Source organism: Dipteris shenzhenensis, chromosome 14 (genome assembly GCF_047967505.1).
Source record: "Dipteris shenzhenensis isolate YYH24624 ecotype China chromosome 14, Dip_SZ_1.0, whole genome shotgun sequence".
NCBI classification, from domain to species: Eukaryota; Viridiplantae; Streptophyta; class Polypodiopsida; order Gleicheniales; family Dipteridaceae; genus Dipteris; species Dipteris shenzhenensis.
Genome location: NC_141609.1, coordinates 24,743,099 through 24,815,187, shown reverse-complemented (window position 1 = coordinate 24,815,187; position 72,089 = coordinate 24,743,099). Strand labels below are relative to the sequence as shown.

Here is a 72,089-nt window from a genome sequence, read left to right as displayed (position 1 = left end):
GATAGTAGAAGTAGTGTAGGTAAACATGCATGGAGAGGAAATAAATGATGAGAGATTAAAATTTTGAAATGAATGGGTTGATAGTTTAAGCATTAAACCAATTAGGAAAAAGTAGGTATGCTAACTATAATAATATAATCTATGCATACATAATGTCTTCCATGGCTTGATTGAAATTTGACAAGAATTATAGTGTGTGTGTGTGTGTGTGTGTGTGTGTGTGTGTGTGTGTGTGTGTGTGTGTGTGTGTGTGTGTGTGTGTTTGTTTGTTATTCAAGATGATTTTGACGTTTATAGATAAGAATATCATGAATCAAGATCTTGCACCATTCAGTTGACTAATGAATAATCATGATTGCAAGGGTGATATCCACTTTTTCAATTATGTGATGTGGAGGATGATCATTGTGAATCAAGCAATTGTACCCATAAAATGATTAATGATTGTTCAATAGGAGGAAATTTTTCCATGAGACTAAGGAGGATGAGATATGTCTTTTATATCTACAGGATGATTTTACAACATATAATTATGATACATAATGAGTGCAATTGCTTTGTGGTGAATCTAGATGCTAATAGACTGGAATCTCAAACTGAACGTCTTTGAATCAAGACATTGCAACAATCATGAATGATCGATATAATGATTATATAAGTGTATGAAAATTTAATTATATAAGCGAATGATTATATAAGTGTATGAAAAATTAATTATGTAAGTGACTATCAGTAGAATGATTATATAAGTGTATGAAAAAATGATGCATATTAATTGCAAGTGTCTCATAGACTAAAATGTTAAAGTTCATCATGCATCAAAACGTTTTGACACTTGTTGCAATTGTTGACTGTGATCTTAAATGATTTGAGATTTTGGGTTGTCCTATCCATATCCATGTTGCACTTTGTCCTCTATTTTGTATGCCAATTTGCTAAAGAATATTTCTTTGTTGTATAGATGTGTTGGTGGAACTATAGGTCCAATGACATTATTGACTTGTGCAAGTTGGTTGGGCACAATGTCTAGTCCACCAACTAGTTCCCATGTGAGATGTGGCTTTCCAATGCATTTGATCCTTAATGTCATTCTATGGTAGGCTATAGACCTCCCTATGGTAGCAATTTTGAATTATTTTTCTTCAAATCTTCTCATTTTCATTTTAGTATGTTATACCTATTTCGGTTTACCACCTTCCAATCAAGAGTGGGTTGGGATTCTACCTCCAAAATAGAATATCTATGCCTTGTGGCAAGGTTGGTGTAGATATTTCCTCTTGCTAGGCCTTTGAGCCAATCATGATAGACAATAGATGGAGAATGTGCCTCTTTCCATTATGGGTTCTTGATGCATATTTTCTTAATAACATAGATATATGTCTAGTAGAATATTCCTAGATGGAGAATGTATCTCTTGCCATTATGGGTGCTTGATGTATATTTTTTAGCAACATTTTTAGCTGAATCCTACACTCTAGCTGACCTTCTCAAGGGAATTTAGCTTGCTATCTGACTTGCATATCAGCCACATTTGGCTCATTATTTCCACAAATAGATGATCCATCATTAGCCCTTGATTGTGTACCTATGGGAGTACCTGGCGGCACCCTTTCCTGCACATTTGGTCTATGGACAGCTTGCTGTCTATCAACATATGCGAGTGGATTCACATTCTGAAAAGTGATTCTCCTCATTTCCACATCCCTCATGGATGTCTTATACATCTTCTTCTCATTGAAGACCACATCATGGCTTATTATGAACTTCTTTTCTTCTGGATCCCAGAGACGATAGCCCATCTCTCCACTTTCACCATAGCCAAGAAGATGCATTTCCTAGAGTTAGGATCTAGCTTCTTCCAAATCTCTTTTGGCATATGTGCATATGCTTCATCAATCAAATATACACAAATGAGAGTAAGAGGGCTTCTTGCCACTCCATGCCTCTTTAGTACTACCCTCATCCAAACTCTTACTAGGTGATCACTACAATCTTCATTGCCTCAGCCCAAAAACCACTAGAAAGACTTGCATTTGAAAGCCTACATTGCAACCTTTCTTGAATGGTGCAGTTCATCTATTTTGCAACTGGATTTTGCTCTGGAGTATGAGGGGACATGAGCTCTCTATTGATCCCGTGTGTATCATAGAAATGTTGAAAGTCATGAGAGAGATACTCTCCACCATTTTCAGTCCGTAGGCATTTAAGCATTCTACCAGACTGATTTTCAACCAAAGCAAGGCATTTTTGAAATACCTGGAAACATCACTCTTCTAAGCTATAGCATAAGCCCACAGCATAAGCCCACACTTTCGTAGTTGCATCATCAATGAATGTCACATAGTATTCAGCCCCACCTAATGACCATGTAGGCATGGGACCACATACGTCTGAACACACTAAATCAAGCTTTCAAGATCTTTCTTTCCCCTTCTTTTATGGTCTGATTTAGTCTGCTTTCCATACAGACAGTGCTCACAAAATTCAAAAAAAAAAAACTCAAATGCAATACATAACCTAAATGGCATAAGAGTTTCATTCCATTCTGGCTCATGTGACCCAACCGACAATGCCACAAAGAAGTACTTGGTTGCTCGGTTATGGCAACAACATGATCAAATACCCCTGACACATGTAAGGGAAATAATGTCCCACACTTGGCACCTCTTGCCAAAACCATAGAGCCCTTCTGAATTATCCAACTCCAACCTACATCATCTACCTAACCCGCATTATCTAGCTGACCCGCATCATCTAGGTGACCCACTAAAATGAGACTCTTGGTTAGCTTAGGCACATGTCTCACATTTTTTAAAACAAATGTAGACCCATTTTCAAAAGAAAACTTTATGTCACCTGCTCCCACTATGTCATATGCATAGTTATTTCCAAGATGCACACAACCTATTTTTCCACTGTTATAAGTGGAGAGCCATTCCCTATGGGGTGTAACATGGAATGAAGCACCAGAATCCAAAATCCATTCCTGCGAATATGCATCATCTGAATTGGTAAGCAATGTTGCAGGTAGAATAGACACTATTATCACTATTATCAGTGATGCCATTTTCACTATTATCAGTGATGATGACTGCATTGATCTCCTCGATCTTTAGTTTTCCTTTGTCCTCCCTTGGACTCTCTTCCTTCTTATTTGCACCCCAATTTGCATTCTTTTTCTTATCCTTTTACTCTTCTTTCAGCTTGTAGCAATCCTTTTTCATGTGGCCCTTCTTGTCACAATGGTAACACTCAATGTTTCATGCCCTAGATTTGCTACGAGACTTCCCTTTTTTTTGGGACTTCCATCAAAACTGTGATCTGCCCCTTTTGCACATTTAAGACTGCATCTTGCTTGTTGCCATCCATAGACTTCTATCTAATCTCCTTGACCAACAAGCTACCCACAACATCATCAAACTTTAGTACTCCACATGTAGAGTTACTGATAGATGTACAAAAGGTAGCCCATGAGGATGGCAATGAACACAAGAGGTTTATTGCCTTAGTATCCGCATCAAAATTCAGCTTCTGAGCCTGAAGCTAGCTAAAAATAATATTGAATTCACTTAAGTGAGAAGAAATTGAGACCCCTTTCTTCATTTGCAACTCAAATAACCTCTTCATGAGGTAACGTTGTTTAGAGGCAGTTTCCTTCTCATAAGTAGCATATAATTTCTTCTACAAATCTTCTATAGTCTGCTCATACTACTATGAAATAAACTTACTCTACAAGAAGTAGACTTTGCTAATGCATCTCCAATCATCCTCAAACATAGCTGCAAACTTAGTTGCAACCCCTTTCAAGGGTTTAATCTGCTTCTTTTGAATAAGCACATCCCTTATCTGTTCCTTCCATAGAGAAAATTTTGTCCCATCAAACTTTTTAATGCTAAATTTTTTTTTTCCAAACATGGAAGAGGATGCAATGATGCAAATAAAGCAAAATCCCAAATGCTAGTGCCTACATGAGAAACAATCACACCAAATACTAGGTGCACCCAAATCTATATGCCAAAATGGAAGGTCGTATCACCAAAAAACTCGAAGATCAAAGCATAAAAATGCATCTGACTCACGTGCATATACTATGCATCCATATGTGCAAATTTGGCCCAAAATATCTCCCAATTGGGATATTGATTTTCATGTTCATACTAATGGCTCCAAGTATGCAATTGGGAGTGTGCTTTGCCAACCTAGTGAACATAAGAAAGACTACCCATACAACTCAATGATGTGGAGATCAACTTTACCACCATAGAAAGATAAGCCCTCACAATGGTGTATAGTGTTAAGAAATTTCGACACTATCTATTGGCAAATTATTTTTCTTTTACACCGATCAGCAAGCATTGCTTTATCTTGTGAACTAACCATGCACAACAGGAAGAATAACCAGATGGCTCCTCTTGCTTCAAGAATTCAACTTCAAAATAGTGGTTCGCAAAGGTGCACAACACTACATTGCCGATCACATGTCTCGTGTCAAGTCGAGAGAAGAAGCCACTGGAGTAGAAGATGACTTGCTAGATGCCACACTATTTTAGATAGAGGTTGTTCCAGATTGGTGTGCAAATATCATTGGATACTTAATGGTAGAAAGACCACCCCCTGAAATGAAAGCAGTGGATGCTAGAAAACTAATTTTAAAAGCTGCACCCAATCAACTCATTGCAGCACAACTATACAAGATGGGCAAGGACCAAGTTTTAAGAAGATGTGTAATGCCTCATGAGATCATGCCAATCCTTAGTGAAGTCCATGAAGGCATTGTAGGAGGACACTTCCAAGGGGAAGCCACAGTAAGACAAGTTTCTAGGTCAAGGACCTTATCGAGTAAGAAAAATGAATCTCATCAGAGCTGTGCTACTAGAAACATTGGATGGAATCCAATTCAACACAACCATAAATGGGAGATGATTGAAGCGATATTACATCAACACGCAAGCCACCCCTGACAATAAAGAAGTTTTGGGAACACCAAGTCTTCAATAGTTAGCACTAGATTGTTACACACGCACTCACTAGCATGTGCATAATTTTGCACTAGATTGTTACACGCACTCACTGGCATATGCATGTTTTTGTACATTTAGGAAGACCTAATCAATTTCCACTCAAGGATGATTGAGTCTTAGTTGCCCTATGAAATCCCACAAATAAGCATATAGTTAGTCCCTACCTAGTCAACAAATCGCGTGCACTTACACAATATTACATAGGCACATAATAGATTGCATCAATAATAGTATCACACTCTTTCATTCCATACTCTCAAAGCATGCAATGAATTCACAAGCAGGACAAGAAGCTATGCCAAAACTCAAGATGAATCGGCAAAAGAGTTTGCAGCCCTCAGCAATGAGACCCCCGCCAAACATCACAGCCATCTCCTAAATGCACAAATATTACACTTGCATACAAACTGATCTACAAGTTCAATGATCCGAGTGCAATCACATCCAACATGAATGCAAGATAGCAAGAAATGCTAGCCTCACCAACAACAAGACCCCCTCTAAACCTCTTCCCAAGAAGATTTGATGATAGAGTCCGCGACCTTAGCAACAAGATCCCCCCAAATTTCACAACCATCTACATCTCCTCAAGTGGAGATAAGCTTTCTCACTATAGACAAAAAATTGTATGGTGCAAAATCATTACAATAGGAGCAACTGGCATGCCACAAGCTCAACATCCACTGGGTTACATGCATGGCATCGCAACTCCGAAATCAAAATAAGCCATAACCCAAGGACGGGTAATAAAATGGATCTGGGAGTATGTTCTCTCTATGCCAACATGGACTTAGGTAGCATAGAATGTGTGTGTAGAGTAGCGACAAAGTTCCACTTGTACTTGCATAAGGCTAGGAATAATCTCTCTTAAGAACCTAACTTGCATGTTCTACATGCAAGTTCTATATACAATTTGACAAAATATCTTAAGAACCTAACTTGCATGTTCTACATGCAAGTTCTACATATAATTTGACAAAATATGAAGAGGGGAAAGGAGAAGAGTGGAGAGCACACCACAAATGACTAATTGTACACTAGATTTAGTTGAAAATGTAGAATATATACGAACCCATTTAGGGTTAGGCTATCTAACCCTTTCCTTTATAGCACTCTATTGGGTTAGTGCTATGCACATATGATCACATGATGTTGAGCGTGAACTCTCAACACCTTCCCTCAAGATCAACATCATGAAGTAGGCCTTCCCTCAAGATGATGATTCTCGAGAATCGAAGAAGAACTAAGCATTACATTCCATCACACCCCTTTAATGGGAATGCCCTTTCTCTGCATCAAACCAAGAGCTAGCCGGTGTTTCTCAAAAAGCTCTTTACCGAGTGGTAAATTGGTAAAGATGTCTACAACATGCTCTTTGCTATCACAATGCTACGGTGTGATGTCACCAAGTAACACTCTTTCTCTGATGAAGTGCTCTCTGACATCAATGTGCTTTGTCCAGGAGTGATATACTGGATTCTTGGCCAATTCTTGAGCCGATTGATTATCACAATATATTATTGTTGGATTTGACTCGTCAAAGTAATTTGTTTCTGACAATAGTCTTCTGAGCCATGTAGCCTCACATGCGCCTATAGTGAGTGCCCTATATTCTGCTTTAGTTGAAGACAAAGAAATAATTGGTTTTCTTTTGACAACCATGATATAGCACCTTGACCAAGGAAAAATGCATATCCCTGTGTCGATTTCCTGGTCTCATGATCTCTGGCATAGTCACTGTCATAGTATCCATGCAACCATGGATGACTTCCTCTATATTTTATCCGAAACTATCTTATACCTCTGATGTATCTCAAGATTCTTTTGGCTGCATTCCAATGAGACTGTTTTGGATTTGCCATGAACTGTGCAAGTGAACTTACTGCATAATAAATATCTGTCCAAGTGATAGTTAGATATATAAGAGATCTGATGAGCTACCTATAGTACCTGTCATTGACTGTAGGCTTTTCTGAATCTTTAGTAAGTTTCAAACTCTGTTCCATGGGAGTGGCTGCAATCTTGCAATCTGCCATATGAAAGTTCTTCAAAAGACTGTCAACATACTTCAGCTGACTCATAAATGTGCTATTTGAATCTCTCCAGAACTCAATTCCAAGACAATAATGCATAAGTCCAAGATCTTTCATGTCGAACTCTGTAGAATAAGTCTTGTTTTAGTTTTTTGATGAAGCTATCCTTACTTTCGGTCACAATTAGATCATCTACGTACAAAAGTGCAATAGTAATGTCTTCCCCTTGAACTTTGTAGTAGAGAGTATGACATAAGGGGAATTTTGGACTCAAAAAGGGCCTCATAAGGAGTGGATTAGCAAAATAGATGAAGAACTAATAAGGCCTACAAAGAGTCCCATCACCCCATATGGGGACAAAAAAGTATATCTCCCTAGGTCCTTGGTGGTCTCCAAAAGTGCACCTCCCTCTCCCAGTTGGAGGGCCCCCTCACTCTCAAAAAGTTAACTCTCTTTACAACCTTTAGGTGGTCCACATTCCCAAAAAGTATCTCGCGGGTACACCCTAGCCCAAAAATTTGAAATTTTTCAAAAGTGCCCAAAATGGCCCAAATCTCTTCAAAACTTTCTCCCAAACCATGCCTATGCACCCAAATCACTTTTCAACATCTAAATCCTACTCCTTCTCACCATAATCATCTTCTAATCCCACATTCATACTCCTATTGTAAGCACTTTGCAACACCCAAATCCAATTTTTTCTCATCATTTTGTCCCAAACTTGCTTCCATTGATCCTATTGTACCTTTCCATTGTTCCAAACTTGTTTCCATTGATGCTATTCTATTCTTTGAACTGATCCAAGGCCTTATTTCTAAATCACTCTCATGGCTCCATTGGAAGTTCTCACCAACAAGCCACGAAAAAGCACCTTGCATATCAGAGTATGCCATAACTCGTCAATGTTATGGCCACAAGGTTGCCGGCAAAGATACACTAGATTAATTATGACAACAAGGAACAAAGCATGTCGACTTATGGAGTGTTGGTGGACTCTATCTAGTGGATCCTTTAATAGGTGCTCCACCTTTGTTTGAAAATGTGATGAGTTTGATTCAATACATAGGTGATGGTCTTCAAGGCTTAGTAGGATATTGTAAATGCATCGGCCATTCCAATGCTAAAGCACACTTTGCGAAGGTTCACTTGTTGAGAATCGAAGGAGAGACAAAGATACTTAGAGATACCATGCATAACCTCCAAGAACAACTAACCCAAGAACAAAAAAAACTTGCTGACTCAGAAATTACAAAAGAGAGGTCACAAGAGACAATCACAAGATTAATAGATGAGAAGAACAAACTATTGAAAAAGGCTTGGTGTATCCAACAAAAGATTGCTACATTGACTAGGAGATTAGAAAGGATAAAAAGAACCCCTCTAGGTTATAAGCATAGGAATCAATCCCATGCAACCAATGGAGAGCTTGGCATATGGTGGTGGAGCAAAGAAGCATAGGGTGAAAGCTACAAGGTATGTATATTTGGACTATTTTGTAATTATGAAGCATTACTTTACAAATGAGTCATTGATTTTTCTAATGTTATCATGATTTCCGCATAAATTTTATGGAGGTTATTGGAGAAATTCCTCTAACAAACTTTGTGCCGTAAAGAGTGTAGTTAAGAAGAAAGAATTCATTTCTATTCTTAGGGACCCTCGTCGGCGTGCATTGCGACATTCAATTTTACAAGAGGTTGCAACTGATTTAGAGAATCTTGTAGATCCATCGGAAGTTTTTCATGCATGTGACGTTGCTGGCATTAGTTGGCAAGGGCACTTAGCTGTGTATAATGTCTTTGTAAATGCACTTTGAGGTTAAGGCATTAAAAATCCTCTATTGCGGAGACCTGTCTATGTTAGAAATGCAAGGAAGGAAACAAATTCTGCTATTCAAGATTTGTTGGGTGGATTTATACACATCTCAAAAAGGATGACATGGGAAGGCACAAACAAGACAAATGTCCAACATAGCAAAAAGAAAGGAGGACCAACTACCAAAGGGGCAAAGCAAGGACCAAGAACCTTTGAGTACACAGAGCATAGCACTTTTCTTTTGGATGTACGTAGGGTCCAAGCTATAATGGTGGAGTTTACAACATGAAAGCATGGGGTAGGTTAAATTTATATTATTTAGAGAGCTGGAATTTTTATTGAAATCTTTTCTAATCATGTAAATCTTTTAATCTTTCAGATTGTGAAGGAAAGTTAGTATTCATTTTATCAAGTTGGATGAGTGTGAGGTTGTAAAAGGCCACAAGTTGGAGAGGGTTAGTATTTCTTTGATGAATGAAGCCCTCGGACATGCCAAAGATAAGGGAATTACGAAAGATTTTACTGTGCAATCGAAAAAGCACATTTAGTGGCTTGCCACGTTTGAACTTCCTAAAGAGACACACTCATTCTTGAAATGGGTATTTGATAGATCTCCAATTCCAAGTGTCATAGATGTGCAAACAAAAGGAGAGTTGCTTCAAGTTGAAGGGTTCGGATCATTTAAAGGTGAATGGCACGTGGCAGGAGATCTTAAGACATTGAAGTGTATGTTTGAAACAGAATTGAGTGCAAATGTGGCATATCCGTGTCTTTATTGTATGCACTCACACAACCTCGAGGCAGTAACATAGGAATACATAGAGGAAAAAAGCAAATAAAAAGAGGAAAAGACTTTGGGAATGCTAAAGATGTAATGAATGACATCACAAATGATGAGGCTAACAAACAGATGTATTGGAGCAATGGAGTAATGCAATCAGGATGTTGCACCCAACAGAGATCAAAAAAATAAAAATTGGGATCCAAATTTAAACATTCCAGAACAAAGAGTACATTTATGTGTGTTACATGCGGAGATGCGGTTCATTGATAAATTGCTTTACTTGCACATTGTATATGCATGGAACATGAAACCGGAGGAGAGAGCGGCATCATGTATAGCAAGGGTCGAAGCTTTACTCTTGAGCATGGGTCTACATGGGGGGAATGTAAAGCTAATCAAAGATGCACAATTCTCAGGAAAATCATGAAATCTTCCAAATAAAGTGTCCATGGGAGGCTCCAAGGCACAAAGGTTTTTGTCCAATCATGGAAAACATTAATTAAATCTGCATTAGAATTATTGGAAAAAGTTATGTGATTGCACCACTAATTTGGAAGCTGATCCTCATGTCAAAACCTTGAGAATATGTGTTTGGAAAGAATTGGACAATCTAGTAAAGATCTTGAGGAAGCCTTCCATAGACGATGATGATGTGCAACTATATAAAGTCATCGTGAAAGAGTTCATTAAAGCCATGGTAGATGGATGGGGTGAATCACACATTACTCATACATGGTGTGTTTGGTCTTTGCTATTTTCAAAATTATAATTGCAATCAATTTATTCTTGTTTACCTCATGTGTTTTTTCTATGTATGCAGCACATTCTGTATGCTCATGGTCCCTAATTTCTTCGCCAATATGGTTCCTTGAATGCTTAGAGTGCCGAAGGGATGGAAAAGTCTCATTATAGAGCTCGAGGTGCTTTTTTCAAGAGTACGCGACATGGAGGGGGGATTAATGGAAGTAATGCTCTTCATGAGATGTTTGAGTGGTTCTATCATGGTTCTATCGAGTGGTCCTCCTATGCAAGGAATAAAGCTTTGCAAACGGAGTTAGCCCAAGCAGTTCGTCGAACTCAAATGAGTAAAAGAAGGAATCCATGGATATCTTCGCAAGCTTCCCAAGAACATAAAAGTTGGATAGCAACCAGATGTCGTGTTGGAAAGTGTTGGATCGCTAAACCAAGAGTACTTTGATGTTAATTAAAATTGCATTTCAATATTTATTGTGGACATTTGATTGATTAGCTCTCTTTTTTTTTAACAAGTGTTAATTTTTGTACTTGTGGACCCAACAAGGGCGGGTGATGAGAAAAGGTTGGGGGAGTGACCTCACAGGAGTTGAATGGGAATTTCAAAAACCCCTTAAATAAGTTTTTTTCCCCAAAACAAACACCCCTCCTCTTTACATAATTTTTTCCTAAGTTGAATGAAAAAACCCAATGTTTTAATAAGTAGTTTTTTTTATAAATATCCCTTCTTTCACTAAAATTTTGTGAGGTTAACCCCCAAGGGGATGATGACAAATAGGGGGGGGGAGGAGGGGGAAGAGGGGGGGTAAAGGGGGAAGAGGGGGGGGGAGGGCTAACTAATAATGATGCATAAAATAAATATACCCCTATATATATGCAAATACCTTCATTTTCTCAGTAACACCAATACTCTCTCATACTAGTACATTCCTTCCTACCGTCACATTTCCCATAGCCCCACCATCACCGAGATGGCAAGATCAAAATAGACTAGAAGACCGGTTGATTCCAGAACAAAGCTCCCAATCCCTCCCAATGTATACAATGCAATGATCGAAGAGAGAAGAAAGAGGAGGCAAGAGGAGGAGGAGGAGGAGGAGGAGGAGGAGAGGACAGAAACCAATGATCAAACAGATGATGATGAAGAAGATCATGGGGAGCAATCCAATCCTCAGAGTCAAGCCCGAGGCACCTCAAGAGCCAGAAAATAGACCAGAAGAACAGGAGCACAAAAGACGCAGATTGGAAGAAAGGGCCAGAGGACAAGAAGATGCCAGGAAAATGCAGATTCAATTGGCTCAACAACAAAGGGCATAAATGGAGAGCCAACAACGATGACCTTGCATGGCACAATGCTACTCAGGACTTTCCACATTCTAGACAGGGTGGAAAATCTTTGCCAGAATTGCATTGCACAGCAAAAGGAAAAGGCAAAGCTCATAGTAGGTGAGGTGGAGGTAGAGGTGGAGGTGGAGGTGGAGGTGGAGGTGGAGGTGGAGTCCCTAGAAGACACCGTAGAAATCATAGAAGGAAGGCTCTTCAAGAGATAGTATAGCATGAACCTTCCAATCCCAAGAGCTCCATTCACTCGATTAGTGAAAGAGATTATGCAGTCCTACATGGACGACTATCGTATTCAATCAATCGCACTGGCTGCCATACAAGAAGCAACAGAAGTGGTGATCGTAACCCTTCTTGAGGACACAAACTTGTGTACAATCCATGCCAATAGGGTTACAATCATGGCAAAAGACATGCAACTAGCAAGGAGCATCAAATAAGACCCACAACTTAGGCCATAGATCAAATTTTTTGTTGTATTCACTATGGACACCAATTTTGGTTATCAAAAGCAATTTTGTGCAAAGATGGTTGTAAATATTTTTTGTAATAGAATCCTTTGGAAACTATTTTTCTTATAGATTTTCAACTTTGAGCTTTCATTTTCAAGTGGAATCTTGCAGTGTATTATTTACTATCTTATGTATGTACATAATGTAATTGATTGTTGATGGCAAATAATCATGGTAGAATGTAATTAGTTCACTAGTATGTAATTAGTCAATAATCATGGTAGAATGTAATTAGACACTAGTATAACATGATGGATGCATCCCCCCAAAAAACAAAAACAAAAAAAAGCCCCGGAGGGGCCCTGGTGTGCGCAGGTGCGACTTTGGGCCAGACACCTGCACGCACCAAGGCCCCTCGGGGGCTTTTTTTTGTTTTTTTTAAATGTATTTATTTCTTCTCTGTGTGATGGGTGTGTGTGAGTGATGGGGGATGCATCCCAAAAAAACAAACAAAAAAAAGCCCACGAGAGGCCCTGGTGCATGCAGGCACAACTTTGGGCCAGAGGGGACCTTGTCTGGGCCAAAGTCGCACCTGCACGCATCAGGGCCCCTTGAGGGCTTTTTTTTAAATGTATTTTCTTATTTTTGTGTGTGATGGGTGTGTGTGTGTGTGATGGGGGTAAGATATGCCCCAAAAGAAAGACATAGCAAAAAAAAAAGCCTTTGAGAGGCCCTGGTGCGCACAGGTGTGACTTTGGGCTAGACGGGTAAGTGATGGGGGATGCGTCCCCCAATTTAAAAAAAACAAATAAAAGCCTCCGAGAGGCCCTGATGCGACTTTGGGCCAGACGAGGTCGACCCCGTCTGGCCCAAAGTCACACTAGGGCCTCTCGGGGGATTTTCTTTGTTTTTATTTTTTTGGGGGATGCATCCCCCATCACTTACACACACACCCATCACACACACAAGAAACAAATACAAAAAAAAACCAAAAAAAAGTGCCTATTTCATGGCCACCTTCTGATCAAAGACGCAAAATTTTTTCCCAAATCAATTTGCTTCTTCATGCTTGAAATGTGTCCCAAATTATATACCCATATCTTGATCATTAGCATTCAAAGTTGGGACCCACTTTGAATCATGGTTTCATATGTCATGTTATTCACATCATTTTAATCCATTGTAGTGCATTTGTTAGACTTACCATTTTGTATCAAACTTCATTGAAGTCATCATCAATGCCTTCAAAATATCAAGGCACACTTCTCAAGAGATTTTGGCCATTCCTGGCATACTTTACAACATTTTACACCATAAGGGCCTACATCTTCAATTGTGTGTAGCACCCCTTAGCCACAATTTCCATAAAAGTCAAAACCCAATCTCCTATGCTAGGATTGAACCAGTCATATGCTTGTTCCCTATCCAAATTTGATAATACACAAACACCAACCAAGTATATGTGTGGATTATTGCCATCTCCATGTGGAACCATTGGCATAAGTGAGAGCTTGCCATCTCAATCATGGAGCATATATCCTCTTATTTTACAATAATCCTTCCAACTAACCATGCACATAACTAAATTAGCCACCATATTATTGTTCTATTTTCCTCCTAGGTTTGGGATGCAAAACATTCCTAGTCCCAAGATGAATCTAAATATGGAAGGGTTTGAGATTGTGCATCCAATTTAACCTTTTATTGCTATCTTGATTAGAGTTCGTCGGCAATCTTGATCTTATCTATTAATACACCTAGTAACTTGAAGAGTTCTTGAAACCTTTGATAAGGGAGTGCACTTTTCTTCAAAACCAACCGTATATTTAAATTAAGGATACACTAAAATCCAAGAAATGAAACTCAATTATAATGCAAAACACCACCCATCTGAAAAACAAGAGAAATATATATTAAATTTTGATGTCTATATAATATTCCTTATATATTACATCCAATAGATGCACTTTTTACAAAATATTTACTTGCTTAGCTTTAGCTACTATTGCTGCTCTCCTCTGAGTTAAAAAACAGTGGGTTCACTAAAAGATTCTGCAAGCTGCCCAGCATCATAAACACCTGCCGAAGCACCCATAGTAGTGTAAGAAAACAATACAACATCTGTGCTCAACAAATAATAGGATCTCGTATGCAAGAGAGAAAAGCAGATACTATGGAGAATCAAAAATTTGATTACTGTAAAACTGATACAATAGATGGCGCTGCCTCCCAACTATGTGCTCCTGTGAGAGAAGCTTCGATGGCGTGCTAGAAATAGTAGAGGACGGAGGCTGGATGCTAAGGAATCAGGGTTGCTATAGCCAGTGATGATAATGGGCTTCACAGGCTTGCTCTTATATAGCCACCACTCATAGTCGATTAGACCCAATTGGGTGACCGACCTAGTCCGCCCAAAACAGCTCACCGGGGGTTGGTCTTGAAATAGGCCACCGACCACACGATAGAACCGTGGCGCAAAATAGAGCAACTATCCTATGGTCTCTGTTCGGCCCAAAGCCATCCGAGATCATTTGGGGCTCCAAACGGGCCCCACAAACCGAGAGTGGCTGCCCCGAGAAAATGCTCCGTCTACCCTCAGTGCGGTCAGTCATGGGATACCTTCCCGCACTTCCATGTAGCCTAGTTGGCAGTGTGCCAACTCTCTGAAGCCATCTAGCCATCAGGCCACACATGGCCCCCATCTAGTATCCAAACCAGGACCTACCGGATAACCAAGCTCCTCAAATGCCTTCTCCTCATATGGAGGGCTTACAAGTAGAGTTAGCTGGTTCTCACATAGTTACACGAGAGTGGAGCATTGATAACTAACACCCCCCCTCAATGTCCACCTGCAAGTGAACTTACTTTTTTAGCCCAATGCCAAGTCGATGAAGATGCCTCTCTAGCAAGTCTCTACAAGAGCCTTCGTGAAGATGTCCGTAGCATTCTTTGTAGTCGGACAATACACCAAGTTGACCTCTCCATCCATGATGAGCTCGCGTACAAAGTGATATTGAATCTCAATGTGTTTTGTGCGAGTGTGGAACACAGGGTTCTTTGCAATCACCACGCAACTCTGATTGTCACATGATAACTGTGTAGGCTTGTTCTGCACTACACCCATGTCCCCTAAAGTCCTCCTCAACCACACTACCTTGCAAGAAGCAAAGCATGCTGATTTGTACTCAGCCTCGGTAGAAGAAAGAGCAACTATTGGTTGCTTCTTGCTGACCCATGACACAGCTCCAGATCGAAGTGAGAAACAGTAACCTATCACTGATCTCCTACTGTCCACGTCTCCTGCGTAATCCGAGTCATAGAATCCGGTCAAAATGTTGCCCTTGGTATAGGTGATGCCATAATCAAGTGTGCCTTTGATGTATTTCAGCACCCACATCCCTGCCCTCCAATGGCTTTCCCGAGGCTTATTGGAAACCTGCTTAGTACACTAGTCACAAAGCTGATGTCCAGTCGCGTGTTGCACAAGTAAATCAAACTGCCCACAAACCTTCTATACTTTGCTTCATCCACTAGTGGTGATGAATCCTTGTTTGAGAGCTTCACGTCAACCTCCATAGGGGTGCCAACTGTCTTGCACTCACCCATACCAAATGACTTCAGTATCTCTCCAGCATACTTCAGCTATGAAATGAAGATCAGTTTTGGCTCTTGCCAAATTTCAATCCCCAAACAAAAATGCATCAATCCGAGTTCTATCATTTCAAACTCTCTTCCTACCAAATGCTTTGTCTACGAGAACTTTTCTTCATGGTTCCCTATTATGACAAGGTCGTCCACATAAAGGACCACGATCATACACCTGCCTCCTTCTCTAAAGATATACAAATTTACATTAGATGGGCTCCTCCTGAACCCGTTTTGCAAAAAGTAGGCATCAATCCACTAGTACCATGCTCGTGGGGTTGTTTTAGCTTGTAAAGTGCCTTCTTTAGTTTACAGACTTTACCTTCATCTGAAACACAGGCCAACTTCCCTGGGCTGCTTAAGCCAAAACACTGTGAATTGTGGTTAGTTACGAGCTGTGGGACCAAAAGTATCCTGATAATCAAAACCATGTACTGTGCGAATCCTTTTGCCACAAGCCGAGCCTTGTACTTATCCAACGTGCCGTTGGACTTGTACTTGGTCTTGTACACCCACTTGGTGCCGATTACCTTGCATTTTGGTGGTCAATCCACAAGGTCCCAAGTGTTGTTCTTCATTATGGAGCCATACTCTAACTGCATAGCCTCCATCCACCTATCATCACCATGTGCCTCTTCAAGACACTTGGGTTCATCAGCACGGATCGCCTCTATCATCAAAGTGTAGTTGACCAAGTGTTCCTGCGCCCTTCTTTGCTCCTCTAATCTCTTGGACCGGCAGTGTTTGGATGGTTCCTCCTCAATGGATGGAGGTTCTCTGCCATCCAAAAGCTGCTTTACCCACTTCAAGAATGGTCGTTCCCATTGTGGTTCTGCAGGCTCTTCTTCCTCTTCTTTATCTTGAATCCTCCCAAGCACTGTTGGGGGAGTTCGGTCTGCTATTGGTGGTTATACTGGATGGATATCCTGGTCCTGGTTGTCTGGGAAGGAAGTATCCTCCTCCAATTGATGCAGCTATTTAAAAAAGGCCTGTAGTGGAGTCATCCCGTTCACAGCCTTCGTGTAGCTATGATTCAGAATGTAAATTGCTGTGTTACATGATTCAACCCAGAAAGTCTTTGGCAAATCTTTCCCTTTCATCATACTCCTGCCCATTTTGCAGATGACGTGCATCTGCGTTCTGCTACTCCGATTTGCTGTGATGTATGTGGGGGTTTTTGCCTCTTGATCCCATTACTTTTGCAGTAACTTTCGAATTCACTTGATGTGAACTCTCCACCTCTGTCTGATCTCAACTTCTTCACCTTCCTCCCCATTTCTTTCTCGACCATTACATGTCATTCTTTGAACTTACTAAAAGCCTCATCTTTAGTCTTTAGGAAGTATATCCATATCCTTCTACTGTAGTCATCGATCAACATCATGAAGTAGTAGGAACCACCCAAAGCTTCCATCTCCATCTTTCTGTAGAGGTCCATGTGAACAAGCTCTAGAGGAGCCTTTGCCCTGCTGGCCTCTCTAGGAAAGGGTTGCCGATGCTGCTTGCCCATCATGTAAGCTTCACATACATCGGGCATATCTATAATTTCTGGTAGGTCTGCAATCATTCCACTTTTATGCATCTCCTTTAAAGAACTAAGGTTTAGATGACCAAACCTCTCATGCCATAGCTTAGTGTTCTTCACATCGGCTTGAGCACTGAAAGCTAAGAGTTCGTAGATGTTGTTGTGCCGTGTACCTTTACCAACGACCTTCCCTTGAAGATCCAAAATCTGTGCACCATTCTTATCGAATTGAACTTTGAGGTCCCGATCCGTGATCGCAAAAATGGACAACAAGTTTCTCTTGATATCTAGCACATAAAGAACATCGGACAACTGTTTTACAACTCCATCTGACTTGAGAGAAATCGTACCTTTTCCTTTTGCTGGACATTTTGCATCATTGCTGACTGCTACCAGGATGTCATTCCCTACCAGATGTAGAGAGGTATACCAATCCATACAACTGGTCATGTGGCGCGATGCACCACTGTCAATAATCCAAGGTTCTTTCACAAGTGCATGAATTGGCTCTGTGCAAATCTCCTCAATCGCTATGAATAGCTCTACTGATACTGCCTGCTCACTGTTGCTGGACTCTTTCTTTACTCCGTTCTTCTCATCTGCAATCTTCTTTCGGCACTCATTCTGCTTGTGCCCTGCCTTGTTGCAATAGAAGCACTTGATCTTCTTCTTTCTCTTTTTATAATCAAAAGAAGATGGGTTACCAGAGTCCTTACCCTTACCTTTCTTTGATCCAGCCGAGAAAGCCAAATCTTCTCTAGTCCTCATCTTTTGACGCATCTCCTCCTCCATAAGCATTGCGATGAAATCCTCAAAGTTGAGGGCCATATTTTTGTTCTACGTATTCAGTGTTGTAACAAGACCATCGTACTTTGGTGGGAGAATCCGTATGCACCTTCATGCTAGATTCTCGCTGGTGATGGTGATGCCAATCGCAGTCATCTGATCGTGCAGATTCTTTACCCTGGTGATGAACTTCTCTGCCGCTTCAGACTCAGACAGTTTCTCGTTTGCAAGTTGAGTCTCCAGATTCTGAATCCACATTTGATTCGTGGTCTCGTATTGATTTTTCAAGACCACATGCCTCCTCCACTGTGGTGACATGTTGAATTAACTCCATGACAGAGTCACTTACACTACAAACAATAGAACACAGCACATCTGCATTTCTTCTTGTCCATGCGAGAATCTCATCCATAGTTGGTACTATCTGTTGTCCTGCATTGGCTAGATTCAGTCTCGCAACCGGCTTCACGTCCACCCTAGTAGCAATATCCCAAAGCTCGTATGCGCTTAGGATGGTCTTCATCTTCCAGTGTGGACAGTTAGTGCCATCCAACTTTCTGATTTCGTCGAATGGTGGGATTCGCAGTCTTGTGGGCTGGGCCATCTCTCACAATCTGCTCGCAAACAGAAACAACTACCAAATCTTCTTGCTAGAGTTCAGAGCCGGCCATCTCTCACGATCTGCTCCCAAACAAAAACACACTACCAAATCTTCTTGCTAGAGTTCAGGCTCCGATACCATGTAAGAAAACAATACAACGTCTGTGCTCAACAAATAATAGGATCTCGTATGCAAGAGAGAAAATCAGATAGTATGGAGAATCAAAAATTTGATTACTATAAAACTGATACAATAGATGGCACTGCCTCCTAGCTGTGCGCTCCTGTGAGAGGAGCTTTGATGGTGTGCTGGAAACAGTAGAGGACGGAGGCTAGATGCTAAGGAATCAAGGTTGCTATAGCTAGTGATGATAATGGGCTTCACGGGCTTGCTCTTATATAGCCACCACTCGTAGTTGCTTAGACCCAATTGGGTAACTGACCCAGTCCGCCCAAAATGGTCAACTAGGGGTCGGTCCCACAAAATAGGCCACCGACCACATGATAGAACCGTGGTGCAAAATAGAGCAACTGACCTACAGTTCCCATTCGGCCTAGAGCCATCCGGGATCATCTGGGGCTCTAAATGGGCCCTGCAACCCGAGAGTAGGCTGCCCCAGGAAATGCTCCATCTACCCTCAGTGCGGTCAGTCATGGGATACCTTCCCACACTTGCATGTAGCCTAGTTGGTAGTGTGCCAACTCTATCTAAAGCCATCTAGCCATCAGGCCACACATGGGCCCCATCTAGTGTCCAAACCAGGACCTACCGGATAACCGAGCTACTCAAATGCCTTCTCCTCATATGGGAGGCTTACAAGTAGAGTTAGCTAGTTCCCACGTAGTTACACGAGAGTGGAGCATTGATATCTAACAAGTAGCAACTGCCATGATTCTTCCTTCTAGTTTCTCTCTAAAAGTAGATAATGCCAAGTCCCACCTCACCAAAATACACTTGCACGCAGAAGGGGTAAAGGCACAAGAGACACTAGCTTTGAAAGTGCCCTGCACTTTATCATCTCCTCCTTCCCATAAGGGGAGAACAAAGTATGGAAGCACACTAGGCTATGGCACTCAAACATTCCCATGTAGTGTCCTAGTGTTGAATCCACACCGATGTTGTCACCTCGACCCCCTTTACATGTCACAAACTGATCAACTTCGATGACGTCTTGAAAATTGAGATAACATCAGTAATCTTCTCAATGCCAAACTAAGAACATAAATTCATTCATATTGACAAAATATCATGAACTTACAATAAGGGCAGCATCTTGTTCGTCCATTCCCGACCGAGTTATATCAATGGAGCTTTTGCTCTCATCAATTGCTCGAGGTCGTGCCGATGATGAGGTCTCTGTAGTATTCTCAAGTCTCTAGCGTTTCTGTGCCCTCTCTACCTCCAATCTTTCTTAGACCTCACAGAATTCCATCTCTGTAACTGCTGCATTAGTAGAGTCATGATTTCCTCCCACACAGTTAAGATCGATGCTCCAAAGTGTTTGTAGGTGCCAAATCTGTGCACCTATCCAACCCCTCTTCTAGGTAAGCTACTACTGCTCTCCCAAGCAGAGAATGCCCCCAGTACTTCATCTTCCCTCAAATTTTTAATATATTGAATGTCAATCAATAATAAATATCCTCTATTTTCAATCAAAATATACGGAAGGGTTTGCATCAAAACCTCATCCGTCATACCTTCTTCCTCCTCTTTTTGCTCTCTTTCCTCTTCTTCCTCTTCTATCTGTCCTATGGGGGATGATGTCCCGCCTGTTTTGGGAACCACAACCAACTCTGTCGTCTGCTCTATTTCTGCTGTGTACTTTTCCTTGTCCAAAGTTGCACTAGACCAATCTAGAGCAACGGCGGCTTCCGCAACCACATCAGGATTGTCTTGAATGTCCACATCTTGCCCTGCTACTACTAGAAGAAGAGGTGGCTCTACACTAATGAATGGAGGTGCATCTGTGTCCTCCATTTCCAAAACAATTACACAATAGGCTATTTCTAGGGATACAAAATGAGTTCCTATAGGACCCGCTTGCAGATCCAACTCTTCATCCTTGGAAATCCTTAAACTTTTTGGACTAAGGTATTTGCAAATTCTTTGCAACCTAAACTTGAAAGTGCTATCAGCTCGGCGATAGTCAATTAGAAGATTCACAGGAACCCACTATACTCTATCTATGTCTAGTCAAATTAGGTAAGGCTTGATTTTCTCTATCACATAATCTACCACATCTCTAAAGAGATCTAGATGCTTATGGACTATGTTGATGACATCTATCTAACGATCAAAAATGTCATACAACTCTGCCTCTCTACTCGAATGACAAGTAAAAGCAATGAAGTCATGGTATGCCTCGCGGGGTGGGGCCATTGGAGGTTTGTGGAAGATGGCAAGAGTAGGCTATCTAGGAGGTGAGGACAATAAAGACTATATCATACCTAATGGCCCTTTATATAGTTGACTTCAGTCTCTTTAAATACCTTAAAGGTCTAACTACAATTTAGGTAATATATTGGCCTAAATAATTTGCCATCATATTCCACTCCTGCCTCCCCCCACCTCCCCTCGCCACCCAAAATAATGGATTTTTTTTTTGGGAATTTAGGGGGCCCTATGTTAGTATAAATGACATCACACTTAACAAAAACTATTACATTTAGTCAAAAACTATTCCAACACAGTTTCAAAACTTTTACATTTATTCAAGTGCTATTACAACACACTTCAAAAACTATATCATATTTTCAAAACTATTACAACACACATCAAAAACTACTAATTTTATTAAGTATACTCATTGCTAGTACAAATGACATCACACTTCAAAAACTATTACATTTATTCAATACCAGTATGAATGGACAAGTTACAAGGAGGCTTCCATTTCTCAAGCATTGATGTTCCTTCGAGTTGCCTTCTTACTATCTCCCATTTAGTGTAAAGAAAAAATCGCTATCATCAAAGGTGATAGCGATGTATTCTCGAACGTGCTTCAAGCTCCAACTACCTATGACCTCAAGATATTGGATATCCCCATTGGGCATATGTACCTCTACCTCTGTGGTGTCCACTACATCACAATCCATAGGTATCCATGTGCCATGATTATTTTTCCAACGTCTATAAGCGTATCTCATGTAGCAAATACTCCGCTCTACTTGATATCTTATTACTATACTTTCTTTAGTAAGTATACATCGAAAATGGTCTCCCTTCTGCAAACCCTCCCTAACATCCCACATTGGGTATAGAAGATTATCAAGAAATTCATTTTCTAGGCCTTTGCATGCCCACATGGTCTTTGTCTTGTGAATGAAGAGTGATTTGAAAAAATAAATAAATGTAATGGAGGGCATGAACCAACTAACACCCATAGATGTTGAATTTGAAAGTAAACTTCATTGATGATTGAGTATCCGATCTCATCTTCGTTCTAAATGCATCTATAGAGAATGGATCAGGAAGAGGCCATTGTGGACTATCAAAGTTAGGGAGAGGAATAGGACGTAGGCTTCCATATGCACCTTCTCTTCGAGGAACTTGGTAACATAAATTATAGAAAAAAATACTAGACTTTGTCAAGGAGGCAACACTCCGTCCTGAGAACATTAATTCCCCAATATTTGAATGGAAAGCTTGAAATATTCCCGTGAGACTATCTAGAGGCTGGGTTTCAACTTTGGTAGAGGGAAAGATATCTACATAGAAAGCAAAGAAAGATGTCAATGGGCCAATCAATCTATCTCTCTCACTCTCTACCTATCTCTCTCTCTCACACACACACATGCTTCTCTCTCTCTCTCTCTCTCTCTCTCTCTCTCTCTCTCTCTCTCTCTCCCTCACTCACAACTCTCTCCCCTGTACTATCTCCCTCTAACACCCCTCAACCCCCCCATCTCTCTCTCTCTCCCTCCCCCCCTCCCCCTCTACTATCACCACAAGACACCCTCTCTCAAAATGCATGCTCACATACAATCATTAGAATACACAATTGAACTAAAAATGAAAAAGTTTTAATGTAAAAGAGAGAGATAATTTGAAGGAAAGCAAGTTTGACTGGCAGGATCCAAGTTCATGTCTCAAGCCATGTACACGTGCTGAACCTTCACCTTAAGTTCCTTTTTTGTATTACAAAACCCAACAATGCAACCCTTCCAATGCTTCTCTTTCTTTGCTCCATCCTTTCTAGAAACCTTGAATGGACCTATTGTAGATGGTTGCATTATGACCCATGACATTAACCTAAACTCTTGAGGGATCCAAATATCACTGTTGTCCTTCAAAATGCAACCCACACATGATTGAATTGATAGGTTTGGCCTAGGGGAAGGGGAGTGCTTCACCATTGTAGAAAGAATGGGAGCAAGCAAAGATAAAGAGGTTGGGAGGAGGAAGAGGTTGAGAGGAGGAGGCTGAGAGGAGGTTGAGAGGAGGAAGAGGTTGGGAGGTTGAGAGGTGGGTGAGAGGAGGAAGAGGTTGGGAGGAGGCTGAGAGGAGGTAGAGAGGAGGAAGAGGCTCAAAGAAAGGTGGGGAGTCAATGGGGATAGTTTGGGGAGACTCTTGGGAGGAGTTTGGGGTGCTAGGGACACTTTTGGAAAATTTTGATTTTTTGGAGGGAAAAAAAGTCGTGGATTTGGGGGCCTACCAAGAGAGCCCAGGAGGGTATGGGGACCATCCAAAAGTGAAAGGGGGGAGTAAATGCCTCAAGAGGTGGTGGGGGCAAGAGAGAGGCAAGTGGAAGCCTAGTGGGGACCAAGGAGGACTCTCCACCAATGAGAGGCCAATATGGAATCCTCCATTCTTTTAATGCCCAAGCCTTCCCATTGGTTGGTTTGCTAATCACAAATCTTAAGGGACTAATCCAAGAGGCCCTTTTTGAGTCCAAAATTCCCCTAATGTCTGCATTGGACTTCATGTATCCCAGATCATCAAAATACTTGTTGATTCTGTTGTACCAACTTCTGGGTGCTTGCTTTAAGCCGTAGAGTCTTTTCTTGAGATACCTTTCCTGGTTCAACATAACCTATTGGTTGTTGCATGTAGACTTCCTCATCTAGGTAACCATTGAGAAATGCATTCTTGACATTGAGCTGATACACACTCCATCTGTTGAGTATTGCTAGTGATATCAAGAACAGTATGGAATCCATCTTTGCTCTACTGGGGCATAAGTCTCATCATAATCTTGACCATATTGCTATGCAAATCCATGGCTTGATCGGCTAGTGGGAGATTTGGGGATTCATATAGGTGTACCGACATTGCAACTATTCTGGCTTTGTATCTTTGAATACTACCATCTAGATTGTATTTCACTTTGTATACCCATTTGTTTGCTATGGCCTTCTTTCCTGGTGGAAGGTCACATAATTCCCAAGTATTATTCTTATACAAAGCATCCATTTCTTCATTCATAGCAATTTGCCATTCTAGCTTGTCTACTACGTCTTCGAAGTACACTAGCTCTTTTGTAACCATGATGGTAGTCATAAGAGCATAGTTGATGGTTTCAACCTGAATTGCTTTGCCTTTCTGAGCATATGTCAATCTGGCTGGTGGTCTGCTTTCCCTAGTAGACCATCTAAGTTGCTGTGGCTCTACTTGGGGTATTACTGGCAATTCTTGCTCTTCTTCATCAACCATTTTTTTAGATGACTGTGAAATCGGTGCGTCTATCTCCTATGTGTTTGAGGTTTTCCATTCTGATTTCTCATCAAAGATTACATCTTTGGAGATAATGACCTTGCGGTTGATGGGATCATACAGTTTGTATGCTTTGCTTTCTTCACTATAGCCAACCATGATGCATTTGTGTGACTTTGCATCCAATTTCCTAGGATGATGATCATGTATGTGGGCATATGCTATGCAACCAAATATGCGGAGATGCCCAATGTGTGGCTTATGTCTAGTGAATGCTTCATACCTTGTATCAGTTCGGTAGGAATCCGATTAAGCAAATAGTCTGCAATGGCTATTGCTTCTACCCAATACTGATTCGGAAGATGCTTCTCACTAAGCATTGCTCTAGCATTGTCTGCTAAAGTCCCATTCTTCCTTTCAGCTCTTGCATTCTGTTGAGGCTTATCTGCACAAGTGAATTGTCTTTGAATGCCGACTTCTGCAAAAGTTCATGAATGCTGAAGAGATGTATTCACCTCCTCTGTCTAATCTCGTGACTTTGATCTTTCTGCCTGTCTAGTTTTCTACCATGGCTTTGAATTCTTGAAATCTAGAAAAGACTTCAGATATTTCTTTCAGAAAGTAGACCCAACAATATCTGATGTAATCGTCGATGAAAGTCAAGTAGTAAAGTGAACCATTGATGCTGTAGGTTTGGACATAACCCCATACATCTGTATGTATCAAATCAAGAATACCTCATGCACGAGAGGTACTTTTGCCAAAGTTGGTTCGCTTTTGTTTGCCGAAGTAGCATGCTTCGCAAACTTTTCCAAGAAACTGTAGCTTAGGAATTGCAATTGCCATATTTTGATTCTTGAGATCTAACAAGTACTTGAAATTGACATGACCATATCTCTTATGCCATTTTGTAGATAGTGGCATTTGTTGCGGTTGAGCTGACATGGCAGGCTTCTCTGGTACTGTAGCTAGCATTTTGTACAAGCATCCTTCCTTGACACCTTTTGCTACTAGCTGACATCTTCTGGATTTGTCTCTGATAGTGCATTCATCTCCGTTGAAGATGACTCGATAATCGTGTTCTGTCATTGGACCTACTGACAGGAGGTTCTTGCTAAGCTTCGGAACATAGAGTACATCTTTCACCAATCCTTTTGTACCAGTGAAATTGTTCATAGGGATAACACCTGTCCCTTGAACTAGATCCGGTGTATTATCTATTGTGTAGATGACATTCTTTTGACCTTCTAATGGTTTCATCTCTCTGTGAACCAATCCTTGATGATTTGTCATGTGAGATGATGCACTGCTGTTGATGTACCAAGGATCCTATTCTACTTGGTCAACTTGATAGCCGAAATCCTCTTTTGGATTGAAATCAATGTCTAGGTACACTGTATCAGTTTGCTGCATTTCCTCATTTGCAAGAAACATATTCCCATGTTCATTTGCAAAAAGAGAGTATGATCTGCATTAGACTTCATGTATCCCAGATTAGCAAAATACTTTCAATTCTGTTGTACCTACTTTTGGGTGCTTGCTTCAAGCCATAGAGTCTTTTCTTGAGATGGCAAACCTGATGCCTTTCCCTAGTTCAACATACCCTACTGGTTCTTCATGTAGACTTCCTCATCCATTGAGAAAAGCATTTTTGACATCTAGTAGGTACACATTCCATCTGCTGCTAATAAGTGTCACCAGTGATATCAAAAATATTATGAAATCCATATTTGCCTACTGGCACATAACTCTTATCATAATCCTAACCATATTGCTATGCAAAACCTTTTGCAACTAGTCTGGATTTGTATCTCTCAATGCTTCCATTTGGATTGTACTTCACTTTGTAAACCCATTTGCTTGCACGGGCCTTCTTTTGCAGTAGAAGGTCGCATAAATCCCATGTGTTGTTTTTGTACAAAGCTTCCATTTCTTAATTCATAGTAGTTTGCCATTCTAGCTTGCCGACTGCATCTTCAAAGTACACTGGCTCTTTTGTAGCCATGATGGTAGTCATAAGAGCATAATTGGTGGTTTCAATCTGAATTGCTTTGAACTTTTGAGCATATGTCAACCTTGATGGTGGTCTTCTTTCTCCAGTAGAGCATCTGAGTTGCTACTCTTCTAGAGGGTTCTCTAGTAATTCTTGCTCTTCTTCATCAACCTTTTCTGCAGGTGATTGAGTAATTGGTGTGACCATCTCTTGAGTGATTGAGTAATTAGTGTGACCATCTCTTGTGTGTTTGATGTTTCCATTTTGATTCTTCATCAAAGATAACATCTCTGGAGAGAATGACCTTTTGATTGATGGGATCATACAACTTGTATGTTTTTTTTTCTTCACTATAGCCAACCATGATGCATTTATTTGACTTCACATCTAAATTTCTGCAATGATCGTCATGTATGTGGTCACATTCTCTTCAACCAAATATGCGGAGATTCCCAATGCATGGCTTTGTCCAGTGAATTCCTCATAAGGTGTCATACCTTGAATCGGTTCAGTCAGAGCTGAGTAAGCAACCAATTTGTGCTTATTCCTAATATTGATTCAGAAGATGCTTCTCATTGAGCATTACTCTAGCACTGTCTGCTAGAGTCCCATTCTTCCTTTCAACTATTACATTCTATTGAGGAGTATCTATACATGTGAACTTCCTAAGAATGCCATTACTTGTACAAAATTTCATGAATGATGAAGACATACTCCTTTGTCTAATCTCATGAATTTGATCTTTCTACCTGTCTAGTTCTCTACCATGGCTTTGAATTCTTGAGATTTGGAAAATATTTATTTAGAAAGTAGACCCCACAATATCTCTTGTAGTCATCAAACCCCATACATTAGTATGTATCAAACCAATAATTCCTTTTCTCAAGAGGTGCTTCTACCAAAATTGGTTTTCTTGTGTTTACTGAATGAAGTAACATGCTTTACAAACTTTTCCTAGAAACAGTAACTTAGGAATGCCCAGTGCCATGTTACGGTTTCTCAATTGCATTAAGCTTTTGAAATTGACATGATCATATCTCTTATGCCATATTCCAAAATTGGTTTTCTTGTGTTTACCGAATGAAGTAACATGCTTTGCAAACTTTTCCTAGAAACAGTAACTTAGGAATGCCCAGTGCCATGTTATGGTTTCTCAATCACATTAAGCTTTTGAAATTGACATGATCATATCTCTTATGTCATATCTCTTATTGAGCTGACATGGCATGAAAATCTGGTACTAAAGCTAGCATTCTAAAACAAGCATCCTTCCTTGACTACTTTTACCATTAGCTGATGTCCTCTAGATTTATCCCTGATTGTGCATTCATCTCCATCAAATATGAATCGTTAGTTGTGTTCCGTCATTTTACCAATTGATAAGAGGTTCTTGCTGAGATTTGGAATATAGAGTACATCTTTCACTAGCCCTTTCGTACTAGTTAAATTATTCACAGGGACAATGCCTTTCCCTTGAACTAGATTTGGTGTGTTAACTACCATCTCGATAACATTCGCGTGATTAGCTTGGTAGCTGCATTTCCCTTTGGATTCATAATCAATGTAAATGTACACTGTGTCAATATTCTTCTTATCCTCACTTGCAAGATACACTGTCCGCAATGCATTGGCATAATGACTGTCACTTAAATGTCCACCATAGTGATTTCCTCCTCCACGGAAATTACCTATCTTAGGATATCAACATTGTGATGTCTCATGATTCCCCCATAGTGCAAAATGGGCACAAAAAAGGGCAGGCCTTGTCCTAAGTCAAGGACAGTCATCAATTGGATGATTTGCCATGCAGATACCACACCACATGTTATCTCACCTTGGAAATAGGTGAGGATTGGTGGTGGCTTCCCTTGTTGTTTTCCCTTTTAACTATTGGCGTAGTTGACTAATTATGTTGGTAGCCAAGTTCTCCATGTTCATTCTTTTAGTGGCTGTGGCTATCTCTTTGGCTTCACCAGAGCTTGAGGCCTTTAAAGTTTATGAGGCCTCAGATGAGGTGGATGAAAGCTTTTCCTCTTGTAAGAACCGACTTTCGAGCTTGTTGATCCTAAGGACTTAGAGCTAGGTGTGTAGTCAACGACATGGTACTTGAGGCACTATCCCAATTCTCAGGGTTAGCTTTTATGACTGTTTCTTATCTCAATTGCGTGTGTTTGTCAGAACAGTTGACGCCCCAATTCTAAGTTGATTCTGCTTCGATGGGGGTTAAGGGGCGATAGGGTCTAGGGATAGTGTCCCAACGGTAGGGTGTGGGGGCAGTGCCCCAACAATTTTTCTACAAAATGGGATTTATTTAATATAATTTATATGCAAATTCTCTCATTTCTTGGAGCTCATGGTGCTAACTTTTAGGTGCAAAGATTCAGTTATCTCCAAGGGGTCGCTACATTAATGCCAATGCGGCAAGATAACATAGCCAATTTGATAACACAACAAGTTCACAACATAGCGAGTCGATAATGTATTGAGTCAATAATCCAATGAGTCAACAATGTAGTGAGTTTGTGTTGCTATGCTGCATTATAACGCAACATGATGCTTTACCTTTATAGCAACAGTGAGACACCACGTCATCATGTTAACTTTATGGCATCGAGTTGAATTAAAGCAATGAGTACTTAATGTAGTGATTTGATTAATGCATCAGGTCACTGCATTGTGCTCTATAGCTATGAGTCAAATGTGGTAGCGAGACAATTACTGTAGTGACAATGACTAATTCATGCAATGGGTTGGGAGTCGTTGCTTTAGCACTAATGCCACGGGTCAACTTTTTGATCTAACAATAGCCTTTTCATCTAATGACATATGGTAGTAGGTGGATTGTGATTGGTAGGTGGTGTCAGACATTTAATGCAATAAGTTGATGCATTAATAATGCAATGACTTACAATCTCATTGCATTAACTTTATAGTAGTGACTCAAGAACACCTAGTTTTGCCGACTGGTTGTGGGCATTTTCTTGATTTCTAGAGTATCTATTTAGGATTTGTGGGATGTGGGGGATGCTATAAGACCTAATCTATTATTCAATGTAAAAATAATAAGAGAGATCAAATTTTGAAGGACAAATGGGATGTTTGCAAAAAGTGAGAGTTTTCTTCTTTCAAACCACTCCTAGCATCATTTCTTAGTGTTTTTGTTGGGATTTGCTATCACACACAACTTTACTAATCGCCTAAACTACCCTTCTACAAATTTTAAACACTAAAAAGTAACACTCCAAATGACTTGCAACACCTCTGTTTTGCTCACACCTTCCTATACACCAAAAACCAAAAGCTTTTCTCTACACTACTCAACGTTGGTCAATGGGTAGATAAAGAGAGAAGAAAATGCAATGCAGTACTGCATCTGGAACTCCCTAAAAGTGGCACCAAAAATGTGTAGTCCAGCATGGTGACTTATGTGTCTTAGGGATTTTGCAGGAACACCGATGGAGTACTCCTCCAAGCTACTCTAGGCTAAGAGCAATGCATGCAAATGCCATCCACTAGTGTCACTCTAGCGACTCCCGGGTTGTTGCAATCATGAATCCATAAGGAGAAGAAGAGGTAGGGGAGAGGGGAGTGGAGAAGGGAGTGGGGGAGATGAAGGAAAGAGGAAAAGAGAACATGGGATTCACAAAAGTCACTATGAGGGAATGAGAGACAACTCCATAGAGGAGAAGGAGAGCTTGTATTCCAATGTGTGTAACCAACAAGTGAAGACCAAAGCCAACCAATTGGCCTTATATACATGGCCCCTTTTGAAGGGAGGGCCAACCCTATTCTCTTTATACCACTCTCTTTCCTCCTTTAAATCATCTGGCTCCAAGGCACAATCCCATCTCTATGGACTTGCCACTATCAATCAGAATTCAAATGACATTGCCTAATAATGTAGTTAACAATAAACAAGACACATATACTGGAAAATTTCCAAAGCTGATCTGGAAGCCTAGAGCGATGGAAGGGCTATGTGTTTGTTTAGATTTGCAGCAACAAAAGGTCATTGAAGATGCAGATACAGCTTAGCTCTGTGGGCTATTGGAGGCGTTATGCTCATTGGAGCACTAAGGGAGCCGCTCCATGCATAAACCATATGTGGGTGTGTTAGGTGGTCATAAACTTTGCATGAATTATTTTGAAGTAAATATACTTTCAAAGTTTCATGAGGATCGGGAATCTTTTATATAGTGAAACACAAACATTTCCTCATTTTCTACCATGCATGCCACATGGTGTTCAAAAATCCACACCTATATAGATATGTCATGAATGTATATGTCAAATGGTCATGAAACCTTGTAGGGGCCCTCTTTTACATAAGTCACATATAGTAATAAATGTTCATATGTGTCGCAAATAGTTAGTGTGACATGCATGGTGCATGACTACCAAAAATATACGCATTGGTATATGCTTATGTCAATATGTGTGTGTATTTGATGGTCACAAACTTTGAATAGTCCTTTTTTCAGAGTCCATATACTTGCAAAGTTTAGTAAGTGTCAATCATTGTTTGTATGGGGGGACATGCACATTTTCTCATTTTCCACCATGCATAGTGCACAAGTGTTCAAATATGTGCAAGAATCGGTTTGCTTATACCATATGTGCATGTGTCCATTGGTCATGAGAATTTACACAAAACTTTGATTGAGTAGGTTACATTGACCATGCATCATGCATAAGTGCTAAAAACTTGTTTATATGCTTATACCACAATTGTATGTGCCCAACAATCATAAGGGTTTTCCTGAAGCTTGAATTGAGTAAGTTCTATATACTCTTATAGGTATGACAATAGTTTCATTGGGGCATGTGAACTTGTTTATTCTCGACCATGCATGGTGCTTGGGTATTGACAAATTATGCATCAATTGGAATATACAACAATAGATGTATCTTTCCTATGGTCATAAAACTTTTCATAAACACTTTTTTAGTAAGATCCATATATTCACAAAGTTGAAAAAGGGAGAGACATTTTTGTATGGGGTCATACACATTTTTTCATTTTGGACAATGCAAGCTATACTAGTGTCAAGAATTTCTATCAAGGTACACTAATGTGTCAAGAAATTGTGCATCGATATGCTTATCTCATACATGTATGTGTCTAATTTTTATGAAAATTTTCACATAACTTTATTTATAAGTCCTATGTACTCGCAAAGTTTCAAAAGGATACAATATCATTTGTATGGCGAAACAGGAGAATGCTCTCATTTTTTACCATGCATGGTACACAAGTTTGAAGAAATCATGCATTAATATTGTTATACCACATGTGTATGTGTTTTATGGTCAAACTTGTCATAGAACTTTGTCCGAGTAAGCTATGTACACATATGGTTTTGACAAAGTTTGTATGGTGGGGCATTCCCATGGGTATAAGTGCCAAATTTTTCTGAAACATTATGCTTATAGCACAAGTGTAGATGCTTATAGCATAAGTGCCAAATTTTTATGCAACGATATGCTTGTAGCGTAGGTGTATATGTGCAATTGTCATGAAAATTTATATATACTTTTTTAGAGTAAGGTCCATGTTATTGCAAAGTTTCATGAAGGTCAAAATTCATTTTTATGGGAGCATGCACATTTTCACTTTTTTTATTTCTTTTTTTTAGGGGGGCAAAAAATAAGTACTTTTTTATATTATGTCTCACGAGTCAGATAATCACATAAAGTTCCAATTACAATTGGTTTCACCTTTTTGACCATGCATGATGCGCATGTTAAGAAATTATGCATGTACCTTAACATGTATGTGTCTCCTCCCACAAGTTGTCATTAGACAAAGAGCACATTGCATCCTCATTTAGACTACCTTCCTTGGCAAGATAAGCTTGTGCAAGACTCAGACCACTTCCGAAGTTCCTAGAGGACTTTCTTTGTTACTTTTTGTACCGCGTGGAAGATGCAATTAGCCTGCAACTAGGCCCTCCTTTGGTTCTTCAACCAAGTTGTATATTTCTATCTCACACACCCTTTATGGCCTAGAGGACATTTAATCCAATACTCAAATGTCAAATCACTCTACTTTTGTAGAGCAACCCCATGTTATAATGCATGTCATTGTTACTCTTTGTGGTTGCATATTTATATTTCACACACCCTTTCTTCCCTTCAGTGCATGTACATATGCATGGGCCATATCTTCCTACACCTAAATACATGTTCTTCATAAATTTTAAGTCCATTTTACATAAAACCATATCATTCAAATCCTACAGTTATGTTAAGCTGTGCAAGTGAGTATGCCAAGATATATTTTGCAACCAAATATGAGACCTCAATATATATTTATTGCTCGTGTAAAATAGCACAAGAAGTCCTGAATTTCTGGGCCAAAATCAAGGAGCTTAAAATTGCTTGCACAAATTTGATGCATTAATCACATATACGATGCTAATAAAGGATACTTGTAGAATGCAAATGCAAGAAAATCTAAAGTATAGAGGTGGAAACATTAGCATCGTCAAAAATTAAGGAGCTGAATCCTTTTTACTGAAAATGCTGCTAGAATTTGTCAATTCAGTCTCTCAAAAGGTTCCATGGGGCTCTAGGAGGAAATACTAGAAACCCCTTGACTTCAGAAAATCAAGAAATTCACCCCAACTCAAACCTGTGCTGATGTATTGTGGATTACTTGGATTGAAAGGACCTTGCATCCTATCAATGGAGTTAATAATTGCAGTTGGTGGAAGGACCGCTTCTCCTGAATCTGCTGATGTAGCTCTCATCAAGGATGAAGATTGACCCTAACCACGACACACAACATTGAAGCTTTCAAACAGTGACATGCCACGTACCCATGCAAGCATCATCAGCACTTGACTGCTGTCCCATATAAAGAGTAGGAACCCCAAAGCTATGCAGACAATATTTAAGTTAATGAAGCATAAGCAGAAAACAAAAAAGGAAGCATAAGGACCCAACAAACAAAGTACATTGTAACTTACAGCTGAGAGAGTTTACCGTACTTTAAAAACAAGAACCTCATCTTCTTCGCCATCCACCAAAGCATGTACGAGTAGTATTTCTGATGGCACCTTCTCGGTATACTTTTCGAGTATGCCCATGTGAAAAGATGGGGTTTGGGGACCAGAGGCAGCTGAAACACAACAGGTGGCAAGATTGGCTTTAAAGGGCCTCAATGTAAATGAAGAAAGGCGGGGAGAAACTTTGGGGGCAAGCATATGAGAGTAACGCATATGTACTATGAGGGCAGACTGACAAGGAAGCTGAGGGTAATATAAAAGATGCCTTGACATCACGGCCTCCATTGGCAAGCACAGGACAAGAAGAGGAATCAGTACACCTGAATTTGATCAGAACGACTGGAAGCTCACCTGCATTCATCAGTAATAACGCTTGTCAAATTACACATAACAAGATAGTTTGATCCTTCGATAGGTTTGAATGTTACCCAAGCAAGCATAGCAGCAAGCTGAACTTGGCGCATGAACGCTTGAACCTTTTATGATATGTTAGAAGGAGAAGTGGGATAATGCATAGTTATCACTCAAATCGGTGTGTGAGCCTGTGAGTGCACGTGCATGTGTGGATGCATATCCATGTACATGATGTGTGTGTGTGTCTGCACAGGCTTACATATGTGGTGCATTTCTTGTATACTTTCATCGCAAGACTCAAGGCCATACTAGAGTCATACTTTGTGAGCCCAAAGGAATTACTTCCCACACCTCATCCTTATCATACCCAATAAAGCCTCTACCCAGAGAAAGTCCAAAAACTAGGTAGGAAGAGACAAGAGCAGTAAGGGGCTAGAAAGGGCCCAGGAAGAGGAAAAGGTGGAGGGCAGCAAAAGCAAGTCAACATAGAAGCAATAAGAAGAGAGCCAACTCAAGAGGGCGGCAAGGGAGTAGCCTGAAACGGCCCACTAGATGGTTACCTTAAACAGCTTGCTTGAAGTCTCAAGCAAGTCAACATAGAAACGAGGAAAAGGCACAACTAGAGAGAGCAGTGAGTAGCCTGCAACAGCCTGGTTCTAGGCTCCAGCAGGAAACAAGTATATTCAACACAAGCGCAGGCCCTTGAGCAGGTCAGCCTCCAACAGGCTGCAGGCAGTGGCTCTCTTAAAACAAGTTGCCTGAAGCAAGTTCAGGCAAGACCAAGTAGCAAGCAGAGGTTGGAGAGCTGAAGGCAACTAGCAAAGCATTGAGGCACACCAATAAGTTATTTTGGATAGCTAGAAATTCAATCTACAAACGCCACAAGAAGAAAGCATTACAAGGCTGCTGCAAAATCTTCCACTAATTGACGCAATTAGTGGATTTCCCGTGTACATGTTTGATACAAACTCAAACTAACAGTGACAAATGTCTTCGTAAGGCTAGGACATAAGAGAGAGAGAGAGCAGCAGACATACATATTACACGCAAGCACGCACACAGAGGCAAGGATTGAGAAAGAGAGATGAGAACAGAGAAGATCTTTAGAAGATGACACGCAACAAAACTGAAAAGTAGGAAAGAATATCGGGCAGAGCAACACCTATGTTCTCTTAAATGAAACCAGACAAACCCTTGCTCTGAGAGAGGCTATTCAAACCAAGCGACACTGCACCAAAACATTGCTGAAACATTTTGAAAGGCGGGTGATTTGTTCAAGCAAACTATACCTAAGAAAAGCGCAATGCCCCTGTAAATGGCACGAGGATGCTAATTTTAATAACAGGTATTGGTATTTTGTAATCCCACTGTCTGACATTAAGTTTTGAGGAGAAAGACTCTTCAATCATGCTCGTGTAAGTGCATGCATTCTGATACGTGGCACATGTTATGAATGCCAAGTAAGGAGAGATGGCCTTAGTTCTTCCCTTGGAAGTTTTAATAAGCCTTTCATAAAGAAAGCAGCATGAGAATCTCAGTAAAAGAGAAAAGAACGTAGCCCAGCAGATGTTGGGTGAAGAGGGGGAAAAAAAGAAACTGAAAACCCATGTCAGGGACGCTATTCACAGCAACCAGCTTATGTTGTTTGAGCAACGAGAAGGAAGACCCTATCCTCCAGGGAGGCTAAATATTCTGCATGAAGTTGAAGGATTTATCTGGCTAAAGACATTTACATGGTAATCCCACAGCAGACTATCTCAATCTAATCGGAGAAAAAGAAGGATCCTAAACTAGACGCATAGAGATTTATTTTGCTTCACTGGTCACACTAATGATCAAGTTGCAGAAAAGTGTAATAATTCTAATCCACTATTACGTATTCACCAAAGAAAATGCCGGATGATTGGAGCGTCAGCTGGGTGAATAGAGCCTACGTTTTCGATCAGAACGTAGACGCTCGAATATCACATAAAAATAAGGTTTAACAGGTGACTTACAACAAGCGCTATCCCTGGTTGTTTTGGATCGCAGAAACTTTCTTCACATACGTATTCTTTCCTTGCTCCACTCGAGTGTAGACGAAGGGCCCCTATTTTGAGGGAGAGCGTCTCACCCACATTCAATAGGCTATAAGTCATTTCCTTAAGTGTTACCAGATGTTTGTGTGGTCTCCGTCATCTTTGGATAAGGGTGTGTATGTGCCCATCTTGAGTTCAAGCCCTAGGGGCACCTCACGATTCTATCTTGGCCACCCAGTATGGGGGCGCTATTGGTACTTTCCATTTCAATACAACACAAAAATATTAATAATTATTATTATATGTTTGCCACTTCTCTCTCTCCTATGCATGCTCCTGAGCTCTTTAGTGCAAACCATGCGGGGTCTCTCTCTCTCTCTCTCTCTCTCTCTCAGCCATCATGCTAGCTAAGACATGAATCATATCTCTCGTACAGAAGCTCTATATCAATACATGGCATGCCTTCACAATGTAGGGACAATGGATGCACGCCAATTCCCCATGGAGGCAACAAAAAAATTTAGGATGGCATAGAGAGGGGCTCAAGTGGATGGACCGATAGGGTATGGATATCCCAAAAGACAAAGAGGAAATCCGAGAGCTAGACATGTAGAAAACGCTGCAGAAATTATAGCAATGAACGCTTAGGAGCGTCACTCATACTTCGGTCCATCATGTTTCCCTCGAATTTGGAAGGCTTTACCATGCCCTTTCAAGCTCATTCTCAAGTCAAAATTCTTCTAAGAACGAGTGTTACAAAAATTTTGTGAAGGCTCCTCCATCATTTTCCACCAACATTCCCAAACAGTGTTCTAACCAACTGAAAAACATATTCCCCAAAGCCTAACTTGTCAATCACTGCCTCAATAAAGTCCCACCTTATCCTATTGTAAGCTTTGTCCAAGTCAAAGCTGAACAAAATACACTCTTGATGAGTAGCCAATGCATAATCCAAACCGGCAGAAACATTTAAAGCATTCTCGAAACTATCTTGAGATTTTATGAAACCAGTCTTCTCCTTGTCCACCACCTGCTTACATATATCCCTGATTCTCAATGCCAACGCCTTAGCTAGAATCTTATAAGTAGTACTCAGCATAGAAATGGATCTCCAATCCCCCACGCGCATCCTTGTCTCTTTCTTCGAGAACAATTTAACCAAGCCTGTGTTTACACCAACAAACAAACACCCCAATTTTATTGATTCATTTACCATATCTAAATAGTCCCCACTTAACACCTCCCAAAATTCTTGGAAGAATTTTGTTGTCACTGCATTCGGACCTAGAGACTTTCCTTTTTACGCTAAATAAAGCATTCCCAAGCTCTTGCACATCAAATGGCTTGGCTACTTCTTCGCTTTGGGTGGGGCTAAGGGCTAGTTGTAACTCTTCAAGAGTTCTCTGTAAAGACTCCTGCCATTTATCATCTTTCTGACCCTCCGTACCCATAATGGCACGAAGATCCTTTCAGAACACATCTGCTTGTAAATATTTCTCCATTAACATCTTGCACTCTGTCAATTGATTCTCTAGTAAATTTACCCTTTACAGATTGGAAAAACATTTTGGAGGGACCATCCCCAACCTGCAACCACAACTATCTACTCTTGAGACGCATCCTTTCCACAGTAGTTTTTATAGAGGCCAAATCTTCTTCTACATCAACCAACAATGTTGAAACCATAGGATGGCATAGAGAGGGGCTCAAGTGGATGGACCGATAGGGTATGGATATCCCAAAGGACAAAGAAAGCTAGACATGTAGAAAATGCTGTAGAAATTATAGCAAGACTTTTGAACAAAAGTGGAGCAAGATATCAGACTAATGGAGAAGCACAAAATGCGAACACCTCAATGGAGATATCCCAATGTTTAAAAGCCACATAATTGAAGAGTTACGTTGTTGATTGGAGAGTGGAGGGAGTGAGGTTGGTTAGGGTTTGGGTTTGATGCAATTGGAATAACTTCTACACAAACAAGAATGTGAGGTACATAAGGTGATTTTATTTTTGTTGATGATTTTATTTCTTATGCACTTGACAAAAGTATACTTTTACTTGAGGTGTTGAAAACAATAAGGCCTCTTTTAGTTCTTCAATGGTTGAATTTAAAAATGATTTTCGATGTAACTTGCATGATGTTTACCCTTTAAGAGAGAAGTATATATTTTACCCCTTAATAGATGGTTTATCCCTTAAGAGACAAGTAGATCATAAAATTGATATCTTTCTTGGTGGGACATATAATATCATAATAACAAATTGGTATGGATCCTAAAAGGCCATTCTAGACCAGCCATATCTGAGAAACCTAGAGGAACTACATATACTCTTAGGTTTGTCTAAACTTTACAGGATATTCATCCAACAGAATGCTAAGGAATCTATTTTGATAATTGATCCATACGGAAGGGAACTACCTTCATTTGGGACGAAACTTAAAAGAAGAGTTTTCAATTCGATATTTAATTGCAATATCAAAAGGGGAAATTGAATGTGGTAGCAAATTGCCTAATCCAAATGCCAATGGTTACTGAATTCAGTTCTACTTAAGTTCAAAATGATTTCCTAAAATTTGTAAAAGGGAAATGTGAGTGTGATCCTCACTTTTTTGAATATATGGAAAGAAACTATGAAGAGGGGTTGAATAAGTCAAGGAGCTTTTGTTCAAGATTCACATGGTAATGGTGACATATTACAAGTTGGTGATAAAGGGCTTAAGTGGAAAAAATGTAGTTATTGAATGGAAAATGGCTACCGACTAAAACTCTACAAAGGTAGAGTATGTGTCCCAAATAACAATAACATTAGGCACCCAAATCTTTTTGAGTGCCATGATAGGCCCAATGTAGGACACTCAAGAATTCAAAAGACATATGCAATTCTGAAAAGACAATCCTTTTGGCTCGGAATACATAAGGACATATGCACTTCTGAAGAGACAATCCTTGTGGCTTGGAATACATAAGGACATCCAAGATTGTGTAGTGAAATGCTAAAAATGCTAGGTCAATAAAGCTGAACATTTTAAGGTAGGCGTCTTCTACATCCTTGGAGACTTCATCTGGCAAATGGGAAAGTACCTCCATGAATTTAATTGTTGGATTTCTAGGACATAGAGGGGGCACAGCTATGTGTGGGTTTTCATGGGACCAGATTCAAATTTTCCTTTATTTTATTCTAATTTTTCCTCTTTCTCTCAATTTTCACCTCTTTTTCTCCCCATATTTTCCCTTAAAATTCCCCTTTAGTTCCCCTTAAAATTTCCCTTAAATCTCCCCTTTATTGCCCTTGGTTTTTCCCCATAATTTTTCCCTAACACCCCCCCCCTTTCCTGTTCACTACTTTTGAACTACTTACTCTCTCCCTCCTCACAGCTACCTCGTTCCCTAAAATTCCCCTAACTACTATATACCTTAACTTACTCTTAACCCTAGCCTACTCTTACCCCTAACCCGACTAGCTATATCCCCGCACACTCACCCACCTTTCCCCCTCCCTCGACTATCATTGACCCAATGGCCAACTACCTCGACTATTGACCTTTCCTTCCCTCTCGACTATGCCCAACCACCTTTAAATACCCCCCTCCTCATCTCTTTCTCCCTGCCTACTTCAGTGGCTGCTCTACTTGATCCGCTAACTGGTTACTCTACGCTCTGCTACATCAACCTGCCATTTGCCTTTGCTCTACCAACACTCTACTTGCTCGATCCACTTACTTTGCCGTTCAGCCCACGTTCGTTCCACTTCTCGACTACCGTGCCTTCCGTGCTCCCTCCCCCTATTGCACTAGTAGCTCTTTCACCTTCATGCTTCAAATGCATGCTCATGTGGATGGTTCTCTCGCTGGCCTACCCTTCTCACCCTGCCTCGACTATGGTGCCTCACTGCCTCTAGCTTGTCTCTCGTTGATTCTCTCCCACTACTCTTGGTGCATTTATTGTCATGCCCCTTGCTCTTCTCTAATCACATGCTTCTATGATTTTTATGGACTACTCCTTGAGCACTCCTTGACGTTCACTAGTCTTCTCACGATTCGGGCCACCTCCATTTCGCCATCGAACTATCTTGCGATTTCTCCAACCATCACATTATGGACTCTAAGGTCATTATTGCCACGTGTTATCCCCCCCCCCCCCCCCACGTACTCACTCTCTTCAAGCACTTATACCATTCCCTCTCTCTGGATGTGCACAGTTTTCAAGCAAAAACCTACGAGCAGAAAAGTCCGAGTGATAATTTTTTACATCAACCATGCTTGTATATTTCTCAAAGGATTATACAATTCTTTTTTAATAGCCATATACTTACTTATTTTTCATTATAACCCTCATTTTAGAGAACATCATCTATTTATGAACAAACAGTGAACACTTTAGAAACTCCTATAAATACCTCCCTACCATACTCTCTTTGAGGATTATGGTAATTCAATCAATTTAAAAGAGTTTCCCTAATCTTTAGCAATCCCATATTTGAAGCTCTCATATAAAAATGTCTACCATATTCCTTGGATGAGTAGGAAAAAGATATTGAAAACCTCATACTTGAAGCCATTATAATCGATCATAAATTAATCTCTAATACATTATCAAATATGGGAAGGCAAGGGAGGTATTTTCAAAATATTCCCAATTCTCCAAACCTAAGTACTTTTAAGGAAATGTGGTCTCTACTGAACTCGTTCCTACCATAATATAAATTAGGGAGAAGTTGTAACTCTCATATACATCTTGAAATCTTCAATTTTTCTCTTTTATAGCTATTAAAAAAAATGTAATTTTAAGCCTACCATTGCATAGATCGTGAGATTTTGAACATTTTTCCTTTTTACAGCTCCTCAATCTGAGCTAAGGAGCAAAAGTTATGACCCCTTCTACGTAGGCTCTCCAAGGGTATTTCGCCGGCGGAATAGGGTTGGGGCAAGCTCTTTAAACCATATTCCTCAAGCAAAATACACTTAGAGAGTCTATTAAAAAGGTATTATATATTTTTGTTAGGTCATCCTGAGGAACTGTAAAGAGGATATTTGCTCAAACTTTCATGATCCAACCAATGGTGAAAGGAAAAGAAAGGATTTTTGAAAGTCGTAAAATAAGTCACCACTTAGACATTATATATGTATAAATTTATATAAAGGTATATTTATATCTATATATATTTATCAATATTTCATATTTACTTACATATTCCTTAAAATAATTTGGATTTTTTTGCTCCCCAAAAATGACGAGCCTATATATTTTGACCCTCCCACCTTTTGTCCGCTCATTGCTCAGGGGTTTTTACTCGAAAAATGGAAACCCCCCCTCTCTCATATCCCTATGCTAATCCCCCCCAGTTTCATTCTTATATCCTTGCTTAATTTCTTTCTTTGATCTTTTTTAAATTAAAAAAATAGCCAAATAGGCTTTACAATGATGGCATGTGTGTGTGAAATCAAATCATGTGCTATCTACCCACTAAAAAATCGGCAATGCCTCTGAACTCTCTGAAGTCTGCTCACTGAACTGATGAACGTCAGGTTTCAGGTAATGCGATGATGTGAAACCATATGTGAGTGTATGGATAGGTACTAGTCGAGAATTTCGGGCATGACTCAGATTGGCAACTTGGGGAGATTCAAAGCATCCCCTCTATGGCGATCTAGTCTACTCTAATCTAGATCCATACCAACCGTCGATCGATGAAAGAACATCAAATAATTCCTTTTCTTTTATTATTTTTAAGTGATGGGTCAGATGCGTAGATATAGAGGCGAGTGTGCATGTAGGAAGTGGTTTTGTCGGCGGCGAGGCTCAAATATGAGTGTAACTTGCACTAAAATGTGCGCATGATTGACAAGGGCGTAGAGCACAAAAAATCAAGCGACTTTCCTTTTTGGAGCGCCCTCAAATTCTTCCCGTATCAAGAGATATGACTTGATCTATGTGGAGGGGCAAAGGGAGTGCAAATGGTGCTCAATGATGATGTGTCACTATGGGTCACATGCAATGATGATGTGGCACTATGCCTAGCAAGAGGTGTTCCTGTGGAGCAATGTGCTGAGGTGGCACAACTGTGTGCACATGCAAGGTGCACAGTGTGCCTGTAGAGTGATAACTGTGCCTACAGGCGTCAGAGTGCCATGTGGCACTGATGATGTGGCAATTGACTAGGATGCTGATGTGGTAGTGCTGACTCAGCTTTGACTGGTCAGTCCTGATGATGTGGCACTTTGACTTAGTAAAAGAATGATGTGGTAGCTGAGGTCAGCCTAATGACATGGCATGCCATCGTGGATGCTAACTTGGTAGAGCATGTGATGTGGCACTATCGATGGTGACATGGCACTTGCTGATTGGACTACTGATGTGGTAGTCGATGATGATGTGGCACTTATTGACTAGACTGTTGATGTGGTAGTCGGTGGTGATGTGGCACTGTGGATGAGATGATGATGTGGTAGATAAGGTGACATGTGGAAGGTAAGATGCCACATGGCAAGATGAGGACCACGGCCTGGGTGTGATAACCCTGGAGGATAGGTCAGTTGGATAGAATCTAGAAGATTTTGATGAAATCTTCAAGATTTTGTTGCCTTCTCCATCGATGTGCATGCCTCTTGCCATGCGAATTGCTGACTGTTCTGAGAGCCTTTGTAGGTTGTTGGCTAGAGCGTGTTGCTAGCATCATTTGATGCGCACCTTGCAAGCAGAAGTGGGCGTTTGCAAGTCGATGGCATTGAGCAGGAGCTCTGCTACTACTGATCGCATTGGCTATTGGAGCCGGTAGAAGGCTATGGGAGTCCGTTGGTTGAAGCTTGTAGGAGGCGTTGTGCTAGAGAAGCCAACAACCGGTGGCTTTTGGAGTGTGTAGAGACGAAGGAGCGTAGGGTGCTGTACTAGAGCAGCTAACAACCGGTGGCTTTTGGAGCATGCAGAGACAGAGGAGTGTTGAAGCGTGGCTCTGCTATGGAGCGTAGTCTGTCTGGGTGGATAGGCTTAGCTACTAACTTCACTGGAGTTGCACATAGGCGACTGGAGGAGTCGAGGTTGTGTAGAGAGGAGCCGCAAGATGCTAGGCGTGTGAGTAGATCGCCTTTGTTGAAGCTCGTAGTCTGGCTACGCTCAGTGTTAGTAGACGCTGAATGCTTGCCTTGCAAACTCAACCATCACTGATGTCTCAAGGGCTAAATCTCGATTGGATCTCATGCATGGAGCCCTTCGTGAAGCTTGAGGTGTTGATGGCAGTCGGAGCTGGAGATGTTGATGGTCCATCGTTGAAGCTGGCTTATTGCAGCTCAAATAGTTGATCAGCCACACCAATAGAGTTGTCGGGGGGCTGCAAGAAGAGGCTTGCAAGTAGTTGGATTCATAGGCAGTTGCAAGAAGAGGCTGGTTCTTTGTAGATGAAACAGCTGTTGTTGAGGCTGGAGGAGACTTAGGCTCGATGTAGAAGTCGCCTTGAGAGGCCTTGAAGGCCGTATGCCATATGAAGATGATCTCAAAACTCGATATTAAAATGCTGGAGATGGGTGTAGGTAGAGCTTCGGGCTCTCTCTCCCTCTCAAAAGCTTTTCTTTCAAATCTCTCTCTCTCTCACAATGGATCTCTCATGAACTCTCGAAAGAGATGAACAAAAATCTCTTAAGGAAAATGGATGGAATTTTCTCTTTCAATGAATGGAATTTTTATCCCTCAATGGAAATCTTTCATCAATGGAATGAAAGATGAACACTCAATCTCTCGATCACTCTCTCACACTCTCAAGGATCGCAATGCCTCAGCAGAAGGCAAGGGAGCTCTAATACCATGACAAAATACAAAGAGGGAAGAGAAGAAGAGTGGAGATGAGGAGAAAGGGCACAACTAGAGAGCACACCACAAATGACTGACTGTACACTAGATTTAGTTAAAAAAATAGAATATATACAAACCCATTTAGGGTTAGGGTTAGGGCATCTGACCCTTTCCTTTATAGCGCTCTATTGGGTTAGTCCTATGCACATATGATCACATGATGGTGCTATGCACACATGATCACATGATGTTGAGTGTGAACTCTCAACACCTTGGATAGGTTAGGTTAGCTTAGCTTAGCTTGAGGCTAGATTAAAGATAACTATGGATCTTAGTAACTAACTATCGTTAGTTGGACTAACTACATTCACACTAACTAGATAGTTAGATTAACTAGGTTAGGCTAGTGACCAATTACAGTAACTGAGTCCCAACTAACTAGTAGTTAGCTCATAACCCTAGTTAGGCCAAAGGTCTAGGTCCATTCACACTTGGACCTAAAGACCAAATGGCCCCTAAATTCCCTTAATTTTAAAGGTCCATTACTTGCTTATTTGGGACCCGAATTGGACCCGGATTGAGCCACAAATTGACACACGAAACCATCAAGCTTCGGGGACTTTTTTCATCAAATCCCACATCATTAAGGCATCCATAACACTCATCAAATTGCGCTCCCATGTGGGTCACTTTTTCGCACCATTTCACTCATAAGATTCCGCCGTGACCTCCGATTCATAATCCGTTTGCACCAGCACATTTTCCCACTCATGTGGGACAATCCTAGGCACATTTTTAACACGATGGTCCCTACTACACTCACGCATCTCTAACACCCCTAACATTTTTTACTCCTTTGGGAGCCTGTATCTTGACCGTTTGAAGACCAAATCGCACCTAGTCTAATGCCAAGGTCCACTCACGTAACGCCCAATCTCAAATGATAATTTTCAAGTCTTTTTACCATCGTTTTCAGTCTCAGTAGTCACTTTTATGTAGACACTGATTTTGACTCGTCGATTGCATATTTTCTACCATTATCCGGCTACGAAGGTCGAGATCAATTGCGAATTTTAAAGTCAAAGGCACTCACTTAAAGGTTACACTTAAGCATTGTGTATGCACCTGAGATCTAGATGAAGACTAGCACCTGCATACGTTCGCAAGCTTTCTTCGGCCCTCAACACTCTTCAAGAATTCAACCTCTCACCATCGACAAGCAGCATGGATGACCTAACAACAAGTGAAGAAGAAATTGGTAATAATGAGACGATCTGCATCCTACATATCACCTTAGAGAACAATGCAACCGCAACAAAACAACAATGGTAGATGACACTATGGTAAATTGGAAAAGCCAAAATACAAAGGACGAGGGGATCCCGCCAGATTCCTTCAACTCTTCGATGCAGCATGTTGTGCTGGAGAAAATCAGTCAAATGAAACCAAAGCTGCCTGGTTTCTGATGGCCCTAACCGATGAGGCTTCGAAATGGTACCTCGACCTTCTCATAGAGGAAAGAGACACATGGGCACTGCTATCTGAGCAATTCAAAAGAAGATTCCAAATAGAAAGGTTGCAAGATGACCCTACATTACAACTAGGCAGCAATATAGATATGCGCAAGAAGGAAAAGTTCAAAACATACTTAGGAAGAATGAAAAGATTAATAGCAAAGTGTGATCCCCATCTGGATGACAAGTACCTCATAGCATGATTCATCTCTGGCCTGAAAAAATCCATTTGCAAGGACATGAAAAAAGTCAGCAGCTATGCACATTTCAACGACACTCATGAAGCTACAATTGACATTGAGGACGGCATGACAGATTCTGATAGCCACAGTGATGGCTATAAATCAATTCAACGCGACAAGAAATCTTCAAAGAATGGAAGCGCTTCCAACAAAGATCACACCACCGAGGACAGAGTGGAAGCCATCGTCCTAAGAGTAAAAGATGAAATGATGCAAGCCATCGAAGCTGCATGTGTATCTCAGCCACCACAGTACCCACGGAGAGAAAATGTTTGGTGCCCACACTGTATGGCCAACCATATAGCCAATGAATGCCCAATCTTAAGGAATAGACTAAACCCACTAGAAGTGGCTCAACCCCCACAGTTATGGTGTCCCATTTGCAATGTTGCAGGGCATGATGTAAATACTTATTTCTACAATATGAGGGTAGCACAACCCCGGCCCCAACAATACCAATAGCCACCAACCCCAGTGTACAGACAACCGGCACTAGCACCTAATGCATAAGTGCCACGTCTCAACCCACTCCCGGTGAGAATACAAGTGCCTCAACTAATGAGGAATCCCAATCCTCCGCAATACCCACCACAGGCTCCCAATCTTGCTCCAATAGTTCCGATGCCACAACTCCAACCTAAAGAGTTGGAACCTACTATGAGTATGAAACAGAATACCTTATGTACTACATGGATGGTGCCGAAGGACTCATCCTGGTGTATGATAATCAAGTAAGGCCCACCACATATCGAACACAAGTGTTTTGGTTGTGGAGAATACCACCACATAGCAAAATGCCCACACAAGGGTAACCCCATTACATTCCAACCTGTGTATAGGGAATGCAGAGTTGGGAATGCTTGCATGGATTGCCAACTAAGAATAAAGCCTCAACCAACCACGGAAGTAAAACCTGATGTACCCCTAGGGATGATAAGTGTGGAAAATCATAGTGTGGCAACACAAAGTGTAGCATCACAACCAGTCTTGATCATAACAAGACAGCAGAAAGAAGCAACATGGCAAAAACTCCTTTCTGCTCAAAAAGAAAAGAACCCTCTGGCAAAACAAGCCATGCCAACCCCACAACACAGTGAGACCATGCCTAGCACATCCACAGAAAGTGCCACCCAAGGAGCCAAGTAAAGATACCCCTATGTTGAAACTGAAAAGGCACATTACCACGCCTTGAACAAATGGGTACAACAAGAGCAAGAAAATTTTGAGACAAATAGGATGGCAGTAGCAGAGGTCAGAGCACCATCAGCACCCAGCATTGACACAGTGATTGATCCCAACAACTTCCAACGGGTAATAGAGCAACATGCAAAACATCCCCAATTGGATGGCACCGTACTAACAAGCTTGATAAGTTGCCCTGTCACAATGTCAATTGGGACCTTACTAAGAAATTGTTGTACAATATGGGAGAGTTTCAAAGGATGGATCAAATCTTCACAATACTCCCCCCCACCTGAAGAAGAGGAAAAGGTAATTTCAGTAAAATTCGGTGCTAGGGATGACATAAAAAATGTAACCATCCTGCTGGAGCATAAAGCCTTTGGTCAATACCTAGCAATAGTGGATGGCGGAGCTAGAGTAAGGAGCTAGAGTAAACATTCTGGCAAGAGAGCTATATGAAGAATGGGGCCTACCTCCAACGCAGAAGTCCACATTTAACATCTGCCTAACTGACCACACAAAAATGAAGCCATTGGGTACTATTGACAATGTGTCAACAAAAATTGTTGGAGTAAGGTTCACTCTCCAGTTTACTATCTTGGAACTTCCCAAGGGAGCCACAGCATACCAGATATTGTTGGGAAGACCATGGCTTTGGGAAGCATCGGTACTCCATGATTGGGGCACTGATAGAATCACTATCCAAAATAGAGAAATTGTCGTCAAGATAAATCTAGGAACAGGGGAAATCAAACCCACTATTCCTAGAAATGTTGAAGACAATTCCTCCACTATAGCCACCAGTCATGCATCCCCTATACCTACCATTGTATTAAAGCCCATAGAAGGGGATACACAAAGTGACATCAGTAATTGGATACAAACATTAATTACAATAGATAATTGTAAAACAACACATCTAATGTTGCCAGATGTGGATGCTCAAATGATACAACTAGAAGCACCAATCTGGGATGATGAATCAGAAGTAGTGGGAATGCCAGTCTTCATGACAAGCATCGAGTGGGACAATGACCCTGAAGAGTCCATAATAGAAGGCTATGGTGCCGACGTAGATTGGGATATGGAAACAGAAGCTGATAATGCAACCTTGGAGGGCCAAGTATTTGACAATGACTTGGCCTATAGGCACTCATGGCCATAGAATACCCCAAGATTGACCCTCTAACACTATCCAATAGCAATCAGTCTAGGAAAAAGAAGGAGGGTGTATAGCGCCAAAAGCCCAAGATAGAGCACTTCAACCAATTCGAAAGAATGTAGACCAGAGTGATAGAATTGTACTTAACTAAGCCCACAAAAGCACCTTAGTCCCCAAATTTTAAATGGGATCCTAAAGGGCTTGAAGGTGTTTGTATGGCCAAAGAACCACTCCTTGGGAGTGCGACTCCTATTGAAAATCCATCATTGGTCTCACAAAGCAAAAATCTTAGAAAGTTCAAACCCAATGTGAGAATGAAGAGTGAAATGATGAATAGTAACAAAAAAGAAGAACGAGGGAACATAGGTGAATTGGACCAAATATCTTCCAGTGGAGCTAGCAGCCAACAAGCAAGCACCTCAAAGTGCCATGAAGGCCTAAGGGAAGTTCCTGATTACTTCAAAAACTACACTAGGGGAGAAGCCACAATAGCAATGCCTAGGCCAGTTAGGGAATCAGAGCTCATGAAAACAAAGAATATTGAGGATACCCCAGTTTATGAAGGACCAGCCAAGACAAGGAAATTGAATCTTGCCTTGGATGGAGAAGAAGAAAAGCATGTATACATCGGCGAGCAGCTCATTCTAGAAGAAGAAAAAGAATTGAAAGCATTGCTAATGGAATATAGAGGTTGCATGGCTTGGTCCTACAAAGAAATGAAAGCAATTTCCCCAAAAGTTGCAGTACATACCATACCAATAAGGGAAGGATCCAAACCAAAGGTATGCGGGCCTTAGAGGACAAATCCCAAATATGGCACCCATGTCTATGAAGAACTAGAAAAATTACTAAATGTTGGTTTCATTGATGAGATCGAACATACCAATTGGGTGTCACCAATTGTGATTGTTCCTAAGAAAAACAAGAAGCTCAGAATATGTGTGAATCTCAAGAGCGTCAATGCAGCAGCAATCAGAGATCATTATCCCCTACCATTGACTGAAACAATTTGAGAAAGGTTACTGGGTTCTAAAGTGTATAGCTTCTTGGATGGGTTCAGTAGGTACAACCAAGTACAAATTGCACCTCAAGATTAGGCAAAGACAAATCTTAGCGAGTCAGTCTAAACACTTGTATCGGCAGCACTCACCACATCAAAGGTATAGGAAGCAATGAACTAATCTTCATTGAATTTATGGAGTTGGTCCATCTGTTGTGCAAGAGACTCCTCCAGGCTCAATGCTTTAGACACTGCAATCTAGAGGCTTGGAGCCAGGAACTCCATGGGTCCCATTGCCTTGGTCGCATATGCCATTTTGAATGGGGTTGGGTCAGCGAAAACCTTGTATGTAGTCCAAAAAGCCCATAGAGTAGAATATGGCTTCTAGTCCTGGTTTGTCCGATTCTCATTCATCCCCTTCTTTGTGATTTTCTATAGGATCTTGTTGGTTGACTCCACTTGACCATTGGCCAGAGCATAGTAAATGGTGGATGGCTTGTGGATAGTGTAGTAAATGGTGGGTAGCTTGTGTATGATCATATGCCTCTTGGTAAGCTTTGACATGATGTTGTTAACAAGGGGCCAAGGCCACCTTGGTCACTGATAATTTTGATCGAATATCCCAGTTGGGTCATGATCCTATTCGTAAAGCAATTTGGCCACCACTGAGGCCATCGAGTTGTCTTGCAAACATGCCTTAACCCACTTTGTGTAGTAGCTAGCTTAACAGGCCGATGAGGTCTAAATCCCATTTTTGGAAGGGCAGTGGGATAGGACTACGTTGTGTGGAATTCGATTTTTAATGGTTGGTGGGCCCAACCTCTGGCATGCATCACATTGCTTGGCAAATGCAAAGGAATCATCGAGAACCATTGGCCATCCTGGAGTATCTTCCAACCATTACTGTCATTGGAAAAATGACCTCTTGCCAATGCTTGGTGTGCTTCATGCAAAACTATAAACTATTTATGTGGTGGTACGCAGTAGCGGAGCACCTTGTCGGGGCCAAGATGATAAAGTGACCCTATAAAAATCTAAAAATTTTGACTCGAGAGGGTTAGTCACATGTGCTTGTCTCAAGACATGTGTCGATTGGGCATGTCGGTTGCCACGAACTGGGACATGTCATTGTACCATGTAGGTACAATTGCCAATGTGTCTTGCACTAGCTTCTCATCCTACACCATCAATGGTGCTCTGTTTGGCACCTCTACTGGCATGTCTTCATGTGCCACGACTGCAACTGCAAATAGGTTTGCATCTGAAAAGTCATCCACAAATAGATTGGGTCCCTCTCACTCTCTAATTGGGATAGATAGTCAATGATCGCATACAAACTACCTGGAGTATGTACAGTAGAAAAATCAAAATCCTACAACAACAACATCCAATGAGCTAGCTTACGTATTTAGGTTGGGCTTCTTGCAAGGTACATGAGCATGCGATGCATGATCCACATGAAATGTGAACCAGTTTGCTAAGGAGGTAGTGTTGGAACTTGTTGAAGGCATAGATCATGTTGAGAGTGTGTAGTAATTTCTCTAGCGATCGACTAGCATAATAGACTGGCCAGTACCACTCTTTGGTCTTTTGTTGCATCAAAAACCATGCCAATAACTATGTCAGATGCATATACGAACACATGGAATGGTGACTTCTAGTCTGGGGTTTGGATGATTAGAGCCTTAGTGTGCATGAGATTTAGATATCGATATGCATGGTCACACTTCTCAGTCCACACCAAGGGCTTTGTGCTAACCTGGGCATTAAGAGGTGTGGCTACATCTGTGAGGTATTGGAGCATCCGGCTATGCCACTAAGCTTGGCCCAAAAACCTAGCCAATTGCTTGCCAATGGTTGGGCAGTCAGCTTTGCAAAGTTGCGGCCTTGGCTAGATTGAGGGCGATCCTATCTTTGGAAGCAATTTGCCCAAGTAGCATTCCGCTATGAAGTGCAAAAGTGCACTTAGCTAGAAGCTGTACTTTTGCACTTAGCTAGAAGCTGTAGTCACGGGCTGCACAACACTTGGTGAGTCACAACTCAAGGTGATGGGGGTGCTCTATTTGGTCACCAAAAATGTTGAAATTGTCCAAGAAGATTCTCATGAATGGCATTAAGTATCCATCAAAGATTTCCTACACAAGTCATTGAAACACTACCCGTGCATCCTTGAGGCCGAATGTCATAACACTAGATACAAACACCCCCCATTTAGTAAAATGAACATTGTTTTCTCTTGATCTTACTTGGCCATGCCAACCTAGTTTAGCCAACTGAGCCTATTGAGGAAAGAGTACATCTCTTGGTCAGCTATACAACAATTAACATTGAATTCAGCAAGGGGATAAGGAAGGGGTCAGTAATAGTTGCGGCATTGAGCCTATAATGGTCCAAACTTATTTGTGACTTGTTCTTCTTATTGGGCATGATGATTATTGGGGACAACCATGTATCCCAATCAATGGGGTACATAAACCCCGGGTGACCCATGTGTAGCCCATAGAATAGCTTGGGGTAAAAGAGGCCCCAACCTCCCCTCATACACTTAGGGAGTTGGTATGTAGCCCCCCACCTCGTCGGCTTGTGCTGCCTCAAGTACTCGAGTAGCAAGTTGGGCCTTTCAAGAAGGAGGAGCACTCTTTCCATGCTCCAAGCTGCCCCCCCAGTTGCTTTGTGGAAGACTTTGTTATCTCTTTATTGGGTCTTCAGTGTTGACACCCCACGTGGGATGGAGATCTCTGCGAAAGTAGCTTTCATCGGTGCTGTCGGCGAGTGTGTGGTGCAAGCTTCTCTAATGGAGCTTGGCCAAACTCTCTTATAGGAGAGTGTGTGGTGCAAGCTTCTCTAATGGAGCCGGAGAGTGTGTGGTGCAAGCTTCTCTAATGAAGCTCGACCAAACTCTCTCTTGTAGGCAGAGCCCTAGTAGTGAACCAGGTACTCCTAGCCACATCCTAGCATATTGCATCTTGCTAGTGTTTTCACAGAGGTTGCATGGGGTAGTACGACGTTTGGTACGCAACTTCCTTTGGGCAAGTTTAGATGGCACTCGTAACATGAGTGCTAGAGTGGCATGGTAGGTAGTAATTTTGCCACTAGCCCAAGGGGGCCTCAGCATCATTGACCCGTAGTAGATGCAGAGTAGAGGCCTCTTGGGCAAACTAACAATTCGAGGTCTCGCTCCAGGCTTGGAGCCCTGGAAACTCTTGATGCAATGTGGGTTACTCAAGAACATCCCGCTTAGAATTGGTCTATGGCATTCGTCTATCGAGTGGATTTTCTCACCTGCACCCCTCACAAGGAAGGGTTTCCTGCTGATGAGAAGCCTATTCCAAGTCTGGAAGCATTTATCGCTTGGTCTTATTAGTAGAGATGACCCCACTTTAGGGAGGAGTTTGAGAGGCAGGCATTGCTATGGCTCTCGGAGGTCTGGGATAAAGAGGGGTGCATGTTGGAGCAATAGACACATATTAGCTTGGCACAATGAGATAGTGGCCCAGCACACTCCTTTGGGACTTGGAGGTACCATTGTCACATTTTAGAGGAGCTAGGGCTAGGGCAATTGAGATTGAGACAGCGATTTTGAACTCTTGGTGGGAGAGACTAAGCACACCGTGGACTCTTGCATGGACAAGGTGCCTCTCAGGGTCTAGTTCTTCAAATAGACTCTTTGATGTTTCCAGCGCAATCTCTACAAAGTAGGGGAGGGAGGCCTACCGCTAGTAGAGATGGATACAACACAATGGGACTTGGATGGACTCACTTGGCAAAGGGTCAGGATTGTGGGGTGGCTAGGCAAGAACTGGACCCAGATACAGTTCTCTTGAATGCATGGACTTGGGGGATGGTCATGGAGGGGGCACATGTGTTCTCGAAATGGCCCAAACGTCTTCTTGTGCCTGCCAATCGATTGGCTCTTTATCTTTCTTGATGGAATGTTTGTTCGGCATAGGACCCTACAGAATCTGCATCACCCTTGTCTTGACATTGGTCGTTCAATAGCATCATTGGTGTACCTTTCATCCGGCTCATCTAGAGCGACAATGTGCACTGTGTTCACGTGAGGAGCAATAGGAGAGGTCATGGCTGCTTGACGTCGTTTCAACACACGAATGCACTTCCCAAAGACCATAGATTGAAAGCCACTTGTTGCTGAGCTTCGAGAGAAAGTCATGAGTGATGGCAGGTAGAGTGGGAGAAGCACGAGGATGCACATGCATCCCCATCACCTTGCATGCTCTTTAACTCCAATTAAAGCGTCCAAAGTTTGAGTCCTACTAACTTTTATGCTTGCCACCACAGGTTGGCCAATCCAAGGCTGGGATTCTTGATGCTGCAAGCCCGGAGGAACCGAATTTTCTGTTGCAAAGCCCGCAAAAAAACAAGGTGAATAAATTCATCTAGCTTGTCCAAATTTCCATGAATTGCACGGGGTGGAATGCAGGGAGGAAGGTAGGATGGGAGGGAGAGGAAAAGGGAACAAGGATTGATCTTGTATAGGCCGAAGTAGGGCTAAGCACCATCGATTAGCTTAATCACTTGGAACTGCGACGATGACAGATGGAACCGGCATGGAAAAGGAGTCGACAAGCAGAAGTCAGAGGGTTTGCACGAAGCTCTTCCAATGGAGAAATCGAGAGGGGAGGGAATTTCAAGGAAATGAGAGATATTCTATTTGTACCTACTCTAATGGCTCCTCGCTCTTCAAAATTTTGTATCTACTCCCAATTCAACCCAAACCCGTTGCAAACAAGAGCTATTTTTTTGAAGAAAATTCTGAGAGAGGTCTAGGTGCATGGGAGGTGGTCTAAGAGCCTAGGTGAGAGGTGGTTTGAGATTGAGAGAGGGCCAATTAATGCTATGCCTTCCTAAATTTTTGTTAACCTAAGTTAAGGGACTCAATTCCTCTTGTCCTCCCTGCCTCGTCGCCTCACCCTCCCTAGTTGCCTCGCCGACTCAAGCCCCTCACGATCACTGATTCCTCTCTCTCGATGTGGTTTCTCGTAGATATTGGCTTCAAGAGTGTATTTCTTGTCCCCCCCCACCTCTATCATCATCAATAATGGCTTCCAAATGCGATTCAATGAGGCTCCCACTGAGGACACTAACCTCGGGTTTGTAGTTCCAGAGTGGGATGACAAACATTTAACCCACAGATATAGAACTCCTCAAGCTTCCTGGCCTTCCCACCCTCCCTCAAACCATCATCCTCCTTTCCCTTCGCCCTAATAAACAGAGTAGCTTCCTCAACTCTCAGCACAACTTCCAGAATCCACTCCCTCCCACTCACAGTTCAGTGTTGCACCACAACTTTCGCTCAGCCACTATTGTCTTGCCCTTTCCACCACTGCTACCACAACTCCTACTCTGCTACTACCACCATTGTTGTCTTCCCCTTTCACCACTACTACTTGTCTACTCTTCCCAAGTTCCCCCCTCGCTCATAAACCATCCCCACTGTCTCTCAGAATGTAGGGGATGCGTGCCTTTCTATTGTGTCGCCATAGTGGGGAGCGCCTCTCCTTCTAGTCTCCCCGCCCTCATATACGCATGTGAACTTTCTACATTTGAACCGTCTTAAATTCAACGTTAATTCCATTGATTTCACCTTAAGTTAATTCGCTGGCTCTGCAAAGTTTAGGTGAATTTTTCCCATGAGCACATGCTACTAATACTAATGGCCATTTTCAATATTGTGGGCACCTATTATTCTCTACTCCAAAGGAGCACACAAAAAACAAGGTGGGGATCCCACTAAGGCCCTACAATGCAATTCCACACAAATTGCAGTACAAGCAAACAAACAACCGAGGAACGAAGCAATACCTTCTGCAGTGCTTTCTGAAGACAAGGAGAATGTACGTAAAAGCAAGAGGGACAAAAGAAATCTAGCCAAAACAAAGGCAAACAAACGATCGAAAGGGAAAATTCCGTGCGTATAATGCAAAAAGACAAAGAAAGATAATGTTCAATAAGTAAGAATCGATGGATGAAGCGACAGAAAAGCTTACTGATCAATTGAAGGAATGTTGCGTCAAGATTCGAGAAGGTCGATGGAGATCAAGAGATCCAATGATGGACGAAAACCCTAATGAGACAGACCCAAATCGATAGAAACTAAGAACTAACCTAATCTCTAGCCCTTCCTCTTTCATCTTCTCGATGGCTTCCAGGACCGTTTGTCCATTGTGGGTTGTCAAAACCATGGCATAAGTCCCTCCTTGCAAGCATCTTCATATTGGCAAAGCCGCTTCCTTTGTTGTTCCTGTTACTACATCAACCGTGTCTTTGGTCCACCACGTGATTAGGAACAACAGTGCATCGTTGATCAAAGTTTTCTTCAGTGCTAGTAACCTCTCCTCACAACTTTGACAATGCTTCAAACTCTCTCGACCCATCTTGCCAAACACCATGCAATCAGTAGCTATAGAACATCATGCATGACTACAAGCATGCAGAAATAATCAAGCTACATCTATTTCTTCTATATGCACAATCTACAATTCTCTCTCCTAATCGGAAGAAATGACTGCCAACCCAAATCTGTTTGCATGAAATACTCAAACGCATAACGGAATTTCAAAATTTGGAGTTGAAGACAAATGAAGAAGCCAACTGATGCTTGCAAACTTGTGGTCACAAATCAACTAAGTTGCAGACTACTTCAGGAAGCAGCTAGAGGAAAATGTGCCTTGCTCTCGAAGATGTTTCTGTCGTTGTGATCAATGGCTGCAAGCCTCTGAATATACATATTCTGTTGCTTTGAGCCACAGGGATTATTACTAGAGACCTATGATTTAGTCGCAGCCTTAGCTTTATTGTGGAGAATGTCATTTCTATTTGAACACCAAATTCAAAGCGATGGAATGGCAAAAACTCTAGAGTCCATGTCATTCCTCTCCTTGTGTATGGGTGCATGGGCGTTCTTCCTTTCTCATCGCCTTCATTTACCACCAACCCGAATTGAGGAGATTTAGATAGACGAGTGTTCAAAAGGAATATCTTGATTGTAAGTCTCTTCGAGAACTAGTTGTTTAATTTTTGACTTTCCCTTTGTCTCTCTCATCCTTCTTTCTCTCAAAATTGAAGAAGCACCTTCCAAATATGTGCCTCAGTTGCCTTGATCGGGCTTCCTCTGCTTCTGATCTTTGATTTGAGCTGCTATTGCATCACTACTACTTCCATTAAATGCAAGAATGAGGGAGTTCAGAGGAAAGGTTATGTGGGAAACTTGCTACTAGAAAGTTCCTCTAGAGGAAAGTTGCTGTATAGGAAAAACTCCTATAGGAAAGTTCCTGGATAGGAAAGTTGCTATATAGGAAAAGCTTCTATATTGAAAACACCACTAACTAACCCTCGACCAACCCTAGGGATTCCACTAACTAGTCAAACTTGACCAATACCAAAGAATCCCCATTTTCCCAACCCAAGCCCAAAAACACCACCCTTTCCTAAGACCCTTAAAGGGCCACAAATAGGACATGGAGGGAAAAATCGTGATTGAAGCTCAAACTATCACTAAGCCCTATTCGCATCTACACTCCCTACCTATTAATTAAAAAATCTACCCGCACCCCTACTCCACTTTTGCAATTAACCTATTGCGTACACTTTAATTGACCTCCTAACTGTTCTAATCGACCTCCTGCCTCCCTGTCGTGATTTCCTCTTCTATCTCTCTCTCTCTCTCTTCCCCTCCACTCACTCACTCTCTCTTTCCCTCCACTCGGCCCTCGTCTCTCCCTCTCTCTCCCTCCCTCCCCTCTTCCTCCCTCCCCCTTCTCCTATTTCAGTTCTGGAGAGCCTTCACAGTCCCTACCTCCTCTCTTGAGACTGCCCTCCTATATATAGCCGCCACCTGCAGAACGTTCTAGAGAAAGAGGCACTTGCAAAACATTCTGGAGAACGAGGCTTCTCCATGAAGCCTCCTACACCCTCCCCTTCTTTGTTAATTGCGCATGAATTAATCGCGCCTCGCCTTTGTCAATCATGTCTCTCCCCCCTCTTCGCACGCTAATTAATTAATTAATAGGCCCAAATTCTAAGGGCAAGCCAAAAAATGCCATAGACCCAAAACTCTAAATGCCGTGGTAACCAAGCAAACTATGGAATGTTAATTGAATGTCTGAGCTTTGAAGCTGTGTGGCTATGGCGGTTGTTATATTGCTTTTATCACAAGCGTCTCATCCCCAATCTCTCATTCTAATCTCTTCGATCAATCATCATGGTGCGTCTCCTTTGCCCTCCCTCGAATTTTTCCCTACCTTCCTGCGAATTTTTCTGACTCTCCCTGTCCTTTCGACTCTCTTCTGTAGGCTTCGCCCCTCCTCGCTGGAGTCACCGTCGCAGCTGCTGCTCTTGCCGGAAAGTTCGGTTTGGAAGCTTGGCAGGCCTTCAAATCTAAGCCCCGAGTCCCTCGTGCGCGCAGATTTTATGACGGCGGCTTTCAACCTGTCATGACGCGACGGGAAGCAGCTTTGATTCTTGGAGTGAGGTATGGCTGGATTTAATTACGGAACGGATACACTTCTTCAAGTGAATCTGTCTTGACATGAGTCTCTCTCTCTCTCTCTCTCTCTCTCTCGCTCTTTCCTGCTCCCTCTATTTACAGGGGTTAGTGCGCTTTGTCCCCTTGTGCGTGACTTTGCGTGCAATTTTCTTAGGGATGGCTCGACTCTTTCAGTAAATCTTTGCGTCTGCTTTCTCTTCTTTCGGTTTTCATGTAGGAGTTCCCTTTCTGTTACAGAGAAAGCGTGGCACAGGCGAAGGTTAAGGAGGCGCACAGAAAAGTCATGTCTGCCAACCATCCCGACATTGGAGGTAGTGATTATTTGGCATCCAAAATCAACGAGGCAAAAGACATGTTACTTGGGCAAACTAGGGGAGGTGCCTCTGCCTTCTAACATAGGTTGCACCCATCGTGAGGGCGCTTTCATCCTTCAAATTAAACGAGACATTCTTTTACCATTAGATTATGGTTTCAAGCATGCCTTGTATATGTGCAAATATATACAGATTGAACGAGCAAGAATAGAGCCAACAAGCAGGAGCCGTGTTCAATAGAAATTCTTTTTTAAGAGAACTTCTTTTGCCCATTTAATGGACACTAACTTTTCATAATTCTGTGCGATTTCACCCATAAGCAAGCCTGAATCCTGTTTCTGGCAATGCTCACTTCCATATTTTATGGACGGAGTTTAAGTTTTTTTTTTTTTTTTTTTTTTTGGGGCGGGGCTAGGGGGGGTTATATTTTGAGGATACTATGAAACAGAGTTTACGAGCTTTACTCTTGGTCTGTCAGGAGGCATGGGGAGTCACCACTTCATGACGATCCAATCAGTAGAAATAAAATGGCCCTTGTGAAAGCCGTTCTATATCTTTTGATGTGATCTTTAGTGCGGTAAAGTAAACACAATTGAGCGAAAGGGTTTTTATCACATCCATGTATCCAGCAGGTCTGAAGCTTGTGAGTACAGTTTGCTTTGCCAGAAGTGCTTTTACAGCAATTTTTTTATGGCTGTCTGTAAGGGGATTGGATTTTGCAGCAATTCTGTGTTGCTTTATTAGTCCTTGATGACAGAAGATGGGACTGTTGTTAATCCAGTGCCTGTGAAGGCCATTATCAATATATCTGTTTGCAGGCCAGTAGTGTTATCTACCCTGATGTACTGTTGTTTATCCAGTGCTTGTTGTGAGGTCATTAACAGTCTATCTGTTAAGCAGTATAAAACAGCTAATTGGGATTTCAAGTATTGAGGTCAGTTAATGGTCTAAGGGGCTGTTAATGTGAGAGCCCTTTGGTCCTCTTGATAGCCTACACAGCCACCGGGTGTGTGCTCTTAGGTAGTTAGAATTTGTACAGGTGTTTATGTGCTTCAAGGTACGTATGCAAACGATTTGCAGGCATGTGCTGTGACGATGTTGAGTGGGCTCAGGAACAAACTGTATGGGGATAATCTATTGGCTTGGGCTCTATCATCGTTCAAGGAGGGATTATGTTTGCCAGGGCAAAGTTGGTCTTTCAGGTTACCAGGGCAAAGTTCTTTAATTGTACCGGGTTCCTGAGATTATGAAAAACATGACGCTCCTGGTGTTGTGTAGCTTTTGCACACGTCTCAATTCTTTGATTGTTGAATATTCTGATTGTGTGCATGTAAGCAATATGTAATTCATCCTTGTTGTGGCAGCTCCACTCCTGCATAAGATTATAACTAGTAGGGAACCCGTGCGTTGCTGAGGCAAAATATGATACATGATACATGCATTATGACCAATGTAAAAAGACTCCCAATCTTAACTCTAGTTTGGTAGCAGAGAAGAGATAGAGATGTCTCCCAAAAAGTTTCCCTTCAAAGCGAGTAATATTTACATTTTTTAATATGTCAACTACTTTATAAATGTAATATCTCACCTCCTAACATTAAAATAAGTTGTGATTCTTCGATGCCTTATGAGTATCTAGAGTTTGAATGATAAAATTAAATCACAAATGTTTCAATGTTGTGGATGTAGTCCATTGATTCCTTGCATGACTTATGCGTCGTCTGAGTGTGTGAAGAGGGTTGGACAAAAGTAGTGGCTCATTTTTTGCTAATTCTCGATTATTTCATCTCCATGATGAGCACAATTATTTTGGCATTGGAACAATGATTCCTTCGCGACAATAGTTCTAGGTGAAACTGTGAGTTTTCTCTCTCTGCATCTACAAGTCCCATTGATTCTTTCAATGAAATACAAAATAAATACATAGCCTATAAAACATTTGAGAAGCATGCCTTCTCGTTTAATGTGTTGATGATTGCTGCTCACCAACACATCTCTTGTGGTAGACTTTGCGAGCTTTTTCCATGACATAACGACTAAAGTGGAGCCAACCCTCCATATTTAAAAATCATGGAAGCAAAACTTTGACCTTTTTTGTGTCCACAATTGTGATGATGAAAGGACTATTTGATTTCATGGATAAAAGGGCTGAATACCCTTCTCCCTATTAGAGCATACCTGAAAACATGAGATGGAAACTACATGCAATGTTTGAGGCCAAGATGTTGATATTTGTTCATGTGTGTAGTTTGATGTTTCTTTGATGATGAGATTATGCTATGTAACCTAGCCATAGTTTTCCCCACACCAATGGCTCTTAAAGATTCTATAGAGTAGTGGCTCTTACATTCCTCCCCTAACCACTTATTCCAAGGCAAGAGCATGAATCTCAACACATCTTGACATACCTCTCTCTCTCTCTCTCTGTTCATAACCCTCTCTCTCTTTCTCTCTCTACCTCGACCTCTCTTTCTTGATCTCAACAACCTCCTCACATCCCTTATCTAGCTATTATAAGTTCAATTGCATCAACATCATGCACAATTTGCAATGATTTCTTCTATTAATACCTTAGACTAACCAAGCCTAGGAATTTTATATATTTTAGGTTTTCAACAACAAAGGTAGAGTCACTTAGAACATGACCAAGGCTTTTGATGGATAGATTTGGGAGGCTTGTTGGGGGCATCCTAACCAAGTTTATGATAGAGGTCCAAGGAAATTTCAAGGAGCTCTTAGGGATCTAAGAGTTCTTGGCTTGGGGGGCGAGAGAGGGAGGATATTTCTTCTAGCATAGCTCCTTCTTAGCGAAGTAAGAGGGGTTAAGGAAGACTAAAGCACGAAACAATGCATATTTTTCCTTTCAAATTATAAAAGGATTTGCCAATCAAGTTGCGTATCAAGATACTCAAGCCTCCTCCTTTTTGAATTTGAGCTATCCCTTGACTCTCTCATCCTCCACTCTCTAAAACAAAACCCTTGAATTTCTACATTGCCCCTCGAGAGTTCTCTTTATGCTTTTATGCGATTAAATGGTTGAGTGATTTCCCTTTCTTGCAAGTGTCACAATTCCTAAATTGTACACTTAAACTAAGTGAATGTTCTAACATTACCACACATGTAAGTTGCAACTTTGAAATAGCCTTCCCTCTCTCTCTTCCTAAACACAATCCTTTTTTCTCCAATCAACATCACCTAAGTCGATAAAAGCACCTGAGTGTTACCCTATAAAAATTAGCTACCACCTAAACATTGCGCAAATGTAAAAGAAATCTACCTTCTAAGTTCTCTCTAATCTCACTACTATTGGTTTCTTTACCCTACATAGCTCCATCTAACACATGCGAACACATGATTGAATATTGGCCTAGAACATCTACTTCATTGAGAAATGTAACGAAATAGGGAGACCAATTTTGCATGCACCAAACACATAAGCTCTATACCAAGAGAGATTATTTATACTCATAACTCAAAAAAGGAAAAGTATGTTAGAATGTTTATTATGTTAATCCCTACCTTTTAAAATTCAATAGCCCTTACCTATAAGAATGCCCCAATTTACATTACAAACCTTGCTCTCTTCCACTTAACTCTCTGATGGATGACTCATTAACTCACATTCATGCGTGATGAACATAGCTAAAAGATCTTAAAATGAACGCTTGAAAGTACAACTTGCTAAGAAAGTTATGAGGCCTTGCTAATGATCATCTTTGATTGACCCCACTGACCTCCATCGATCCTACTTCAATTGTGAACTCCATTTAAGCAAATATTGTGTCATAGGAATTCCTGAGTTTCTATCAACCTATATAGCTACGAATACCTATCAACCTGTATAGGAATTCCTCAGTTTCTATCAACCTATATAGCTACAAATACTCTCAACAACAACTATACAAAGAACAATGTGGGATTAATAAGAGACTAAGGAAAAGCTCTAATTGCATGGGTCTCGAGCCTTAGATAGCTACTTAAAGGCACACAAAACCCCTTGGAAGAACATTAAAAGAAAAGGCAAACAACCGATTCTAGGTCTGTTTCTTCAACCCATCTCCTCAACGGGTGGATAAATCCAACTTCTTTCTCTCGGTCATTCTGACCAATCTACATCTTATATAACACAATAGAAAAGTGGCAAGCACGCAACCCAACAGAAAACGAAAGCTACCATGAATTAGAGACTTCTATGAGTATGGTTCTTTAAATGTAAAAGGATCATTACTGTATGTTGGCAAATTGCATTGCAAGTCGAGATTCGAGAGAGTACCTTCTATTCTATCATGCATGAAGCACAATGCACCCTCCTCTTGCTCGTAACCTTTCTAGGATTCCTATTCCATGACCTCACCTTCATGAACGGATGCCTTCCAAAGTCCTTACTTCCAGCAAACACCATTGCCCAACACTCCTCTCATCCCGGGGATGAAACATGATAGAAAAGACAGTTGGGAAGTTCACCGTCCTTCATCTCTGTATATTTCAGCTAACATGTAGAAGAAAATGTGGGAAGGAAAGGCGAACGAAAGAGGGCATGGGCGTTAGATTTTTAGGAACGATATAGGCAATGTGGGATTCAAGATGATGAAAGGCAGATGATAGTCTGTTGGATTTAGCAAGAAATTTGGGAAAGACGAAAGGCAATTGATGAAATAGAGGGCGTTGGAAAATCTCATGTATGTGACGCTGAATGCCAGCTCTTTATGCTTTAATTCTCACCTCCCGTGTCGCGAATGTCTTGCCAGTGAATTTGCACTCAAAACGGACGGCCGTGAGTCTTGACCCATCACGATTACCCTGAATCAACGCATAAAATGTTACGACCATGGACACACTAACCATTCTTTGGCAGGGTGCAGGAATAGAAACCTTTACAGCGGTGCTCCGAAGGCCTCTACGGCTAGAGTCTACATCCTTGTCCCTCGTCGATGGTTTCAAGCAGCAAGGGCGGAGTAAGTTATAAAGCTATATACAAAGGACATGCTGGTAATGGAAGTAGTGAAGATGAGTAAAGACAAGGAAAAGCTAGGAGACGATAGGACAGAACCCATAGGTATCGATGCATTGGAGAAGTTGAACGAAAAAATCCCATTCCAGGTGATAGATATTGGTGGTATGTTGAAAAGATCTAGCCACCCAAGCGATTCAACTGAGTTTTCCGGTTTTCTTGTGAAGATAGACATTATCTCGTGACTACACGGCACTTTGCTGCACAGACGCACTTCATTGCCAAGGGTTCCCAGTGAGCATCTATCGTTGCTCTTACTTGGCTTCCTCCAACGCTGATGAGCTTCATCGTCTCTGTTGCCGACACTGCCGAACCCTTCATCTTCTCTTACGTCACCCATCTCCCATGCCAGGCTTTGATTGCATTGAACGCTTCCTCTGCCGCAACACCTCCTACACTTAGGCCACATCACCGGCTCCATCACCCTCAGGCTCCAAGCATTGGCTATGCCAACTCCTTCCAACTCACATCCCGCTCGCTTTCCATCGGCCACACACCCTGCATTTGTATCACTCTTGCATGCCTCCTTGTCATTTCATTTCGTTTTTGCTACTCTCTGGGCCAGCAACGGGAACAACACATTCTACTTCCAGAAGCAGCTCATGGTCAGGTGCGGCAAGTTCCAATAAGGAAGTAGAGGCAATGCTTTTGCAGCAGCAAATTCTGGGAGGAGATGATGCGAGCAACTATGGCTAGCTGTGGAAGGAATTCACACTACTCCATCACGGGGCAGCAAAGAGCGAAGTACTGGGTGAAGACGTCGAGTGGGGGGAGATGATGTAAAGGGGGGCCAAGTGGAGGAAGAAGCGATGGCAGAGGTAAAGAAGCGGGGGGGGGGGGGAGAGAGAGAGAGGTTTTTGAAAATGCGTGGCAAACACAGGATTGCCGTGTTGGCCAAGGGCTCTCCTCCATGCGTGACACGTGGCACTCCTCACCTTCTCTCGGTGTGATACATGGCACAGTCTTGCCTCTCCACTCTCCTTAATATATAGTATAGTACGAGCTGCATGACCCATCTACTACGGGATTGAAGCTTGCCTCCATTAGGTGTGATACATGGCACAGTCTTGCCTCTCCACTCTCCTTATCATATAGTATAGTACGAGCTGCATGACCCATCTACTACGGGATTGAAGCTTGCCTCCATTAGGTTTGAAGGTTGGGATCTAAGGTTGCCTTGAAATCGGTCTAACGGTTGGGATCTAAGGTTATGTTTAATTTCAAGGAACAAAATTAGCTCAGTGGTCTACCTACATAGGATCACCAAATGTGTAGATCTTATATTTCTCACCTAGGGTCCAAGATTTAGAACGGACGTCCCAAGATTTGGCTTGGGGAATAGATTTCTCACATCATAACTCTCCTCTTGCACAGAGACATTGGATCTTACAAACCTAACTCGAAGCGCTTGGTTAGAAAAAGAATCAACTTATAGTTGCATTGAAACTTTACAGATCACCTAATATATGCAGATAATTTTAAGGGCAAACAATGACAAACTATATTTATGAATACTCCAATTTATGAAAGATCTTAACAACCATGTTAAGGTATGCATCTTAATGGTGACTTGCCATGAAGCTCTAGTGCACATGCTTCAAGTTGCTTTTGGAAGCTACTTAGGTGATCATGCTTTACCCATGTTCTACTTCCTTCTCCACTCATCTAAGGCCAAACCAAAGTCGTGCTGAAGGACTTCAAGGATATTGTGGATGCAAAGGAGATGCTTGCAGCTTGTGATACTGCCAGTGTAAGTCATGAAGCTTACACATCTATTTTTAAAATTTTCAAGTCAACTATTTTGGAAAAGTATAAGAAGTCTACAGTGCCCCTACCCACACCTTGGTCTGTGAGATGTGCACAGTGAGAAACAAACCAATGTGCAAGAGAAATGCTTGGAGGGTACCATTGCATAAGGGGCACAATGACTTGGAAGAGTAAAAACAAATCTGGCTTGCAAACCTTTGAGATGAATGCTTTTAACAATGTCTACTTAGATGTTGAGAAACTGCAACAAGAGAGAAGATGGTAAGAGGAAATCCATTATAGCATTGCACTTTACTTAGTTCATTTCCTATATCATGTTTATCCTGACGATTTCTCTCTTTTGTTGTACAGATTGCAATGGAAAGCTCATATTTGTCATCAAAATGGATGCAGCTCAATTGGTGAAAGAACACAAGTTAGAGAGAGTGAGCATCTGCATTATGAATAAAGCCTTAGTCTTTGTTCAAGGGAACGAAGAAGTAGAGCAAGGTTTCTCAGTGCAATCAGAGAAAGATATATGGTGGCTTGTAGCATTTGAGACTCCAAAAGAGTGCCATGAGACATTGAAGTGGGTTCTAGATAGAACAGGAATCCCATCGACGATCCGAAGACAAGAGGAAGGGCAAACATTGAAAGTCGATGGCCATGGAACATTTGGAGTTGAATGGCATCTTGCTGGTGATTTGAAAACCCTCAAGTGCTTTCGAACACATGCCTTTATTGCATATGTTCCCAATGTAAGAAAAAGGCTGGCTTACAATGGGAGAATGACATTCTATCTTGCAGCCAAACGCAAGCTCCCAATCGCGACAAGAAGGATCCCAAGTGGGATCGCATCTTGCCCATCCCACTTGAGAGAGTACACATATGTACTTTACACGTAGAACTGCACGTACTTGATAAGTTGTTATATTTGCATCTTGTTTATGCTTGGAATTTAATTCCGCAAGAAGTATCAGCACGGTGCATTGCAGAAGTTGAGAAGTTTCTATCAGAGATGGGATTCCATGCAGGACATGTCAAACTTGAGGATAAGAAAATGTTTGGGGCAACACAAAATCTTCCTGCAAAAGTGTCCATGGGTGAAGGGAAGGCAAGGAGATTCCTATCGAACCACAATCTTGACAAAGACAAACATACATTGTCTCAAAGCAGTTTGGGTTGGGAATACTAAAAAGCATTGCCTTCCCCTCAGCCTTCCCCTCTGCCTTCCCCTCAGCCTTCCCCTCAACCTCAGTCTTAGCCTGACCCTCAACCTTCCCCTCAGCCTTTCCCTCAACCTTCCCCTCAACCTTTCCCTCAGCCTTCCCCTCGGCCTTCCCCTCCCCATGAGAGCACTCCCCCGATCGAACAAAATGTATTCGATAGCCTCCCAGACATAGAGAGGCTTCCTGAGGGCCAACAGACTGCTAGGAAGAGCACAATCTTCCCTCTCCCGCGCGGTGATACAGCCCATCATAGAAATGGTACATGTGCCCATGAAGAGGGTGAAGTAGACGCCGAGGAAGCCCCATCCCAAAGAAGGACAAAGATCAAGATGTCCGCGAGAGGAGGATTCAGAGGAGGATCAACGCAGACAAGAGTAGCAGAAGAAATTCAAGGCAGACAAGAGGCTGTGGGATCATGTTTGGGTGCATGCTGTAAAGCCTCCACCAAGAGTCAAGCAACCGTGCAGAGCAAAGCCAGGAGCGCGGACCCTAAGGGAGATCAGACAAATGCAGAAGACCACCGACAACCTAATCCCATGTGCTTCCTTCCAACGTGTGGTACGGGAGATAGCACAAGGATACAAGGACGACGTGTGATTTAGCACAGGAGCTATGGGGGCGTTCCAGGAGGCTGTGGAGCAAGTGACCACCACTCTATTCAAGGACGCCAACTTGTGTGCCATCTACGCAAAGCATGTCATGGTCATGGACAAGGACATGGCTCTGACGAAGCGGATACGAAGTGACCCAAGCTTGAAGCCCTAGATTCTCTTGCAGCCCACTCTTAGGAGTTAGACCACACCCTTTCCTTGAAGGCACTATCTTGTATCTAAGGCCCAAGGGCCGATCTTTTTTAATAAAATATATCCACATTCTCTACACTATTGCATTGTTGTGTATTCTCCATTTCTATGACTGAAGTAACTGATCATTTTAATCTAAGTTTTGAATCTTGTCAAATCTTGAAGGAATTTCACCATCGCGCACAAGGGAAAAGTGTTCGGGACGTCACCAAGACCTTAGAAAGCCCAAAACCCACCACGATGCGAATTTGGGCATTCTGGACTTGCTAGAATGCCCAAATTCGCACCGTGGCAGGTTTTGGGCTTTCTAGGATCCTAGCGATGTCACGAACACTTTTTCCTTCTACGCGACAGAAATGAACTTTCGATACCAAGAATTGGTGAAAATGATACTATATTGGCTAGAAATGTATTAAATTAACACAATTAAAATGATGGAGAAAATATATCATCGACTTAAACAAAATACAATGGAATTCATGATGAGCAACGATAACTTAAAACAAATAATAAAGACATGTAGTCATGTATCCATTGAAATATCCATTTAAATATATGTTTATATATACAAAAGGCCTCACAGGCTATCTTTCTTCTTGGCTAGTTCGAGTACGTCAGATGCGTCGATGTAGAGGCGGATGTGCATGTAGGAAGTGGATTTATCCAGCGAGGCTCAAAAGTGAGTGATACTTGCACCGAAATGTGCACATGATATGACGAGCGCGCCGTCAATGCCCTACCATGAATGTTCGATCCAAAGGCATTGATAGCAGCCAGGCGGTGTACCAAAATGACGTTGTCAGCATTTCGAGTAATGTTGGAGTATCCGATAGCGTGCGACAATGCCTTGCACTTTAGCAGCTCCGAAGGATCTCGAGGAGAAAATTTGTTGTGAAAGACCACGATATGCTCTGTGACTTTGCCAAGGTAATGGGCCAAAGAATGATCTTGCTCAAATGCGTTGCGAGCATTACCCCATCGAGATGAGAATTCATCAAGCTCAAATGCATCCTACAACAATTCAACAAACATTAGAAGACCAACAAAACAATAATTTTGAAAGAACATCAAAATAAAATTTGATTCTTCATTTGCTGATGGAGTTCTTCCTTCAGCCAGATTTGCTTTGTTGTTGATGTAGCTCTTCTTTACATGATATGGCTCTTTCTCTTTGGAGTTGTAGTGGGAGTCATTCCTCTCCTCTTCTTGGGTTTGTCTCTTGGCAAGCATATCAAGGGATAGCTTTTTTAAGTGACAGCTCTCCATAGTGTGTACAGTTAAACCACAAAATTTTCAAGGTTCTTTTCTAATGTACTGATCTTCTTGTTCTCCGGTCTTTAAAATCACCACGTTATCTGCATAGATTGCCAAGATGTTCTAATCACCTTGATCACTCTCCTTAGTCTCCATGAGATATGCCTCTAGAATAGAAGCCTCAAATGCATATCATATACCTTCAAAGCAACCAGATTTGAAGAGGGTCTTACCACTTGTTGATAAAACAAGGGCAGTGTCTACTCCTTCACAAAGCAATTCATTAATGGCCAACATGAGCTAGTCATATCACTTTATGCTCATAAAATGAACTTCCTATCACAAAGAACTGATTTCAATGTGTACTAAAAGTAATCAAAACAGTCAGCTATCAATCTGAAAAGTTAAACGAGACTGATAAAAAGCTTAGAATAGTCAAACCGCCAATTTGTAGTTGACTTGGTCAACCCTTTGACCACCAAACTTGAGAAAATTTAGGATCTGAAATAGTGCCCAAGTGGAGGCTGAAATTCGGGCTGTAGAAAGCGAGTCAGAGAGGGGTTTTATAGTAGAAACAAATCTTATATACCCTTGAACATCCCTAGGAAGAAATTGCTCCATAAGTTGCCATGTCACCAATTAGTAGAAGAGAGATTCTCACTATAAAAACGACAAGTGTAGCTTGAATATAGCTCTATATGAGCTCAAACTTAATCAACAAAATCCTTTTACTATCGCCAAGCTTGTGCCGAGAGAACTTGAGCAATGGCTACTCCTACAGGACAAATTACACAAAAGTTCATCGAACAGAGAAGCTGTCAGCATGCACGACTCGAGCAATATTTCCTTAATTGCTTGGACTTGCAGATTTGCCCTAACCTATGGAAGCTACAACTCAGAGGGCTTGGGAAATGATCGCCTACAGAGGGAGAACAAGCCCTTGGAAAATTTGGGGAAAGAGGTGGAAGAAAGCATGAAGAAGGAGAGAGATGGGGAAGATGATGACATGGCAGTTTTGGAAGCTCTAGATGCTCATGGAGGTCGGAGTGGCTCTGATACCAAATGTTGGAACTTGCGGAGAGAGGAGAGCTTCATCATGGAGGTGAGTGAGAACACATGAGATATTCAAATGGGTGTTTTATTCATTTGAGAGGGAAGTCCCTCTTTTATAGAAATGGAGAGAGGGCCTAGGATTTCTTAGTGGTGCACCCCTCGAGACTTTGGTCTTCATTGTTGTATGCAACCTTTGAGAAATACAAGCTCTCTTCTTGCTCATGTGTTGAGATTGAGGTTTTCTTGCTCTCTCTGTTTGCCTTTGGTGTTTGCCACGATTCCCCTTCCCCTTCTTCTCCTTCTCCATCAGAATTCCCCCTTCCTTCCTCTCCCTCTCCTCTCTCTCTTCACAAGGCCCAGGTTTAAGGCCCAGGTTTATTTCATGCGTGGGAAGTCTGAGATTCTGCTAAGTTTCAACAATTTAGAGCCACGGCTGAGCATGAAACTAGAATGTGAATCATAACCATCCGTTCAGATGGAGGGGGAGGATATATGTCTAAAGATTTTACTACATATATTTATAGGAGCATGGCATTCAACAACGGTTTTATGCGTGTAAACATTAGAGCATAATGGTGTGGCAGAAATGAAAAATTCCAGCATTGTAGAAGGAGGGAGTGCATTGTTGAATGAAATAATATGCCTAGGTCCTATTGGGTAGAAGCAATACAGTGTGCAGTTTGCATTATGAGCAGAATGCCTAAAATGGAAGTGCATAATAAGGTCACACTATCCAGGAAGTCTATTTAGGGAGAAAGGTAGATGTATTTGGGTGTATTGTAGAAGGAGGGAGTGCATTGTTGAATGAAATAATATGCCTAGGTAAATTGGGTAGAAGCAATACAGTGTGCAGTTTGCATTATGAGTAGAATGCCTAAAATGGAAGTGCATAATAAGGTCACATTGTCCAGGAAGTCTATTTAGGGAGAAAGGTAGATGTATCCCATCTGAAAGTCTTTGGGTGTATTGTTATGTGGATGTACCAGATGAAAAGAGGAAGAAGTTAGATTCAAAGGCTAAAAATTTATGCATCTTTGTTGGTTATGCATCAAAGTCTAAGGGCTATAGATGTTACAATCTGGTCAGACAGGGGCTACAAATTAGTAGAAATGTTGTTTTTGATGAGCATAGTAGTTGGTACAAACCAATGGTTTCCATGTCAAATACATTCTTAGATATGGCTGGAAATCACGTGCAAGGATAGCCACATGTAGAGGTTGCATCTAGGTTAGGAAGCGAAGTCACTATCATAGAAATGGGGAATCTATGGTAAGGCCAACTAAGGCAAAATGCAAGAAATGCAAGCATGATTCAAAATGTTAGAAGTATGGCTGATATTATAGCAATAAATCAGCCCCAAACTCATGAGTTTACTAGCTCTAGGTCGAGGCCAAATAGTCCACATTCCCCATGCTTAAGGAAGTACTAATGTTTAGCCACATGATGTTAAAATTTCCAGCCAAAATGTGGCATCAGGGGCTGCTATTTTTTAGCAAAAAATTGGCATAAAACCTCATGCTAGAGGAACATCAGAAAGCACTTTACCTCTCATGGCCACTCGGATGAGATACTCAGTGCAAAGGCTTACTTATGCTGGGCTTGTGGTAGTGCACCGTGCCTATATGACAAATGTGTTAAAAGATAAGGAGCCCAAGAAATTTGAGGATGCCATTGAGAAGCCATATTACTCGATACAACCATGGATGAGGAGATGCATGCCTTGAGGCAGCAGCAGACATGGTCACTTGTTGACTTGCCTAAAGACAAGAATGTCATAGGTTACAAATTGGTTTACAAGGTGAAGCATAATGTAGATGGGTGTGTGATGTACAAGGACCATTTGGTTGTAAAGGGTATGCTCAACAATATGGCATTGATTATGAAGTCTTTCAGCCTGGTGGCCAAGATGGTAATAATTTGTATGGTGGTTGCATTAGCTACAACTAATGGCTGGAAAATGCAATAGATGGATGTCAAGAATGCATTCTTGAATGGAGAGTTATCAAAAGAGGTTATATGCAATAGCTAAGGTTATGAGGATGCCAAAATATTTGCACCGAGTATGTAAATTGCAGAAGGAAATTGTTGGGCTGAAGCAAGCACCATGAGCTTGGCATGGTTGCATTATTACTTCTTTGCAGCAGTTGGATTTTTATGCATGTCCAGTAAACCCCTCTCTCTGTGCATTAGTTGGGGGAGTGACAAAGTACTGAGATCATTCTATATGTGGATGATCTCATAGTCACAAGAAATGATAAGCAACTCATACCTCAAATGAAAGCTCAATTTTGCAAGCTGAGTTTGAGATGAAAGATCTTGGAGATTTATGAATTTTTCCTTGGCATAGAGGTCATCAAGGAAGGTGATGACACATGGATGTTGCAATGTTAGTCGCTTGCATAGTATGGCATGACTGGGGGATTACCACAATAGGAGCGAGTGAGGTGGAATTTTGAGAGAGGGATCTTATTGATTTCCATATTCCAATGCATGATTTATGTTACAAAGTAGCATGCATTCCTCTCTTTTATGGTTGATGTTTTTCCAATTAAATACTGAGTAAGAATTGCTCTTATTCAATTTACCTATATGTTGAATAGAGTGGAAAATATGATATTGTCACTGCATATGCTACTAGAACTTTGTGCACACACATAGAGAAGATGGATTTCATTTGGACTTATTATTTTCTCTTGGATCACTTGAGGAGGAAGTACAATGAGCCTTCTGCATTCTCTCTTAAAAGGATTTGCTTAGATCTCCACTCCACTATTCTATTATCGCAATGAATATGCCAAACATGACTCATTGCTACATGTTTGGTGGGGCACATGCAAAATTTCATCCTCCTCAACCACTAACCCAAGTTTTTGCAACTGATCCTTTTCATGATTTTAATAAAAGTTCTAACAAAAATCCCAAATAATTTTTCCACACTCTAGGTGGAATGACCGACACACGAAGGATGGATTGATCCACAATCCATGTATGGGCTATAGTGGTATTGAAAAACTATGTAAAACCTAGTATGTTCACCTTGACATTGAGAATTAGGGCTACACATACACACACACACACACACACACACACACATAGGTATATATGTATGGATGTATGTACGTATGTATGTATGTATGTATTGCATGCATTCAAGTCTTATATGTGAAATTTTCATTAATAGAATGTAACCGTTTTCTATTGAATATGTAATGTTTTATCAAATTTCTTCTTGTGGCATCCTTTTGCTAGTAAAAATTTGAGAAAAACGTAAACCCTTAGGTTGAATTTACATGATAGTAACATTTGGTATTCAGTGGCACACCTTTAAAAAAACCACATAAATTGTTATAAAATGCCATTAGTATGTCGATTCCTCCCCATGAAGCAAGGTGCACAACACCCACAGAAGTGAAAGTCTAGAGTAAGCGCATAAAATGAATAGGGACAAACAAAAAATGAGTATTGAGTAGAAATGGTTTGTTTTGTAGATTTGTTGTGCAGCTTC

At 41.4% G+C, this 72,089-nt stretch overlaps 2 protein-coding genes across 5 annotated transcripts; one reads left to right on the top strand and one right to left on the bottom strand.

Annotated features, from left to right (window-relative positions):
- Positions 1–32,695: 32,695 nt before the first annotated feature.
- Positions 32,696–36,001, bottom strand: LOC147894373 (uncharacterized). 3 transcript variants are annotated; one of them, XM_087384340.1, is made up of 4 exons: positions 35,055–35,203; positions 33,648–33,762; positions 33,394–33,524; positions 32,696–33,171 (listed from the first exon to the last, which is right to left on the bottom strand). In XM_087384340.1, exons 2-4 carry the CDS (start codon positions 33,694–33,696, stop codon positions 32,986–32,988), a joined length of 366 nt encoding a protein of 121 aa, XP_087240466.1. In that variant the 5' UTR covers positions 33,697–33,762; positions 35,055–35,203; the 3' UTR covers positions 32,696–32,985. The 3 variants fall into 3 exon arrangements, 2 of the variants coding, with proteins under 2 accessions (XP_087240466.1, XP_087240465.1); XM_087384339.1 differs by lacking the exon at positions 35,055–35,203 and adding an exon at positions 35,766–36,001 and having other exon boundaries at positions 32,699–33,171; XR_015542055.1 differs by lacking the exons at positions 33,648–33,762; positions 35,055–35,203 and having other exon boundaries at positions 33,035–33,171; positions 33,373–33,532.
- Positions 36,002–56,736: 20,735 nt separating this feature from the next.
- On the top strand, positions 56,737–58,708 carry LOC147894372 (mitochondrial import inner membrane translocase subunit TIM14-3-like). 2 transcript variants are annotated; one of them, XM_087384949.1, is made up of 4 exons: positions 56,737–56,892; positions 56,981–57,159; positions 57,412–57,573; positions 58,569–58,708. In XM_087384949.1, the coding sequence occupies exons 1-3, from the start codon at positions 56,890–56,892 to the stop codon at positions 57,566–57,568; spliced, it is 339 nt and encodes a 112-aa protein (XP_087241075.1). In that variant the 5' UTR covers positions 56,737–56,889; the 3' UTR covers positions 57,569–57,573; positions 58,569–58,708. The 2 variants fall into 2 exon arrangements, with proteins under 2 accessions (XP_087241075.1, XP_087241074.1); XM_087384948.1 differs by lacking the exon at positions 58,569–58,708 and having other exon boundaries at positions 56,738–56,892; positions 57,412–57,781.
- The last annotated feature ends 13,381 nt before the right edge of the window (positions 58,709–72,089 follow it).

Bases quoted from the DNA above. Each gene is read 5' to 3' on its own strand.
- LOC147894373 (XM_087384339.1), bottom strand. From the start codon at position 33,696: ATGGAGGCCGTGATGTCAAGGCATCTTTTATATTACCCTCAGCTTCCT. The intron at 33,525-33,647 runs GTCAGTCTGCCC...GTTGTGTTTCAG, and splicing joins ATATTACCCTCAGCTTCCTT to CTGCCTCTGGTCCCCAAACC. The intron at 33,172-33,393 runs GTACGGTAAACT...TGTCGTGGTTAG, and splicing joins ATGAGGTTCTTGTTTTTAAA to GGTCAATCTTCATCCTTGAT.
- LOC147894372 (XM_087384949.1), top strand. The intron at 57,160-57,411 runs GTATGGCTGGAT...TTTCTGTTACAG, and splicing joins GCTTTGATTCTTGGAGTGAG to AGAAAGCGTGGCACAGGCGA.